Below are 72,089 nucleotides of genomic sequence, written 5' to 3'. Positions count from 1 at the left end.
CTCCTTCCCTCCTCCATCCCTCCCTTCCTCCTTTCTTCCCTTTTTCTTTCTATCGTTCCTTCCTTTCTTGTTTTCTTTCTTTCTTTCTTTCCTTCCTTCCCTTCCTCCCTTCATTCCTTCCTCCTTCCTTCTCTCTTTTTTCTATTCTTCCTGCCTTTCTTGTTTTCTTTCTTTCCTTCCTTCTTTCCTTCCCTTTTTCTTTCTTTCTTTCCTTCCTTCTTTCTTGTTTTTTTAATATTAAATTTTATTGAATTTAAAATTCAAAACATGTAACAAACAGTAAAAAAAGAAAATATGCTTGTTACATTCTATATAATTAACTGTTTTCCGAGTTCACACCAGCTTCCAGCATTTTTCACCAAAGTATAAAATAAAGCATTTCTTAATCATAATAAGTTGTCTTGTTCTTACAATACTTTCTTAATTTTGTTGTTTCATTCCTTAAATCTAAGTACTGTATGTGTTTCACAACAGAATGATTTATATTTATATTTGTAATCATACTCCTTTTATAAATATATCCTTTAAAAGATATATTATAGACAGGGCTGGGGGAAGAAGTTGCCAGTGTGGCTAGATTTAGAGACCCAAACCCCTTAACCAACCATCTTTTCTGTCACCTCTCTCTGGCCTTGCCCTCTCTTTTCTGCAGGGAAATAATGGATAGCTTACTTGCTAATTAGCTTACTTGCTGTTCACCGCTATGATCTTTGGAATAGCAGTATATAAATAAAACAAATTATTATTATTATTATTATTATCATCATCATCATCATCATCTTGGGAACAATGTTCCTGAGGCTGGACCAGGTATAGCAGATGAACGGCTCTGCCCAAGATGAGCGCCCTGCCGTCCATCACGGTGAGTTTGCGTTCCTTCTGAACTCTTTCACATGGGAGAATGTCCCTCAATTCCGAAGGAAGGAAAAAGTGAGGTCAGTTTGAAATTTGGCAAAAGAATGTGGTTGGTTATCACATACAAAGACACACAAAGACTTACACAGCGGCCAATTCGTAGTCAATCCAGCGCTAATTCTTTTTTCCCCCTTGTTTTTTATTATGTTTTCGCATATAAACAGCATGAATAACACAATTTCACAATACCAAATACGGATAAACAATACACACACCCCGACACACACATCTATAATTACAAGACCTCACATCCCCCTAGTCTACTTACATATCCTAAAATAACACATAACATACATTGTACTTCCTACTACTTGAGTTCCTTTAATTTTCCCATTATTTTTCCTTTTTGTTTTATCTTACATAGTTTTCTAGTTGCTTTCTTCATATAAATATTTTATATTAGACACAAATTTAAATCTCAGTATTTCTTTCCACTTAAACAACGTAATTAACATATTCTGAGTAAATCCTTAAACTTTTCCTTTTGCAACTCTTGTCTGTCTTAAGTCCGTACTAAATATAACTTTTCAAAGTTCTTATACATCTAACCTTATTTGCATCATTGTTGTTTATCTTTTGCTGTCTTGTATATATTATTTACAAGCAGCCAAAATCATATTTCAATTATGACATCTTTCTATCTGTTCTTTAAAAAATCATAGAATAATCCCCAATCTTGTCTAATGCGGTCTTCTGTTTTGTCCTTCATCCAACCCGTCAGTCTGTCCATTTCTGCCATCTCAAATACTTTAAGAAGCCATTGGTCCACAGATGGAATTTGATTTCCTTTCCAGAGCCTAGCGTATACAATTCTTACACATGTAAATAAATAAAATAATAATTTCCCATATTGTTTTTGTAGATTACTGTTAATAATTTCCAATAGGAAAGTTTCTGGAGCAAATTGTTATTATTCTATATATCTCCAACCAATATCTTTTCGCCTCTTTTCATGACCACCAAATATGGTAATATGAGCCCACAGCTTCTGAACATTTCCAACAAATTGGTATAGTTTTTTTATACATGTAGGAGATTTTCTGTGGCGATAGATGCCACCTATAAATCATTTTGTAGACCTTTTCTTTTAATTCTTGATTTACAATATAGCCCCTTATTCCAAATTTTCTCCCATTGTTCATATTCCAAGTTGTGACCTACATTTTGAGCCCATCTTATCATACTGTCTCTTATTGTTTATTCTTCTGTGTCCCATTCCAGCAACATTTTATTGTAGCTTGATATCATTTTCTTTTCCTCTTTTCCAGTTATTTCCTCCTGATCTGATTTTTTACTTTGAATTCCTATCAGTTTTTTTTATCTATTATCCATCTTTCTCTCAGTTGCCTGTATAGGTACCAATGGGAGGTTATTCCAGAGTGCTTCAATTCTTCTTGTGATTTCATCTCTATATCACCCTGTATATTTTTCAATAGATTTGAGTATCTCAACCATTTTACTCTGGGATATTTTCCCTTCCAAAAAAGGCCTCCTGGGGTGAGTACCCCCGAGGGATCTGCCTATACAGTCTTTGTTTAGGTTTTCCCCATACCCTTAACAGAGCTCTTCTAACAACATGATTTTACATTCTTTATGTATTTTATCTTTACCATAAAATACATAGCCATGCATCCGAATCTCAGATTTTCATCCTCTAAATTCAACAGCTTTTCATCATTCAACATGATCCAATCACTAATCCAAGTTAGTACAGAGTCAAAGTAGTAAATCTTTAAATTCGGGAGACCCATTCCACCCCTGCTCTTGTCATCACATAATATTTTCATTTTGATCCTGGCTTTTTTCTTATTCCAGACAAAATTTAGAATTTCTTTCTGCCAAACATACAGTGGTTTAAAGATATGTAAAATAGGTATGGTTTGGAATAAAAACAAGATATTTGGGAGAACAATCATTTGTATAACAGATATTTTACCCAATAATGAGAGTTGTATTTCCCCCCATTTATCTAAGTCCTTCCTTATCTCTTTCCAAACTTTCTCGTAATTATTGTGATATAAGTTAATATTTTTGTTTGTTAATGTTATTCCCAAATATTTAACCTTTTTTCTACCTTAAATCCACATATTTCTTCTAATTTTTGTTCTTCGTTTCTTGTCATATTTTGGTTAACATTGTCGCCTTATCTTTATTCATCTTTAATCCTGAGATATTTTCAAATTCTGATAAAATCTCTAATAATTCATTAATACTCTTTCTAGGGTTCTCCAGAATATAAACAATGTCATCTGCAAAACTTCTCATTTTATACTCAAACTTTTTAATTTTTAATCTTTTCCTTCAAAAGGGAAGATGCATGAATCAAAGGCATCTCTGCTTCTCCCTGCAGTATCAAAAGACTATCACTTCCAATTGTGCCATGGCGGTGCCCCAAAGGACTCCCATCTCATACTCCTGCCGTTTGAGAAGTCACCAGAAGACTCGCCTTAGGACTCTCTACTGCCTCTGGGCGAAGGGAAAGATGTCACCACACCTTTCCACGCTGCCACTCGGATGTTGGGGGCGGACATTTCCCAGTTTGGGTTTTATGAATAGTGACACAATAGAGCAGTTTAAATTGCATTGTTGAATAATAATATTTTTTCACTGTGACTGTATGGATCATGTGAAGACCATGCTTGGTGTTGTGCACAACTACATTCCACTGAGCCAGTCCCTCAAGTATTCTGTCTGCCTGTTCCACTCCATATGGCTTATTCTTTTCCTTGGCCCTCTTTTAAAATAGAGAGGAAAAATTGTATTTCTATACTCCTAGATTATTGTTGTTGTTGTTGTTAACTGCCTTTGAGTTGACCCCAACTCATGGCTACCCTGTGGTGTCTGCCTGTTCCATTCCATGTGACATTTCTTTCCACAGCCCTGCTTTAAAAGAGGAATAAAGGTGATATTTCTTTATTCCTTGAGTGTTAGAAACAAACAATACTTTGGATATGCAGGAACAATAAAGCTTTTCTTGATGTTTATGGTCCTAGGTTACAAAGTGTTCTCATTCCCATATGTATTCCTGCCTCCAGATGTTGAACTATCTGCAGCTCTGAGGAAGTAGACTGAAGTCTACGGAAAAGCATCTGAGGAAGTAGACTGAAGTCTATGAAAGCTCATGCTGCCAACTTCATCTTTCAGTAAGTCTTAAAGTTGCTACAAGATCTCTCTACATACTGTCTGCAGCTCTCATATTCTAGCCTAGCTGTATTCTGGTCTTTCTGTTCTACATAGCAATGGCTGACCAAGTTAGAGTCCAGCAATACCTGGAAGTAAACACATTGTCCTTTAAAATAGAGTTAGCTGGTTAGCTGTTTTTAATATATATTTTTGAGAGGCAGGGATGGGACACTCATTTCCCATTCATTCAAATTATTTGGATATAGAGGATCAAGCTCTTATAGTGAGCTCTTTATTTGGTTAACGGATTATCTTAAAATAAGATCTGTAATTATTTTTATGCATGTATGTATGTGCTTTCAAGTTGTCCGCTGACTTATGGCACCTCCATAATTTCACAGGGTTTTCTTAGGCAAGGGAGTCTTTAAACAGAGGCTGGATGGCCATCTGTCAGGAATGCTTTGATTGTGAGTTCCTGCATGGCAGGGAGTTGGACTGGATGGCCCTTGTGGTCTCTTCCAACTCTATGATTCTATGAATGGCCCCTGATATTCATTGGTGGTCTCCCATCCAAGCACTAATGAGAGCTGACTCTGCTTAGCTTCTAAGATCAGACAGCAGTAAATGTTCTTTCCCAAATTGGGTCCGTAAGGATTCTGGTGGGCTGATGCAGAGAGCATCACTCTCCTGGATAATTTAGGCTTTGTTGGTTTTAGAAATAAATAGGCAAACAATGCATTTGTTTCAGGAATATACTTGTTATACAGTTGTTGACAGCTGCATTGTCGTAGTTAGAGTCTTGGGTTGGGATTTGGGAACTCCAGGTGCAAATTCTCCCTCAGTCATGAAACTCACTGGATGACCAGTGCCTCACTCTCCCTCAGCATAATTAAACCCCCTGCATTATCATGAGGAGAAAAGGGCAGAGGCATGTTAGCTGAGCTCATTGGAATGATCTGCTGGAAGAGATTCGACAGCTAAATAGGCTGTCTGAATTTTAAATAGTATTAAAGACCTATCTTTTCTGGTGTGCCTATGCAGCTGATTTTATACAATGAATTTTAAATTGGTATATTTTAATTTTATGTCTGGATGGCTTTAATGTGTAATGGTCGTTTTAACCTACATGTATGTTTTTTAACCTATGTATTTAAATGGTTTCATCTATTTAGTTATATACTATTTTTTAATCAGTGTTGTACTTTGGCTCAGGCTTTGGGGAGAGGCAAATAAAAAAATTTAAAAATATATTATGATTATTATTTCTTTCCCCCTGACAAACTTCTCTGGGAACAGCCATAAGGGGTATATTTTCTGAAGCCAGACAAAACCATTCTGTGCCACTGGGGCCTCCAGTGAAGAAACTGGACAAAGGAGTAGTCCCAGGCAACTAGAGGAAATGAAGTACCATCCATAATATGCTATGGGTATGTCTGAAATAAAGTCCTGTTGATTTCATTGAGAGAGGACGTGCTGCTTAACTCTCCCAGTGAAATCAACTGGGCTCCAGTTTACATAATTTTAGTTGCATCATATCCCTTGTGTCTCTATTGCCACAGTGATACACTTCCTCAGTGCAATCCAAAATGAGTGGGTGAAGAGCAAACCTGCTAAAATATCTGAAAACATGAGTGGTAATGGAAGATAGTATTTACTTGGTTTTACAGTAAAGTGGCCCATATCCAAGGCAAATGATGGAGCAGATGCTACAAGGATTACTCAGACTATGCAAGAGAAAATATCCCCTTTTCACCAATATTATTTCTCTTGGCAAAATTAGACACTGTGGACCAGAGCAACTCCCATCAACATTTTCTGATGCTACTAAGAATTCTTTTGCCAAATAATTCCCAGACTAGTACTTCAGGATAAGAATGACTTTGCCAAAAAATTCCCAGACTGGTGCTTCAGAATAATGTCTGACTGAAGTAACCTTTATGGGAGCAGGCAAAAACGCATTGCTTGCAGCCCAGTCCTATGTATGTTTAGTTTGCTGGAGCACCAGATAGAGCTTCAGGAAACGTTTGAATCAGCACTTTCATCATGTAAAATAATCGTTTGGAAAGATCCAGGTATTCTGATTGGTTCATCAGGCATCTTATGATATGTTTGGTTACTTCATAAAATCCTTCCATGTTGGACTGTGTTGCTGAAGGACCATATGACATTTGAAATGTTAGGAATAAACTCTTATAGAACATGGCCACATAGCCTGAAAAATCCACAAAAAGCTACATATGACATTTGTTTGGAATTTGTTAATAAAACCCAACCCGCTTTGAAACCATCTGCAATCTCTTTCTCCTCTATTATATGTCATTTGGCAGGTTGTCTCTTCCTAGTAGACTTTCATCTGCACCCACTTTAGCCGTGCCTATAATGACAAGTTATATGACAATTTCTGCTGCTTGATCTGTACAATAATCCTTAAATTTCACTGAGGTCCATGTCAAGACGATTCTGTAAATTTCAGATGTGGTATAACGTAGGACTAGTGAAAGCATACTAGTATTTGTTTCTTTTACAATATAAATGAGTTTGAGCCAACATATTAAAAATGGACTTGATTATACAGTCTGGGATAGGCAGCTGCAGAAGGATAGAGGGCCACACTCCGTCATTAACCAGAAATGAAGTTCTGGTTACTCCCAGATGTAATTTTGGGCCTTAAGGAAGCAAGGAACACCAAAAATTGTGAATTAGTAACAAGGAAACATGTCTTCTGGGGGCCTCTAGAAGTGTGCGTCTCCATTTCCTTGATCATTGTCTTTTTATCTTGGAGGTGAAGAGAGGTCTGGAGGGCCACACAGAAGATCAGCATGGTTGCATGCAGCTTCTGGGCCACACAATTAGCACCCACTTAATTGGTTAATAGTGCAAACCCAGATGGGATCTGAGCATTAAAATGTACTGAGGTGAAGTGCAGTGCATCAAAATAAACCATCTAGTCAAAGTAGTTACATAGTGTGGCTTCTTGAACTGTCATTTTGACATCTAATCAAAGTTTCTGGGATTTAGAAATTCACCTATTTGCTATATGAAATAACCAGCCTTTATTCCACTTTGAAGCCTAAAAGAGGTTTTGACGAATAAAAAAATAAAGGCTGGATAAGTCTCAGAACACAATCATTTTTACAAGAATGCACTTTGAAGGAAGGTTAGGGGCATGCACTAGGCAAGGCACAGAGTGGAACACAATCTGAGGGTGAGCTGAAATTAAACTAGTCAGACAAATATTTGGGCTGCCTAACAGAAATGATTTTAAATGGCAGGAAAAGAAGGACCATGTTTAATCCACTTTTTTGCTGCTTTGTAGCTGCAAAGAAAAACACTTTAGTGCTGATTGGATAACATTTCCTTTGTACTTCAATCTTTGCTCCTGGAAAACTGTAGTCCTATTTAATAGCATGAAAAATTACATCACATGCTGTTTACAGTTCCATTTACTGTATAACATGACATGAAAAAAAATCCCTCTTGCTTAATGTTGCTGGGAAAATATTTCCTATCTTTGCCCTTTCTTCTGTTCTAAACTGAGATATTATCTCCTCTCAGATGAACTAATTGTGGTATGGAAGACAGGGGAGTCTGAATGCAGGGCAGAAGGACCTTTTAGCCACAAAGTATGTGGGTGCCTTTGTCCAAAGTATTTTTTATTAGTGTATTGCATTGTTAGGAAATCTCTTGGCACTGACCTCAATCCTTGCTTATTTTAAGACTCTCATATTTCCTTGATATAGCAGTTTCTGAGGAGGGCGCAGGCTTGTTCTTTGCTGCATCAGAAGATAGAACTAGGTCTAACAATTTTAAGTTACTAGAGGGCAAATTTCAGTTGAACATTGGAAGGAACTTATTGACAGTAAGAACAATTCAGCAATGGAATCAATTGTTTAGACAGGTTGTAGGGTCTCTTTTTCTAGATGTCTTCAAAAAGAGGCTGAGCAGATATCTGCTGGGGCTACTTTAGCTGGAGATCCTGCACTGAGCAGGGGTTTGAACTCAGTGGACTATGGGGCTTCTTCCATCTCTATGATCCGATTATTCTATTATTCTGGAGTGCATGCAGAGCATCTGTTTCAGTGGAGGCGATGGGTATTACACAAACTCTCTTTTAAAAAATTCTCCAAAGCTTCCCAGGCTCGTGGCTTATGTATACTCTCCTTGCTTCTAGTTGTGACTATTTACAAATCATATTTGGGTGAGTGAGGAGGTTCAGCCATCATTGTCCTTCATTCCCCATGGCTCCTGATGAATTGTTATGCACATCAAAACATCAACATGCAGTAATTCAATTGCATCCTGGCATGCATTGCAATAAGGATAAGGAAGATACTCAGTTGTGCCCATATCAGCAGTGTATTAAAAAGCCTATATGAAGATCTATCTGACTAGATGCGTATTCATTCAAAATTCAAATTGTTGTTTAACTTTGTTTTATTTTAATTTTATTTTATTTGGCTGACTCACTGTTCCGTAAGTATTTGGATTTTCTAGGCTTTTTATTGACTTTAAAGAGATGGCGTCACATCTCCCTCTGTCTCTGCTATAAAACAGGTTATCAGCCAACTCTTCTATATTACTGTCTCAGCTATACCTTATTGATTTTAAAGTAACCAAGCTAAGCATGATCAGCCCAGGTTAGCATGTGGATGGGAGACCACCAATGAATACCAGGTGCTGCAGGCTGTATTTCAGATGAAGGAGCTGGCAAAATCACATCAGAGCATTTGTTGCCTAAGAAAACATTAAGAAATGTATGGGTCACCATAAGTCACAGAGAAACTCGAGTAAGAAACATTTAATCTAGCTTGTTTGCTTCTGCCAAAAAGTACTTTCAGAGCATGCCAGTCACCAGAAGAACGTTGTTGGAACTGGGATGGCTAGCATTGTGGAAGTGTTAAATGGAAAGGCTGCAGTATTAAATGCAGTGTGGCTTTGTCTAAGGACTACATCAAACAGAATTCAGTAGCATTTACTTCAGAGCAAATATGGTCAGATTTTGTTAAGACTTGACAAAGAATTGCCCACAAAGTTATCCACAGGCCACTGAAGCGTCTTGTGCTGGCTACTGTCTGAGCAGTCTCTGTTCAAACAATTTCAACAGTTCTTTTCTCAAGAGCCTCACTTCCAGACTACATAGCAGCACTGTCACATTGCATCCAATCATAACATTAAGAAAACTTATGGATGGCTGCATTGGTAACACATATGTAACAAAGCACAACAGAAATTGAAGGATGATTGCCTGCATATTACATCTTACTGTAGTGAAATTTTTGTGTTATTTCTACCACTGTCAAGACACAGTAGATAGATAGCCTAATCCTATATAGAGGCCCACGATCCTACAACCTTAGTGCGTTGAGATTCACCTGAATGTCTAGCTATCTGGTAGCTAAGGCAGAAGTGCGGACACTTGCAAAAAGGTTAATGTTTCCTGCCTCTGCTTTCTGGGTGCACGCACACACAAACACACAGAGCTGTGGGCTAATATACCTGTGGGATAAGATGTTGGGAACTATAATCTAATAAAGCAAACTTTTCCAAGCACTGTTTTTCACATTAAAAGTGACCCTTTCTTAAACTTTACACACGCTTGCGCATACACGCACTACAAAGCTGTTAGTTTAGCCCATGGGATGGGAATTATAGTTTAGTATTGGTATGAGTGGCAGCAATACAAAGCTTGCACTGCTGTTGTGTCTTCTTGGCTACCACTGCAAACACATGCCCACAGGATGTGCATAAGCTCTGACCTCTTCTCTCGCCATGATGATTCTGGGTGGATTATTTCCCTGAATTTATGCCTGCTCACTCCCACAGAGTTCTGGCACCCACAATAAATGGCAAGACAGTTCAAGGGATTGTAAGAAGGGGAAGAAGTGGGAGATTCTGGGTGTCAGAATCCAAAAAAGCAACATTTCCAAGTTCAGGCACAGCACTCCCTTCGTTGCAGCACAGTGGTGCTCATACAGGCTTTCTACAAACACAGCATATTCCGGCAGTAAAAAAAAAATACAGCAAATACACGTCAGTGAAGGAAAAGTGAATTACAGGTCGAATGAATCAGAGTGAGAGTATTGCACGACTTTTGAAGCTTGATCCATCGTTTTGAGGTCGAAGCACAGACTATTTTTATTGTACCTTTAAAATGTTTTCTCTTCTTCTTTTAACAGACTCCTAGCTAAATGCAGTGTGACAGATTGGTTTTTTTAGTTGGTTAGCTAATAGAAATTAAAGCAGTGGGTGCCTAATTTTATGAGGTAAAGACAAGCTGGAAGATTTCTGCACTGTTGACAGGAGTTGTCCTTTTGACTAAGCATAATTGTTCACTTATGTTAAGTGGGCTGCTTATCAGCAAGCTTTAGCTATACATATAGTAGCTCTTGAGCATCTGACGACTCAGTCAGACCTCAGGATTTCATAGCTATTTGCCCAAGCACATGATATCATTCATTCCAAGTGCTACTTTTTTGTTGTTGTTAATGTTGCATAAATCACCCTGGAAACATGAATAAAGGAAGCAGTAAACACATTCTTTTAACAAAAAAAAAATCTTATTGGGCAATCATCTTAATGGTTAGCATCATGATGTGCTAAACTTTTACTCTCAGGTGCCATTTAAATGTCATGCTATCCCTATTTAAAGCACCAAAAATCCCTCTCCTCATGTTGGCACTCAATGTAGTGAATGAAACTTTCAATAATATCTTAATACACGTTACCACTGCTGTTTGAAGGATATGTGTGGTTACATGGCACTTTCTTGTAACACCTCCAGCAAGAGAAAAAAATGCATTTCTCTCTCTCTCTCTTCCTCCTAAGGAAACTCAGGACACTGCATCATGAAAATATCTGTCTGCACCTAGCAATTTAAAATATCAATTGAAAAAGTAAAAGAACAACAATAACATAACACCATATTGACAGACAAGTTCCAGGGCCTGATGAGAATCTGACTAAAGCTTAGGTATAGAAATTTCCTTTATAGTTGTTGTCTTCAACTAAATAGTAACTTGTAACTTTTAATTCTTGGATGCTCAGCCATGTTCCCCCCAAAAAACAAATACCATAGATGACAATGCAGCCACAGAGAAGGCCTTATTTTGAGTCAACAGGCTGTATCCGCACTGCAGAAATAATCCAGTTTGACAGTACTTTAACTGCCATGATGCAATGCCGTGAAATTCTGGAAATTGCAGTTTGTTGTGGCACCAGAGCTCTCAGATGGAGAAGGCTATAAGCTTCACAAAAATACAATTCCATAGCATTCAACCATGACAGTTAAAGTGGTGTCAAACTTGATTATTTCTGCAGTGTAGATGCAACCCAAGACAGGGGGGATTACAAGCAGGGTGTCCCCATACACAGCTCAGGTACATAATATTTTAAATTAGACAACTTGTGGTGCACCAGAAATCACTGCATTGTAATTGCCATGACCTCTGGCCAACAAGTGCAGTAAAGAGGGATCAGCGGAGTTGCATTTCCACAAAATCTCGGAGTGCCAACATTATCCAGTATGTTGCATTTGGGTTCTGTAATAATTCTGGCCTATAGCATTATGCCACATTACATCTTCAAAAATAGAATTTTCAAGATATGAAGCAGAAGAGCTGGACAAACATTGAATAATAAGGCAGTTGGGAGGACTAACAAGCAGCCGAGACACTGAGCTGAATCCATACTATGTCAAATTTCAGTCCTGCTGAAAAGAACTGTTCAAGAAATCTGAAGCAGAAATGAGGAACATGTAGTGCTCCAGCTGCTGCTGGACTCTATCTTTATCATTGATGATCGTTGGCCATGCTCAGTGAGGATAAGAAGAAATGGAGTATGTACATTAGCCAAGGAGGCTCAGTTCCTTGTTAAAGCACAACTAAGGTCCAAAACACACTGCCAAAATAATCCAGTCTGAGACCACTTTAACAACCCTGGCTCAGTGCTAGGAATCCTGGCAATTGTAGTTTAGTGTGACATCAGAGCTCTCTGAGAGAGAAGGCTAAATGTCTCACAAAACTACAATTCCCATAATTCCCTAGCATTGAGCCAGGGCACTTGAAGCAGTCTCAAACTGGATTATTTTTGCAGTATGTTTTGGACCTAACTTAATGATTTGGATCAGTCTGTTTAGCACAGGGGTGGGAATTATTGTCATAGCTCTTTCATTTATTTAAAACACCATATTGAAGTTTTCTAAAACAGATCTTAAAATATTTTAGAAGAAAGATATGCCCTTAATTACATTTTACCGTGTTTGCCTTAACTCACAAGTCTACATTTAAAAAATGCATTGGTACAGATCCAAGGACAATACCAGTTTCAGAAATGCATATACAGTAATGTTAAATTGGTAGCATCAGCAGCCAGACCCTCCCTCACAATTTTTGCAATAGCAACTAGATGTCTTTTTCCTGCTAGCTGCAAAATGGAGCATCCTGATTTATTAAAAGGGACATACTGCTTTGTTCCTTTTTTTAAAAAAATGTATTACATTTGCCAGTGCTTTGTTTTCTTTAGTAACTTCAAATTAAATCTGTTGTTCAAAGATGTGGGTAGATAGAACCCAAAGGCAAACCTATCACTGTGCTTTCTTGGTGATATTTGTTCAGAGTGGGTTTGCCTTTGCCTTCCTCTGAGATAGTGTGACTTGCCATGGTCACCCAGTGGGTTTCCATGGCTGAGTGGGGATTTGAACCCAGGTCTCCAGGGTCCTAGTCCAGTGCTCAAGCCAGTACCTCACATTGGCTCTTGTACATTACACTGAAGTTTTACATTTACAAAGTTTGTTTTGGACTGGGATAGACATAAATGTTTGGCAAATGGAAGGTGGTAGGAAAAGAGAAAGACTACCCCATAGTGCATTGATTCATTCAAGGATGCCATAGCCCTGGATTTATAAAAGTGGAGGGAAATCTTGGTGCAATGGAATCATAGTATGTCCCATGTTAAGCTTGGCATGGAACATGAGTTCCTAGCTTCCACATAGTTTCCCACCCCTTTCTTATATCAATGAATTCAGTAAAAATAACTCACTGTTTATTGTGTAATTAGTTACCAGATTATTTCAATAGTGTGAAACAGCTATCAGTGATTAATCTTCCCCATCCACCCGAAAATGGTCTGCTGCTTTGCTAGTACCTGATTTTCTTCTGCCAGAACCTCTAGTCTTCAAAGGAGATACTTTGCATACATTTTGGCTGTTGAGTCAATTAAGCTAATTGATCTGCCCTTTCTAGATGTTTAGTGATTGTTGTTGTTGTTGTTGCTGTGCACCTCCAAGTTGTTTCCGACTTATGGCAACCCTATCTTGGGGTCATGGCAAGATTTGTTCAGAGGAGGTTTACCATTGCCTTCCTCTGAGGCTGAGAGCATCTGACTTGCCCAAGGTCACCCAATGAGTTTCATGGCCAAGTTATGCAGCCTCATCTTTGTGCACAAAGTCTGAGGATTACTTTTTTTTTTTTTTAATAATACTGAGACTACAAATGCTAAGTTTCCAGATTCTTGGTATATAACTTGCATTATTTATATGAGTAAGCAAGCTGGCCAGTAGTGAGGCCCACCACTCATTGTTGTGTTCAAAGATGTCAGGAGGCAAGAAAACCTGTACTGGGGCCTTATTATCTTTCAGTCCTGTAAGAGCTTTAACCTGCTGAGAAAACAGATAGACCACAGAGGGAATGAATACTACCCTGCTTCAAGGCATTTCCCACAAGTAGTTCCTACTATGATTTCTTCGATAAACAAAATTAAATAAAACTGTTTCCAAAGTGAAGCAGCTCCTGGGTCATGAAGAGAGAATTTTCCTTATCCAAGTCTACTGGGAACTAAGGGGCAAAATAATTAGGTTTAATTAGTTCTAGTAACTGTCTTCAAATCAACCCAAAAGTTGATGTCAAAGTCTAAGTGCTTTACTGTGATTAATGTTCTTATGCTCAGTGCTTTAGCATACATAACTGTGTATACTGGGGCCTATTTACACTACACAGTTATTATCCCATGCAGAAACCAGATTTAAAGTGAAAGCAACTTGCTTAGGGGGTTGTTTTTCACATGATGTTCAAGGTTAACCCAAACAGAAAGTAGAAAAAATCAGCGAATGCGGGTTGTTTTTCAGACGACGTTTGTGTAAAAGAGAAATAACGTGAAAATAACCTGAACGGAAAGTCAACAAAACCCGCTCCTTTTTACTTTCAGGAAATTCCAAAAGTAGAAAGGAGTGGTTTTTGTTGCCTTTCCGTTTGGGTTATTTTTGCGTTATTTCCGCTAATGCATCTGAAGAAAACAACCTTCATTTGCGGGTGTTTAGCAGATTTTAAAATCTTGTTTCTGCATGGAATTTGCCTCCGTGTGATAAACTCCTAAGAATGAAAAGAGGAAGGAATCAAGTGCCTAAATAGAACTGATGAAGAAAAAACATGTGAACATTTAAATGGTACAATCAATGTGCACCTTAGATGGAAAAAGGAAATTGTAATGTAGTTTCAATTAGTGGAGTAAGGAGAAGAGACTAGGATCAGAACTGGAAAAATCAATAATAAATTATAAAAAGAAGCAATCCTGCATTCAACAACTTCTAAGGCAATGAATATTGAGGCACCCATGTAGATTGCTCTTTTCCATTTAGTTCCATTGCTGGCTGAGATCTGAGAAAATCTGAGGTACACAAAATGGAGGTGAGAATTTGGTCAAGCTGAACCTTTGGAGTCTACGGCAACTGTTCTTAAGATCTGAAGTAGCCCAAAACAGTAGGGGCCAACAGGAGACAGAAAACTATTTTCTTTTCAGGAGGTTCTTCTGTTAGTCTTCTGTTAGTCCCAGAGAATCAAGACCTGGGAATCCAGTCCTCTTCTTCCAATGAACTTAAAGGAGCATACATGGCTCTCTCGCTCTCCCCCACCCCCAACCCTTTATTTTCATAGCAATCCTGTGAAGTAGGCCAAGGTGGGAGATAGCGACTGAATTCAGTGGGGAATAGACCCTCTACCTCCCAAGTATCCAATATCTAGTGGGCCATCCATTTCATATTCCTGCTTTCCCATGTCCAAAAAAACCCCTGCCAAAATAGATGAGGAATATGCAGATTAGAGCATACAGTACTTGATTCTTAATAAATGGAGTCGTTAGTGGTATGAAGCTCTTGTTTACCGTTTGTCCTTTAACCACTTCACTGCCGTTCATTCCAGATGTAGGTCAGTGAGTCAAATGCTGTGCTTGGGGGCAAGGTGCTGTTGGAAGCCAAGCCTTTTCAGGATTTCAGTGTGGATTCCTTACTTTTAGTCTGGTGTTCAGAACTGTGGATCCAGGAGCAGCATCAAGCTGAGTACCTGTTCCTGCAGACAAAGTGCCACCCCATCCTAAACATGTATGGTCTTACTCCAGCTTCAGAAGGAGCTCTGGAGTTAGGTGAGAAAGACAATAATGTCCACGTTTCGTCTTCTGGCACCCATACACACATTAATGAAAGAAGCCTGGTTTAGGCTATTCTGATCTCTCTTCTGAATAAATTTGCATTTGAGGGTATGGAAACATTATTTACCTTCTTTATTAGGCCACAAAGACAGATAGGGCACCCATGACTAGTCCAAGATTTTTTGCTGCCTGAGACAAAGCAGCACATCCTCTGGCATTACCCAAGTAAAGGAGCATGCCCGAAGACAGCCAAGTTATTTTGTTACATGAGGCAGAAAATCCCACAAACACCTTGTCCAAAAGCTGGCAGCAACTATCGTAATAATAATAACAACAACAATTCTGTTCATCCATTAAACATCAACTCTGCTGTCTGAAGTTGGAGCCTCAACTCTATTTAATTGTAAGACAGGCCTTGAGGGCAAGTAAGCTCTTGTTCCATCCACAGCAACATCTCTGATAATGGATGGGAAATTGAGAAGTGATGTAAAGTTTAAGACTGGGGTACGTACCCCATCCACCAAACTTAACAGATCTTTTGATAGTGAAGTAACAAGGGCAAGTGCATAGGCAGGACGTGTTCTTGACTAACCAAAACCATCCATTTATCTGGGATTAATGGGTTACGGTATCCATGACAGCCATAGGCCTGGCACCTCTCATTTTAGAAATTAAGCACAGAAGAAGGGAGCAGGTGATTTGGAAGGTTCTGCTTAGAGTTAAAACAGACATCAATCTTGTCTTTCAGAAAGGCAATTCCACAATGGTTCTATAAATTAACAATGACTGTGCAATTGACCTTGAAAATGGCTGTTTCACCCATGGCACACAGCACAAGAATTTCTCCCTGTGTACTGCGTGTTTCTTTCTACATAAAACTACAGGCATTGCAATTATGGAAATAAGAACTGCTATAAATAGTGTAAAACTGAAAGCGATTTAGATTATACAGGACTTTTAAAAAATCACTAGTTATAATTTTATGCCCTTTCTGACCAAACCAGTAATTACCTCTACCACGTTTGTAATCAAAGAAAGGCAGATTGCAAAATGTAGCACACGCTGCCACGGGGACACTGGAGGCAAAGCCCCATCTCCACATGTTCCTCCACCTCCTGTAAAGTTTAGCCTTCACTTACTTTTGGGGCCATGTACTAACATGGCTCCAAAACATCACAATACTAACAGCACAATAAATAGGCATTAATATGCGGAGGGAGACTCTGTTGATTTCAATGGGATTTAGTCCCAGGCAAACATTAATAGTATCGTAGGTTTAACAGTCACTACAAAAGTGTATTTTCACTCCACGTTTCTTTCTGGAATCTACAAACAGCACTTCTCAGAATTTATCAACTTTGGCAGACAGAGGTATCACACCACACAGGGATGCTTCTGTGAGGTTCCTGAAGATGTAAAGGGAATGCAAAACTCTATACTTTTAAATAAGAGCCAGCATGGCATATGGTTTGGGTGTTGGACTATGACTCTGGAAACTAGGGTTCGATTCTCTACTCAGCTATGAAACCCACTGGATAACCTTGGTCAAGTCACATGCTCTCAGCCTCAGCAAAAGGCAATGACAAACTTCCTTTGACCAAATCTTACCAACAAAATCCCATGATAAGTTTGCCTTAAGGTTGCCATAAGTTGGAAACAAACTGAAGGCACACCCCTCACCACCAGCACCACCATATCATATTTTTAAACATGAGAAATATGTATTAACATCCCAGATCTAGCTTTTAAGATATAGAGGAAGATTGTGTAGGGAACACTTTGTCCCAAATCAATGAGCCAAAAAGTTTCAATATGTTGCAGAGTAAACTCTGCCCAGTGATTCTAGAAGTTTCCGAACAGCACTGCGCAGGCGCAGTGAAACCCATTTGTATGATTCGCAGAGACCACGAAGAAGAAATACAGATACATAAAGATCCACTCCCCTAATAATGAAAACACAGTGTCAGGGGGAATGATTTCTTTAACAGTCCCAAATGGTGAAAATTAATTTGCTTTGACCAAACCATTTGCAATTCTAGAAAGCACTCAGGATGAATAGGGTAGGCAGTGTGCATGTGTATTGAATTTTAAAACTTTCTTGAAAGAAGAAAGATATAAAGAAGTTAAAGTAATCAAAATTAGTAGGACTTGCAATGAAGTGCAAGACAGTGCGTATATAACTAGACTGAAGTGTGTATATAACTAGACTGAAATAACTAATTAACATCCTTTTCACTAACAATATAAACAAGCAACAGCTGAGTCTAGGGGAAAAACACATACATAAACCACAAATTTGCTCATGGCAGACATGATGAGTCAATTTGTGGTAGTCAAGAAAATTCTCAACAGATGATTTTATGGAAAATCTGCACATTACATGACTTTAAAATTAGCAAAAATAAAACCACAAAATCATTTAAACTACCTGCTTTATAAGCCACAAGCTGACCAATTTGTTATCAAAGCATTACCTGGTAATTCCTGTTGCAGCTAGAGGAGTTCTACCCTTCCTGCACTGGGTGAGACTGTAATGTTTCATCATCTATGGTGCAAATCATTTTGTGGTTGCATGCACTGAGTCAAGAAGAAGCTTGCGTGACATAAGCTATTTGGACTGGAAGTCCAGCAAGATTTGTAAGAGAAGAAAATGCCATCTGTTTTGTGACAGCACCACAGCAGGTGCTTAAAGATCTAAAGGAGGACATACAGGCATTGCCACTATCCTGGCACCAGCCTGTGTCTGTATTCTTCCATGGCAACTAATCAACACACTTTCTCATTTAGTTTACTATGGTTGTAACAACAGTCATAGCGAGATGAAGGAAATTATTTGGAATGTGGAACAAGACAAAAATTTGAAAGGCAATGTGTGTAGGCAAGAAATCCACCAGCAGATTTATAGTTGAACAGTTTTCGCATGAAACTGTGATCCTCAATGAAGGTTGAAATCCCAAGCATGCTTTTGTTGTGATTATGTGCTGTTACATTGGCTTCAACCTATGCTGATGCTATGAATGAGAGACCTACAAGACACTCTCAACATCCCTGCTCAGGTTTTGCAAACTCAGGCTTCATTTATTGAATTACTCCACTGGTAATGACACCTTTCTCCTTTCAAATTTACTAAACATTACTATATTTTTCCAATGGGTCAAAACATGCTTACTATTAAGCACAGAGATCTTGGGAATATCAGGAATATGAGCACTAATACCTGGAGACAAGTATTATACTATATATTTGAAAACATTAACAATTAATATTTTGGCTTTGCAAAAGGAAAGATTTGCTCGTAGCAGTTGGGAAACTTGTGAGGCTTGGGCACAGGGCATCGCTTCTGGGGCTCAGAGCTGCACCATTTTGGGACAGACTGGGGCAAAGAGTTAGAGCATGTGGTGGCGGGGAAAAGCGGTGGCAAAAAGCTTTCAAATTTGGGATCCTAATTAAGTTTTGTGAGCTTTGCTGGGACTTGACTGGCAGGCTGGAGTTGCACTGCTGCTCCTACTTTCTTTCATTAGACAGGCTGAGAGAAGAGGTAGCAGAAGAAACAATTTTTATTTTGTGGGAGAGGAGGCAGTTGAAGCTGTGTGGGGAAGACATGTCTTCCGTTCAGAGAACATTTCTAAAGAACAGGGTATAAATAAAATAGTAAGAGTCCTTTGTCTTGGAATGGCTCCTGTACTCTCTCCCTTTCCCAGCCCACACCAGTCTCCAGTCCAGACCATATGGCCACTGTAAACCCCCTATATATACACTGGCTGCGCCTTTCTCTGGCCTGATGAAGTATTGAGAGTCTTTCCTCTCTGGGGAGAAGCTTCTTCCTTGCATCTGATCATCGTGACAGCAGTAACTGAGCAGCTGCCTGAGCAGCAACCAAGAGACCTCTTTTCCACACTGGCCTTTGCTGCACGGCTGACACGGCTGAGAGGCTTCTTGGTCACTGCTTAGTCAGCTGCTCAGTTGCTACTTCCAGGATTATAGGGCACAAAGGGAGCAGCAACTGAGAAATCAGTCAAAAAGCAACCAAAAAAGACTCATCTGTGATGACCTTCGGTGCAAGACCGGCAAGAAGCTTCTCTGTCGCTGCTCAGTCAGCTGCTTGGTTGCTGCTCCCAAGGTGATTTGATGCAAAGGGAGCAGCAACTGTGATTGACTGTTTTGAATTTGCAGTAGAACAGTAGACCTAATGCTAAAAAAATATGTCCAGAGGGGTGCTAGGATTGTCATCCAAGAGGGAAGGGGATGGTGGACCAAAAAGGTTTCGGGACCACTGCTTTAGAGGAAGGCTAGGGAGCCACAGTGGAAACCTAAGAGGGCCTAAGAGACCTTGAAAGGGCTCACCCACTCCTGGAAACAAAAGCCCCCCAATCCCTCTGGGGGCATTTTTATCATGTTTTGGAAGTGTTTTTTTTAGGGCCTCTCTTGTTTGCAAATGTGATGGAAATTCATCTCAGTCCCCTGAGCATTTCAAGATAAAATGGACATCGGGAGGTGGCCTACAACTGTATTGGAAGTGTTAGCCATACCCCCTAGGATGCACACGGGAACATTATGGTGCAACACCCCTATTATTTATCTTTGGGCCCCACAAAAATGGCAACATGCAACTCCAAGGGCATTTTTGTGGCCCACACTTTGGCCAAACCTGCTTTAGAGAAAGCAACTCTGTGCATTCATGATTCTTTGGACTGAGGGGCTTTGGGAACAGGACAGTGCCAAATTTTTCAATTTCAATTTTTGGACTGAATGTAGTGCTTTCAGGGCAGAATATAGTGCTTTCAGGGCAGATTGGAATCTTTCCATTAAATGTTTTGTAGAAACAAAGCATTTAATGGAAATATTCCAATGTCCCATGGACATTCAGCCTTTTTCAAAGCTGTTTGCTGCCTTTGTTTCTCTTGTTTACTGCTTTAGCACTGTTTTCTTTTTGGATTATTTTTACAGGGAATCTGTGCCAAATGAAGGCCACTTAGTAAAGACTTTATTCTCATTTATCATGTATAAAGTACCTAACATTTACTAAGTGCTGTAGAAACATGAAAAACAAGACTGTCCATGCCTTCAAGCTTTACAATCTAAAAAGCATGGCAGAAAAAGTAAACTCAGATATCTTTTGTTAAAAGCTTGTGAAGCTTTTAAAAGCCTATTTAGGCGTTATAAGGCTTGAATAAAGTAATGGGGAGGCAGTAAGCTAGTCCTTGTCATTCCTATCACCATCTGCAACCTGCATGTGGAGTGAGACTCAAGAAGAAAGCTTCCTTTATTTGTAATGATCTCCATATATCTGGAAGTGTTCTTAATTGCTGGAAAATTAGAGGTTCTCTTCTTCACTGCTGTTTTCTATTTATACTGAGGTGACAGAAATGACAACTAGGTAGCAAGAATTAGTGTGCTCCACTCATGCTTTTGCCTTATCTGGGTTTCGAAATAGCTGTGCTCAGTTGTCCTTACAACAGCCAGTTTGAATCAAAGCAATACAAAGAAGGCAGGAGCCAAATAGCATTAGAGAGCTACCTCAGCCAATCAGATCTGGCTAGGTCATGAAGATTCAGAGGATACGTTCTGAATCAGCAAATACCTTAGAAAAAAGTAGTCTAGATGTGGATGAAAAATGCACAAGGTCCTTCCTTTATTTTGGAATAATCTAATTTTGTACTGCTAATGCTTTTGATAAGGCAGTTGTTTTTAGCTGCTCTTCAACCTCAACCCATCGTGACCCTGTAGATGAGACATCTCCAAGATCCCCGGTCTTCCAATGCTTTGCTTAGGTCTTGTAGGCCTGTGGCCTCCCTATTTGGGTCTAACTATCTGGCATGTGGTCTTCCTCTCTTTCTACTACCTTCTATTTTCCCTAGCATTATTGTCCTTTCTAATGGGTTTTGCCTTCTCATGCTGTGGCCTCAGTTTGATCATCTTGGCTTCCAGGGAGATTTCAGGCTTGATCTATTCAAGGATCCATTTGTTTGTCTTCTTTGCTGTCCATGGTATTTTCAGCACTCTTCCCCAGTACAATTCAAGAGTTTATTTTCTTTTTATTCATTTTCTTCACTGGATAGCTCTCACATCTGTACATATGTTAATGCCATAGGATATTTTATTCTTCTGCAGCCTTCCTAGAGTATGAACAGGTTGCTTACCTGTTAACAGTGGTCATCTGTACTCTCACACAAATGTGTTTACAACTTCAGAGAGCCTTCATTTAGAATGTTCTAGTGCAGTGGTTCCCAAACTTTCATCCTGCAGATGTTTTGAATTTGATCTCCCAGAATGCCTGATTGTTGGCCAAACTGGCTAGGATTCCTGGGAGTTGAAGTCCAAAACACATGGAGGCCCAAAGTTTGGGAAACACTGTTCAAGAGCTAAGTATCTTGGTAGGGACCACAAACAGCTGACATGGAGAGTGACAGGTATGAGCATACTCATAATGGTGGTATCAGTCCTGACATAATGGAGAGTTTGAATGGTAAGATCTTGGGGGTTGTCTTCATAAGCGCTCTCATTGTTCCTGTTCAATATAGTGAATCCTCTTGGTATCAATAGTCCCTGTACAATGGTCACAAGGATGCATGTGATTGCTTCTTGCAGAAAGAAGAGCTTTTACACCTGGTTAATAGAGGAATGGTCTATGCCTAGGTGAATCACAACCTGCAAGAGAAACTTTGTCATGGGATGCAGGCACATTCTGCTCCAGTAATGAATGTTTCAACCTCTTGTACCAAGGGAGACTCAGGAAGAGCAGTGCTTGGTCCTGTCAATATTGAAGGCACTTCAGGAGAAGCACAGCAATTGAACCAAAGGCATTGGAATTGATCACAGTGAAGTTATGAAAGTCAGTGCAATGCAGTCTTTTGAGCACTTATCTCCTTATCTTTCAATTTGGTATCTCCTGAAGTTGAGCGGCCTTCCAGGAAAGCATGTCTCTTACAGTTTGACTTGGAGTGGACAGAACTCAGACTTAATTCCCTGCACCAAGGCCAAATCCCCTGCTATGGAGACAAGGGGAGACGGGTGGCAGAAAATGGTGTTGTAGAAGTGAGAGAGGTAGGAAGCACCAGATACCAAAGGTGCTGTCGATAATGAGGTGGCAAGTGGAGGAACTGCAACTGTTGGCATCAAGGCTCATGTCAGCACTGATGCTGTCTTTGATTTGCAAGCCTTCAATTTCGTTGTAGATACCGAAAAAAGAGGTTGATGGAAGATGGCCTGGTCTACAACCTGTAGTGACTTCTCCCAGCAATGGATTTTCAGTTTGGATGCCCCGTTTTTCAGATGCTTGGCTAATGAAGCACTTCCAGGTGGAGCACTTCTCCACCATTCTCTCATCTTCAAGACAAGAGACACCCTTCAGTGTCCATCATAAAAGAAGACCTTCCAATCACAAGAGATGCAGGGTTTAAAGAGGGAGGCAGGGAACATAGAGTTGGGAAGAGAAGGGGGAAAGGAGCACCCTGAGGTAAAGAGACTTTTTTTCTTAGTAGTAGAAATACATAGAGATAGGACAAAAGACAACAGATTGGATATAAAGGAAGACAAAATGAAAAAAAGGAAGGAAACTAATCAGCCAAGAACACTCGAAAGGAAGTCTCTCTGTCAGCAGATGGAGAGAAACTGAGGGAACCGTATTTGGCAGGCTAGGAAATGCACAGTAGAGATGACAGGGTTCACATCAAGCTACTGAGCTCTAGAACATTATGAATGGGGCCTCTGTGCAGAAGAAAACTCATTTGTGTGAGGCAAAGCAATCACAGAGAAAAAGCAGTTGATTCATTCTTTACTACCTCCTGACATAGAAGGAAATTGATTTAATCTAAAGGTCTCCTTCTTCAAATAGAAGGGATGTCCTCTAGTACAGTGCTACTCAGTATTGGGCACTGGACCAGGGATGCTGTTCCCTGGTGTTTCCAGGAAAGAAACTATTTAGCCAATGGGCACAAATATCATGCTGGTCCCTGGCGCACTGGGGGAAAATAACTACTGATCCCTCACATTAGACAGCTTGAGAAGCCCTGCTCTAGTGGAAGAGCAAAAAAGGAAAGCCTTTGCATCCAACCCATGAGCAGTTTAGGCTTACGAAAAGGCCTTTCTTGCACATAATAACTGGGAAGAAAAACAAGTGTGAAACTCTCCTGGGATTAGAGAACTAGTTTCATTGTGCTTTCTCACCTAATTTTATAGAAATTATATTCTGCTTGCATTCAACCCAGACTAAACTAAGATTAATCTAGGATTAGTCCTATATAAAGATGACATAGGCCTTTTACAGACCGCCGGAAAAGGGTGGTCTGGTGGCATCTCAGCTTGCTCCGCGAGGGAGCTGCAGCTTACATACCACTTGGCTCCCTGGTGGAGTAAAAAGAAGCCCCAAAATGGCACGTCTTCTTGTGACGCGCTAATGATGCCACAAGGTGCCAATGGTGCACTCGCAATGTCATTAGTGCCACATGGCGTGCAGACACTAGGCGTCTGCAACGTCAAAATGACGGCGCCCGTGTAGAACGGGCACCGCCATTTTGTACGTCCCCAGGACTTACTAGGGCTAGGCCCTTTCCTAACCCTAGTACATCCTGGGGACATACTTTATGCCTGTCTGTAATGGACCATAGAATTACAGAGCTGGAGAAGGCAACAAGGACCATCCATCCAACCGCCTGCCGTGCAAGAAGGCAACGGTCCAAAACACACTGCAGAAATAATCCAGTTTGAGATTGCTTTAACTGCCATGTCTCAATGCTAGGGAATTGTGGGAACTGTCATTTTGTGAGACATTTAACCTTCTCTATCAGAGAGCTCTGGTGACACAATAAATTACAGTTCCCAGGATTCCCTAGCACTGAGCCAGGGCAGTTAAAGTGCTCTCAAAATGGAATATTTCTGCAGTGTGTTTTGGACCACAGACTGGATAGTTTAAGATCGAGAAAGGCCATTTCTACCTAGTGTTAACATTTCAGCCATTCCTTTGTAGGAGTAGCAAAAAAGGAGGGCAAGCACAACAAACTCAGTCAGATTAGACAGTTTAGAATTATGTTACTTTACCCCACACAAAACATTGCTAATCCCAGGTATTTTATATTGTAACTACTAGCCACAAGAAAGTTTCCCTAAATGGCCCATCAGTTCATCATAACAACATCAGTATTGGAGATGCCACAGTTTTTGTAAAGTACTCAGATACTAATACCTTTTGTACCTGCATTAGTATTTTGACACAGGTTCTTGGGGTAAATTGGTTGTTTTTTAAAAAAATATATCAAATTAATCTGCAGCACAAAGACAGAAGATCTAGTGATACATCCATCATTAGATCTATTACCAGAAGTATTTAGCAGTCCACAGAAGCTGCAATTATCGAAATCTTTGTTCAGTGAAAGAGAAATAAGTTATCTTCTCAGGTAAATGCACAAAGAAAAAAATATAGGCTGTAAAAGAGCTAACATACCAGATTAGTACCTGAGCATGATCTTTATAATATATTTATAAAAAGCTAAGCAGTTTTTTTTTAAAAAAAAAGGTACAGTAATTTCAATAGCTTAGTCATAATTATAAATACAAACGTTTTTCAGCAGTAGCAAACACATACTATTTAATACTCATGCCATCTTTATGGAATTCTTAACCCTTGAACTCATTTTTTAACAAAACACAATGTAAGTTCCTGGTGCTTTCTTTTTTTACAGTTATTTTAAAAAACCCTCATAAAATGAATGTCCAGCAATTTTTATAACAGTCATTTTTATTTTTTTTTTGCTTGTTCTGACTAGAGGGAAACTGATATTTTCGACCACTGAGCTATATATTTTAAAGCTCCAAATAAACATATAACTTTCATCAGCTGCCTGCCACAGTGTATTATTGGTGCACATTCACAACTGTTCCCAGGTGACAGCAAAGCTTTGCCCGTGAACAACATTACTAATGCTGCTTATGCAGTCTATGCTTATTTTTCCATTTGTTGATGAAATCTAAGTCTCACACCTGTTTTTTGAACTTTATCCTCCACCCAATGAAACTTGGACTTGGATACTATTGAGCCAACTTGTTTATGCCACAGACCACAGCAGGAGTAGTTTGATATTTTTGCCACTCACACAAATGAGGCATCCAGTCTTCAATGTTCAAGTGTAAGACACATGGGATCACTGTTTGCTCAATAGCAAGCAGTGGCAAATTTATGTTATTTAGACCAGCAGGGGTTTCTCCTTCACTGTATTTCAGCTGGATTTTGGCTTAGGAAAATGAGTACTGTATATACAGTGGGGTCTTGCATCCGTGGATCTGAGCATCCACAAATAGCTCAGATTTTCAATGGAAGTGTGTGCACGTGGCTGCAAGTCGCACCAGCAGTTGGGGACAACAGGACTTGAGGTCCCATGTTTTCTTATCTGCTGGGGGGGATCCCCCGCGGATAAGTGACAACCGTACTTGATCATGTCAACCTCATGTATAAGTCGAGGGCAGGGTTTTGGGGCCAAAATTAAGGATTTTGATATGACCTGTGGACAAGTTGAGGGTAAAACAATGTGGAAAACAATGCCAAAGAACTTACAAAATTCCAGCAGGCACAATTGTTTGTACTTGCCCTAAAGCCTGGATGGGTGAAAGAGTAGAGGGGGGCAAGTGCTTCCAGAACAGATTACTGTACTCTCTTGCCTTTCATCAGGGGATAGTTCCCTTTTTTTATACAGCCTGTCCTTTCTACATATCTGTGGAGCATCCATTCTGGATTCCCCCAGCTATAGATAAAGAAAAGCACACGAGCTTAAGTCCCATCGATTTTAATGGTGGGCACAACATGCATATACCCCATTGAAAGCAACAAGGTTTGCTGTCCACGGATGGTTTAATCCATAGATGGCAAGCCCCCAGATATCGAAGGCCCACTGTATGTATAATAGTTACAGTACTTACATTACTCATGGATAAGTCTACTCAGGTTTTTGTGTCAATTTTTTGACTAAAATTTCTAGACTTATACATGAGTATATGCAGTACACTCATCCCTCCACATTTGCAACTTTCACTTTTGTGGATTTGATTATTCACGGATTTTATTAATATGTGCTCTCTAGGTCCTCCTGTATGGTCAATTGCATTGAAGGACCTAGAGATTCCTAGAGAAAACACTCCACTAGGCATTTGTAACTCGTCCAGCGCAACTCTGTGGTCAACGTCTAGCAGATATTGAACACAGAGTTCCACTGGAGGACCTAGAGATTCCTAGAGAGGTTCTCTTAAGTAAAAAATAGTGTTTTTGTTATTTGCAGTTTTCACACATTCATGGGGTCCTGTGTCTCTACCCTCAGAAAATGTGGAGGGACGAGTGGATTTATAATATATAAATACCTGTAATATTTTCAATTGTATACCCTAGTTGGCAATTTTTTCATCAAAACCCTATTCTGTCACCACAGTATTAAAAAACAAGTGAACAGACCCCCCCCCCACACACACACACGCACAATTGCCATTGTGAATATCTTCAAAGTTTCTGCATATACAGAGAAGCTGTTATTACTGAAGTGGAACCTTTCAACATCTGTATTAAAATAGGATAAGTCATATGAACAAGGAAAACTAAGGCATGTCTATTTCTACAAGGTATAAATAAGTACTGTTTTTGAAACACTGCTGTTTCAATGAAAAAAAAATTTAACTGTTTTTTATTGACCAAAGAAACTGGATTTGATTTCCCCTGGATTCAAACACCACTAAACAGCAGCTTAGCAGAAAGCTTTCACCAATACAATGATCATACACAGATGGACTTCTGAATATATTAAAAAGGTTGAACAGTTTACAATGAATCTGTACAAAAGGTCCTTTTCAAAAATGTTTAGTATGTTGTAAAAATACAGTTCTCACCAAAAGGTAACATGCCAAAATCTCTGTATTAGAGTCATCTGCGCCTACGTGGGGAGTCCTCCCTTTGTTTTCTCCTGTTTTCTTCTCTCCTTGACTCTTTAAATTGGTCCTGGTATCGGCCACGTTCCTCCTCCTCCCTGGGGCTGGGATAGTTACGGTGTCTCTCTCGTGACTTGGATCTGTTCTTTCTCTGTCTGTGGAGCTCCCCCTCTTTAGAATAGTGCCTGTCCCTCCCTTCATCATCAGAAAAAGAATTTTTTCTTTCTGCTTGTTTCTTTTTAGAATGGCTAGCTTTGTTTTCAAAAGGCACATTTCTTTCCTGATCCCTGTCCTTTACACTCCAGTAGCTGTTCCTGTCACTGGAATATTCTCTGCCATAAGAGAATTTCTCTGATGCCTCTTCTCTCCTACTCGAGTCTCTTGGATTTCTGTCAGCATTTCTTCCTGGGTTTCTTTCAGTACCATTTTCCCTTTCTGATTGTCCCCTTTCTTTTTTCTTTGTAAGATGTTTCTTTCTACTTCCTTCTTTTCTCTTGGTATCTTTGTCTGATGTTTTCTTCTTTTGTGACTTCTTCCTTTTCATATCTGGAAAGATTAAAAAAAACATGCCATTTAGCTTTTAAGTTAAGATGTGCATTAATGACACTCCACCTCCACAATGTGAACTGCTTTCCACTCAGGTGGTTAAGATCTTTGCATCCAAGGAATACAGATACTTTAATATCTTATATTATTAAGAGGTTTTCTGGCCAGGAACGTTGAATAAATGATTATGGATGTGTTCATTACTTTCTCTTAACTAGAAACTTTCCAAAACATATGAAAAATATTTAGCTAGTTTTTCAATTTGGGCAATAATGTTAAGTAAAACAAACACCCACATAGTACCAACACTGTCCACACTTCCACTTCCTACAGACTAGGAACTCATAAAAAAGCTGAACTGGCAACTTTAAGCTCCCTTTAGGTTTAAGTAAGGCATCCTTTCTCTCTTCTTTCCACTAAAAGCAAGAGTAATAAGTAAAAGTAATAACAAATTTTCAGGCTTTCAAGAACATTGCTAAACAGATGAAATGTTTCACATATGGAACATGACAATTCCACCAAGGATAAGCAACTTGTTCAACTGAAAGCTGCCATGGAAAGTCAAAGCTAAATATAAAATGCCCACACCAGCTGCCAATAATGAACTGTCTGCATACCACTTCCAATGGACTTAAATATGCCAAAATATGCTTCACAAATTTGAAAATGAAACAACATACCATTTTAATAAAATAATAATTTATGGGCCTCAAAATCCATATATCCATTGATCCATTAATTTGGGCTATGTCACATTCTTATTTTCACTGCCTCAATTTTGGTTTTCTTTTTACATGTTACTACTCCCCAAATGCTAAACTTCAACGTGCCCTCATACTTTTTATTTAACATGAAACTGACATTTTCAAGACACTAATATGCAATTTGATGACGAGGTAATAAATACTGTGGGAAATGCATGTGGTCCATCTTTGGTCTAGAAAACTAACACGTAGATGCTTTTAGATGCTTTTTTATTGCACATAGTCTAACCTTGTTAAGAATTAAGAAAAATAAGCTCCCTAGATAAAACAAGTTAGTTCACCATCAGCAATAACAGATTTACTACTGGGACGAAAAGATGACTATACAGAGCACCTCTGAAAATGGGCCTTTTTTCTACCTAGTGTAGTTACTATGCAATATACTGACCAAATATGTCTTTTTCTCACAGGAAACAAGGACTCGGCTGATCAGATTACTTTACACTTTAAACATTTTGGCCATTTGGAGATATAATGTATTACATAACTATTAAGTAAAATATAGTTTGGAGGCACCGGGATTTCAATGAAGATCAATGCATCTTTCCTTAATGTAATTAGTTTGTATTTGATACATCTACGACTTTCATCATAACATATAACACAATTTGCAGAAGGATGTGCTGGATTACCATCAATATTGTTCTAAGAAGATCAGCAAATCTAAGACAGTAACTTTTAAAACTGTCCTGAACAATTCTGACGTCTGAATGTCACTTAACTTTATGATCACCAATACGCCTTTGCTAGACAAGCCAACCTGGTGAAATCACAATAACAAGAAAAACAGGAGCAGGGGAACAAGCACAGAAATCTCCTCTAAAATACTGCAACATCTTCATATTTGTGGAATTACATCAAAATAATAATAAAAAAGAGGAGTGCCTTAATGCTAAGCTTTCACCGAGCCCAAATGACTCTTCCCATAGTACTGCAGAGAGACAGAAGCTGACTCTCACACATCAAGTTGTACAAATGCTGCTTTGCATTTAATCATTCTGGCACTATTTCTGCTAGGGCTGTACAAAAATAGAGAAAGGGAGGGGGGAAAAGATCAGAACACTATTGAGACTATCAAAATTCTTCATTGTTGAATCTGTTTCCCCCAATGGGATAAGGGCAAAACATCAGAACAGAAAGTATTAAACGAAAAACAAAAACAAAACAAAAAAAAAAAAACAGAAACCATTAAAAAAAAATAGAAGAAGAAGCTATGCTCACCCTAGCAGACTCTGTTAATTTGTCACTAAGGACTTACCTCCCTGGTCCCTCTCTAACTGCAGCTGTCTGTGCATACACCATCTGGCTCTCTGCTGAAATGCCACTTTTCTGACCCTGCTCTATTATGCCTGCCTTTAGTGCTTTGGTGTTTCTGATGTATCTGATTTGCAATTATAGGCAACACAAAGTGAACTTAAAATATATTAAAATAGAGCTCTTTTCAGGCATACTGAAGTAGGTGCTATGTTTGTGAATTAGATGACTCTTCCTTTTAAAATTGTCAACAAAACCAATTTGTTTTCAATCAGCATGTTTCTTAAATGCAACTCACGCTGGGCTATCATCTGCTGTCACAAGTGAGCACACACACATTCAGAAGTATACTAGCAGGCACACTTTGGATTAACAATGCCCATGACACTTTACCTCAGCTAACTGAGAAAAATCAGAAAGATGACTTTTACTCAGCAATATTAATTATCATATGAAATTGACTATGTAGGGTGCGGTCAGAAATGTAATCTTGGAAACTCAACATACAAGCTTCATTACATTAAATTATATCAGCTGAACTGCCATAAGCTACTATCATTATTTTCCGCACTAGAAATCATATCATCGAAACACAAGATCAAGAGCTGCATTTTATCTTTAACTGACAAAAGAGGAAGAACAAATTGAGAACATATTTATACATCAGCTGTGTCCATGAGGACGGGTTCCCACCCCCAAAGGTACAGGGACATAATATGTTCTCCTGTCAAAGCCCTTGTAGATGTATCAGTTACAAATGCACTATCACCCACTATGGTAGGTCAGTACCTCATGAAGTAACAGCTGTAAATGAATTCTGAATTTCATGCCCTTTCTATGGTTTCTTTGCTTATTTATTGTGAAAGGAAGCAGAGCATTTTATGATTAATCCCTTGACTGCATGAACAAAGAAAAGGCATCAGATTAGGGTTCTCTGAAGCTAGCCACTCCAATAAAGTATTCTAAGGCAACAGCCAGACAGGGCATTAGCCCAACTGTACACAGCAAAAACATTTCTGTTCACAGGATTGTAGTACACAGAAAGATTATTAAATGCTCAAATTAGATGCTAGACACCCTTCATGGAGCAGTCCATGTACCAAATGACCTTTTCACACTGTATGGGGCACTGTGAAAACAACCCTGCTCCATATGCCTTAGTTTTTTCAAGAGCTTCAGAAAAGAGCTAGTCTTCAAACCTTCTTCCTGCCCTTTTTACTTTCAATTTAACTACCATTTTAAGAAATTGTTATCTTGTTTTTAGTTTCTAATATTTTAACTGATGATTCATTGTGCTGTTTCAATTTGTAACATGGATTTTATTTTTTATTGATTTTTCTGCATAGTTTTTCATTTATTAGGACAACTAACATGTTTTAAAATAAACTCTTACAATTATTATTTCATTTTTTTCCTAATTTATATCCCATTCTCCCCCTCCCCCCACCCTGGGGACTCAAATTAAAAGTGGTACAAATAAACTCTGTATGCAAAACTCATATTCTGGCATATGAATTAACTGAGCAAAGCATGATGAACCAGTCACCACCGATTTTGCACAGACTACAAAAGAGGGGTCCCTGTTGAGATGCAAATGGATTTTAAATTTCCTGGACTTTGAAAATCTCCCTGTTGCTGCACGGCCAGAAGGAGGAGGAGTCTGCTTGCACAAAATATATCCTTCTCAGCATACCATCTTTACTAAGGACTGAAACAACATGCAGGCATATGATTAATATCTCCAATTCTTTTTTTTTTTTTCCTCCTGTTTGGTTTGTAACATCTTGCCTGTGAAGAAGCCAGTGGAGCTTCAAAAGACTGCAATAAGTATATTGTGCATTTCGGTTGGCCAATAAAGGTATCACTGATGGGTTTTTGTTCAGTCTTCACAGAGGTGATCTGACTTATTCAAATCACACAGGTCTAAAGAAAAATTGTGAAAAGTTTTATTTACCTATACTATTAAGCCATTTTATACAATCAAGTCTCCTAGTAGAAACTGCCCAAATACTTTAAAAATGATATATACAGTTGGCCCACCGCTTATGCAAGCTTGCCTTCCACGGACTTGAGCTCACACAGAAGACAAGTATCAAAAAATGATCTTCAAGCACAAAGGAAGCAATACATGAATATATACCATATATATTTAATTATAAGTCAACCTCATGTATAAGTCGTGGGTAGGCTTGGGGGCTAAAATTATGGATTTTTATATGATCCATGTAGGATAAGATGAAGGAGACAACCGGGCTAGGGAGGAGGCTTCAGGGGTCAAGCCTATGACCATATTGACCATGTATAAGTCGACCCAGGTTTTTTTGGGTCAATTTTTCGACTTATATGGTAGTCATCACCATTCTTCTTCAGTCCAAGTGAATCAAGGCAAGCAACTACCTTTAAAAAAATATGATTGACAGATAGAATACCAGAGTCACTGCTGTGATCACTGTCAGAAGAAGATTCATCCCCACTGGAGGACCCTGAGGTACCGCTGCTGCTGCTACTGCTAGCATCATCGTCTGAACCAGAGGAATCAGATTCTGAGGATGAAGATGAATCAGATGACTCTACATCTTGCTTCTGGGTCATGATGATCTTTGGTGCATTTTTCAGATGTTCACGTAGCTCATCCCTATTCAAATAAATTGAACAAGGTAAGATAATATCTGCACAGGTTGAGTCTTCCTTATCCAAAATGCTCAGGAACAGAAATGTTGAGGCCCCTCCCCCCCGATTGTCTAATATTTGCATATACTTAATGAGATATCTTGGAGATGGGAGTATCAAAGTCTAAACATGTTTCATATATGCCTTACACAAATAACATGAAGGTACAGTGGTGCCTCGGGTTACGAAAGTAATTCGTTCCGCGGCCGCTTTTGTAACCCGAAAAGCCTTCGTAAGCCGAATTGCCATAGGCGCTAATGGGGAAAAGCCGCGTTTCGTGCGAAAAAGCGCCGAAAAGCACCAAAAATTTTCTTCGTAACCCGAAAATACATTCGTAACCCGGAACAATGATTTCTAATGGGATTTTTTCGTATCCCGAAAATTTCGTAACCTGGGTATTTCGTATCCCGAGGTACCACTGTAATTATCTACATAATATTTTAAATAATTTTGTGCATACTGCACAATCAGAAAGCAAAGGTATCAACATCTCAGACACTCATGTGGACAATTTTAGATTTTGGGATATTTTTTACTTTGGAATTCTGAAGAAGGGATAGTCAAACTGTATTTGTAATAAATGTTTTATTTCATATAAAGTTCTATGCTCATTTTATCTATGTCTCTTTTTTTGGGGGGGAGGAAGACTTATTTATATGTGGCTGTCTAGAGACAGAGGAGGCAGGGCAAGCCTGGAGGAGAGGGAAATACTTGTTCTCTACCATGTAAATTATGGAGTCAGTTATTATCTGATTTCACCCTGTCCCAGAATTCCAAGAATTATTTTTATAGGTCTCTTTCTCTGTATGTATGTAAGTACATATACAACAAGCTAATTTCTCTTACGTCAGTCCACCAAGACCAATTGAAGTGAAGAAATTGATGGCAAATCTAGTATTTCTTGGATTATCCCGAGGAAGCAATCCTTCAAAGAATGGCTGCAGAGTTCTGTTACAAAACAAATATAGGAATCATACTTCAATGTATGTACATCAAAACAGCATTCTGATCCAAAGACAATGCAGAAATAACAAATGCCACATTAAATAACATTCTCTAGGAAACAAAAACAAAGTCATTCCACTGCACAATATTGACAAGTGTGGAAATCTATAATTAAACTATTGCAAATCTTACTCTTTACTGTAGTCAATAATCTCAAGTTATTCAATACATTTACACTGCTGACAGCCAACAGATATTTTGTGAATAGGCCATTACCTAGCACATCTGCCTGTGAAATCAATATTGAGAATAGCAGTAGATGTTTTACCCAAAGAATCTTAAGATCACTGACAATTGCTCATCTAAGTCTTAAAGCTAGACTGAAACATGTCTAATCATTCAGATCTTAAGATCTGGGATTTGTACTTATGTGAAATATTTAGCTACAACAAATTAGAAATTCCAGGATCCCATAGGATGGAGCCATGACAGTTAAAGCAGTATCGAACTGCATCAATTCTGTAATGTGACAGCATACAGGTTACTGGTCAAAAATACCGTTTCATTCCAGTCTGCATAATCAAATCATAATTCACTCAAATCAAAGTATTTCACAAGTGTCCAAATTTCTATACCAGTAAGTGATGGGTCCTTTTATACACTTGGCCCTCTGCATCGGTGAGGGTTCTATTCCAGATGCTGCCATGGTTAGTAAAAAGTATGGGACCTAAAGTTCCATTATTGTCAATAGATGTGTTATGTGTGCATGACCATGTTGGCATGACCATGGGCGCATGCCACCATTGACAATTATAGAACAGGGCCATCTGCAGATGCGCCAATTCTCAGATGGCTAATATGGAGGGCCAACTGTATTTGTGTCTCATATGCTGAAGCCAACAAAAGAACAATTAAGTACAAGATTATTAGATTCATCATGATTTATTGCACTAACCAAAAAAACAAGAGAGAGAGAGAGAGAGAAGAAAAGAAAAGAAAAGCTTGCATAAAGAGTTTCCACAGGATTTTTGGGAGACTTTTGAAACAAGTTTCACTATAAGAATCCAGAAGAAAGATGCAGACAGGGAACAAAGAACATAAAGTCAACAGGCATTATGGTGGGCAAAGAATGATATGGTAGTGAGAAGGGGGGGGGATGAGGTAGTCAGAGCAGCCAGCATGGTGTAGTGGTTTGAGTGTTGGATTACAACTGGAGACTATTATTATTATTATTATTATTATTATTATTATTAAACTTTATTTCTATAGCGCTGTAATTATACACAGCGCTGTACAAAGTTGGTAAAATTAGGAGTAGATAAAAGCCTGCCCAAGGCGTACATTCTAAGATAATAACAATTAAAAGAGGAATAGATAAAATTACCATCTAGAAAGGAAAAAACAGATTAAAAACATCAAATATCAAACAAATCACATCACATCAACTATTGTCAGACAGCCAGATAACAATCACAAATTCCCTGAGAACGCTAGGATTTGATTACCTGCTTGGCCATGGAAACACACTGGGAGACTCTTTCAGACCCAGAAAACCCGGTTTGTCTTAAGGCACCATAAGTCTGAAATGACCTGAAGTCACAGAACAACAATGGGCATAGAGATACCTTGATGTGCTTTCCATGACGCTGATGGGCTCAGCTCTTTCACTGCTCTTTACTTAACACAAGATCAGTAAATGTCAGCTGTTCACTGCTTAATTAAAGATGGAACTAGTATGAAATCCTCCTGTGTTACTGCTTATTCACTGTCTAGTTATAGATATGGGCAAGCCAGAAATCTAAACAACTGTGAGATAATGATAGTTGACAAGGCTTAAGGTTCTCTCCTGGGCTGGTGTTTAGAGTCTGGGATAAACCTGTTTTGGGGGGGTGAGAGGCTAAAGTTTTAGCCTGGGTTAGGTTTTCATCTGTGTTACCTTTCTTTAAGGAGACATTTCTTGTATTTTACCCTTTACCTTACTTCAGGATCCTGCAGGACAGGAACAAGGAAAATAATTTTGTCCTGTGTGTTTAATGATGAACATTATGAGATTCAAACATAAACAATGATAAAAAAAATCAGGAACCCCACATATCGGTTCTTCCCCTTTGCCATTCTACATTTAAAAGACAGAAAATCCAAAACCAGCCTATTACCTCTGAGAAATGCCAGCTAAATGAACCAAACCAAACCAAAACCAGCTGTTCTAAAATCAACAGAAAACATTAATAGGGGCAAGTCAGAGGTGATTACATCTTCCTTCCTTTCTGCACTGTTAATACTTGCGTTATGGACATGAAGTACCAGTACTAGGTTAACCATGAATTCAGTCAATTAATTAATTGGTTTTATTAACTGATTAGATCAGTCTATTAAAATTCATTCACTTAAACTAAAATGGTGTCTAAGGAAGCATGTTTAAATAAACACTATTATTGCCAACTACTTAAGTGAACTGGAGATGATAAGTGCTGTTTTAGAAGAGGCATCTTTATGCCTCCCTCACAGAACAAGGAATAATATGGGTAGGTTACTTTAAGAAACACATGTTGGCTCCTTCCTTTCATGGAAAGAATTGTAATTCAGAGAATATTTTTCATGGGAAGAATCTGGGAGATAATTTTCACCTATTCTACTTGCCATGCCATGCTACTTCCTCCACTATTCCATGCTCTGGAAGAGATTTTTATGTTCCAGACTATGGAACGATCTGCCGGATGAGATTCATCAGATTACCACCTTGGACACTTTCAAGAAGGCTATTAAGACGGATCTCTTCCAGCAGGCCTTTCCAGAATAGAACACCCTTGTTGACTTGCATCCCCCACTCTTTCCCCTTTCAACTTCCATCTCTTATCTTTATGAACCCAACCCGGACTCCACTTGAAATTTTTATCTCATTTTAGTGTATTGTATATTAGTGTGTTAACTTTTTTAAAATCTCTTTTTAGGAGTTGATTATGTTTTTATGTGAAGGGAGCGGGTGGGGAATTTTGGAATTTTTAATCTATCTCTTTTAATTGTACCAGATTTTACTGCTGTAATCCGCTTGGATTCCCTGAGATTAAGAGGAATGTAAATAAATATTATTGTTGTTGTTGTTGCTGTTGTGCCTTCAAAGTTGTTTTTGACTTATGGCAACCCTAAGGCAAACCTACCATGGGTTTTTCTTAGCAAGATATAGTCAGTGTGGTTTGCCTTTTTCTCCACCTGAGGCTGAGAATGTGTGATTTAACCAAGGTCACCCAGTGGGTTTCCAAGACAAATCCTGGTCTCCAGAGTTATAGTCCAACACTTAAATGTCTAAGGCGGGTTACACACCGCCATTTAGTACGTAATGAATACGTACTAGGGTTAGGAAGGGGCGGTGCTTCCGCACCCCCCTAACCCTAGTACATATTCTGTACGTACAATATGGCGGCGGCCGTTCCACACGGCCGCCACCATATTTACGTGTATTGGACGCTGTGCGTCTGCACGTGTTGCGGCGTCTATGACGTCGCGAGTCCGCCCCTGGCGCCTCGCAACGTCATAGAGGCGCCGCTTAAAGAAGCTCCATTTTGGAGCTTCTTTTTCGGTCCATGCGGGAGCTGCACGGTGTGGCTGCTGCGGCTCCCGCACGGAGCAGGCGGCGGCGGCGGTCTGTAACCCGCCTATATAATGCTGTCATTCTAGGTTTTCATGGCACATGGAGAAAAAAGAAATCAACACAAGTTGATCCCTCCAGTTTCCAACAGTAAGAGCATCACATTAGCAGAATTCCACTTGCAGGAACATTAGATTCAAGCCAGGGATGATGTGCTTTTCGTGTCAGAACTACTGTTCTTACTCAAATGAAAACATAACTCCAAAAAAGCAAAAACCTTCTTTTAAAATGTAAAAAATTAGTTCCAGTGACAGTTTATATTCTTATATGGGACCGCAATAATAATGTTAAGAATATGTGCAAAAACACACTCTTTATGGAAACCTAATAACATTAAGGAATCTCACAGAGGAGGCCTTGCAAAATGAATTTACATTCTGAAATTTCCACTTACTCATCCTTCAACCTTGCATTAAGATTGGGAAGGCCCATGTATTCACTAAGCTCCTGGAAAAATATTTTAACAAAAATCCTACTGGATGATGTTGTTGTTTCTTCACTCAGTGTTATGCATTCGAGGACCTATCAAAGGAAGAAATTGTAGGTCAATGCCACAAACCCCTAATTCATTACAACAATCTCTTTCCCCCCTCCTTCAATGCGTATATTTCTTTTGAACTGCGGCAAAATCATGAAAGCAAGCATTAGGGGGCTTAGAAATACTCTCACACAACAGTGAAACGTTCGGTCCTGTCTCCAAACAATTTAGCCAAATTTCTTCTATTCTAAGGTGAATCTACTTCAAAGCTCTCATGGCCTTTGTCAGTGCCAACACCAAGGCAGCACTCAGCTCTTGACCTGAATTTTAACTGAGAGCACCTCTGTCTGAAGTATTTCAAAAGAGAAAACGAGATCTTGTTTTTGTAAAACCCACATAGAGTATATACTGCAAGTCTAGAAGCATTTTCTACTTACACTCCATGGAAGAGAATCTGTGTACAAAAGATGTGCAAACATTTTGGCAACATTCCTCAACTTGTTTGTTTCCAGCCGATGTATAGTATCATACTGTTCTTTGAAAATGGCTTCGAATGATTCCATGTATTCTTTTTTCAACATACAGAAACGCTGAAAATATAGGAAAGGTGAGAGAAAAGCACATTTTAAAAAAATCCTTGAATACAGAAATGCACTGGAACTAGAGGTACAATTGATGAAAAATACTGTAGAGACTTTGCTTTGCAAAATATTTACTTGAATCCAAAGATCCTAAGACCAAAAGGAACGTATTTTTGCCTGTGTATGGGATGGAGCTTTTTTGGGAGAGAGGAACCAGGAAAATGCAACTGAGTGGGGAAAATGGTGCTGACCATTACAAAAGTGCAGAAATATTTTCATTTGCAATGTTTTTGGGAACTAAGGATCTAACTCAGCCTTCTGTGGGGGGGAAAAAAGGGGGGGGCTTTTTGTCTCCAGAAGGCTTTTGATCCAACTTTTGCTTAATTTCTTCCTCCCACAGAGATTTTTGGGCTGCATCTGCACTGCAAAAATAATTCAATTTGACATTGCTTTAACTGCCATGGTTCAATGCTATGGAATTCTGGGAAATGTAGTTTGTTGCAGCACAGAGCTCTCTGAAAGGAAGGCTAATTGACTCACAAAACTACAATTCCCAGAATTCCACAGCATTTGAGCCGTGGCAGCTAAATCTGTGTCAAACTGGATTATTTCTGCAGTGCAGATGCAGACTTGGATGGGGATGTGAAGATATGAGAGTTAGTGGAAATCAGCTCCTCCTCGCATGTGAGCAGAAGAAGCTTGCATTTGTTCCATAACATTCTTTTTAAACATAGGATATGCCCTAACAGCATTTTCAAATAAGAACTTGTTTCTATAACACTTGATAGCATGTGGAAAACTTTCAAATTTCCCATCAGTGCCTGTTACTGAAAATATGTTGAATGATCAAATATGTTATACATGATTAATACATGCATTTCTGAAAAGGAAAAAAGCCTTGATAGTCATAACTTCAATAATATGCATTTTTCCAGTTTTTTATTTGATTTTTATAATAGCCAAGATTCAAGGACTTTCACACAAGTGAACAAAATTTATCTCTTCAGGTGGTAGGCAGTGGCTCAGGATCTCCTGGTAAACTCTTCCAGAGGGTTTTACAATCCACTGAATGAATCTTTAAAACAGTGCAATCAATGTCAAATGTTTGGGTTTTTTTCTTCTAGAGACAAAAATAAGCCTGCTTACAGCTCTGTCGACTTTTCTGAATGAGCTTAAGTTAGTAATCAACATGCCATAGCTTTCAAAAATTGATGGCAAGGTGTCTTTCTCAGAAACAAAACAAAAGAAGTGGAACACATTGTTGCTAGCTTTTAAATCCTCTGACTTCCCAGCCAAAGCCTGACAGGAAGCACATCTGTTGATTATCTGGGATAACAAATGCTTCTGCTCATCCTTCCTAGTGCTCTTATATGACCCAGTTTTAACACACACAAATGATTCGTGCCAAACTACCTGCTTTGTCCTTCCTGTTACTAAAAGCTGATCCATACACTTTTGACACCTCAGAGCTGATGGACTGGAAAGCTTTGTTTGAGGCAAGAAGTGACATGAACATTGGATACCTGATGACTGATCTAATATGGCTGAGCCAGGGACGTAGCCAGGATCTGAAGAAGGGGGAGGGTCCAGACTAAGTGTCACCATTATAATGGGGCTTGGGCATGGCGGCACAGCAGCATATGCCATTCATTTTTCTAATGGAAGGGGGGTCCGGACCCCACAGACACCCCACCCCCCCGTTGGCTACATCCCTGGCTGAGCTACACATGCAAAGGTATCAGCTGGTGATGATAGTACTTTTGTACTGGCTCCTGAAAGAGATGCCTATGCATGTACCATTGATGAAGGAAGTTAACTCACCCCAGCTAGTAAACCAAAGAATTTTTCATATGTTCTCTGTTGAGCACAACAGTCAAGTATCATGTTGCACAGCTCTTTCTGTCAGGGAGAGAAAGAAGATTCTAAGAGATTGCTGTGGTTATGAACAAAACTAAAACATTATTTGATGCACCAACATACTTTGTAAAGCACTGATCTGTTGGGTTTTTTTAAAGCTCTAAATTAAAACATGCAGAGAGAAAATGCAATACATTCCAAAGGTAAAAACAGATTTAACATACTCCTTTCCACCACAAACCAAGGAAGCTGTTTCATTCTAAATTGTAATCAGTAATGGACTGGATGAGGACAAACAAATTGAAACTTAATCCAAACAAGAGGGTTCCTGGTGAACTCAAAAACAGGTCAGGGAATAGGGATTCAGCATCTGCTAGACGGTGTTACACTCCCTTTGAAGACATAGGTTCACAGCTTGGGTGTACTTCTGGTTTCAGCCCGGAACATGGATGCTCAAGTGTGAATTTTTAACCATGTTGTGAAGGGAGAAACTGGTCAAGTCTGACTGGTGCCAGCCAATCAAAACACTGGGCTTTGTTAAGTCCAGGGATAAGACTTCAGATAGGGAAAGGATGGCTTGAAGACAGGGGAAAATCTGTAATAGAGATAGGATATTTCTGGAGTGTGTAGGATGGGGATGAAATGAAAAGGATTTTAGGGACATGCAAATTATTAAATAGTTGAGGGGTTAATGAGTGATCTATATGTGCAATAAACTTATACCAGTTAATTCTTTTATACAACTGTGTCTGGCTATTCCTATTACATTTGATAGAAAGTTTGATCATGCTTACTACAGTAAACCCTCAAAACAACCCATCCAATGGTCCACATAGGGACCACCTTGAGACCCAAGTACTCCATTCAGGGATTAAGAGAGGGCAAGGGACAAGGATAAGTGACAGGAGTCCAAGAGACAGCCTGGAGAGGATACTGCTCACATATGTGTTTTTATAATTTGTTGTAAGCTGCTTTGAATCCCAAACTGGAGAAAAGGCAGGATAGATATAATAATGATAATAATAATAGGCATAAACCCATTCCAAATGCACCAAGTCACTCTGCACTACTTTCAAAATAGAAAATTATTCTAGCAGGGATTTTCAAATGTTGTACTTCCTGGCCAGAAAAGTATGGGATCAAGTTTTTTTTTTACAATTTTTCCTGCTTCTATATACGCCACATCAAAACAACTCCATTCACCACAATGTATGATTGGGCACAAGTGACCATAATCATGATTCTATATTTAACAAGACAAAAGCATTCCAGCAGAAAAAAAAAGAGGAGTGGTTTCTTCTGCAGGTGAGATAGGTTAACTGTCAATTTCTTAACAATATTTTACACCTAATGCATGGTTTAATATGTGAGAACATATATTAACTCTTTATATTGTTCTGTTACTGTAATGTTGCAGATGATCAATTTTCATATAATAAAAAGGGCAAAGTGCTGATGCTGTTGTAAATGAAGTCAGCAGAATCTGAACAACAAATTACTTTTTGAACTCTTAATTGCAGTTGCAACATTATAATAACCCCTATAGGTTAAAGTAATTAAATATTTTAACATTTCAATTAAATATGCACAAGAAAACAGATTTGCCTATACAGACAGCCTTCATAGCTTCATGAAACAAGAGCAGCTTAAATGTTTCTGTTTCCTCAAGTAAGCAATAAAATGCTTTCAATTATTTTGCATGACAATGTGATAGAACTCACACAGTCATTCTAGTAGCAAACTACAGGTTTAAATGGTAGAGAGCAGAGGTATAGCTGTGTTTATTTGGAATGTCTGTATGCAAAGGGATCTTGCAGCATCTTTAAAACTAAATGTGTGAAAGAAGTTGTAGCATGAGCTTTCATAGACACCTCAAATGTGCTGCAAGATACCTTTGCATGCAAAGGTGGATCTCCTATTACTTTTGCGATTTTTTCCCCTCCTAATTCTACAGAGATATTATAAAGTTACTGGTAGGTTCTGTTTGCAGTCTTCCATAGAAAGAAAAAAGGTTATGTTGTAACAAGCGCTTAATCAAGCTTAGAGGTTATACATTTAAGCATGTTTATTTATGTTTCTTCAATGCTTCCTTTGCTGTTGTTGTTAACTGATCTTGAGTCAACCATGAGTAAAGGCAAATCTGTGGATGAGACATCTTCAAAACCACCCATTTCAAAACCTCCACAGCTCTGCTTAGGTCCTATAGATTCAGGGCCATGATCTCTCTGACTGAGTCTATCCATCTACTGTGCAATGTGCCTCTGTTTTTACTACCTACCTTTCCTAGCATTATTGTTTTTTTCCACTGAGTCATGCCTTCTCATGATGTGACTAAAGTACAATAGCCCTCAGTTTTGTCATCTTGGCTTCGAGAGAGCTTTCAGGCTTGATCTGCTCAAGGACCCATTTGCTTGTCTTTTGGGCTGTCTTTTGTTTGTCTTTTTGCTTTGCAAATTGGTTTGAAGCAGTTTAAATGACCCTGGTTTGCTCTTGAATCGAATCACTGAAGCGATTCAGAAAGAGGCCATACACTAGACCCATTTAACTTCTTTTTGATGCTGATTCCCCCCCCCCCTGCATCTTTTTAAATAAATCGATTCTTCACAAGTGTGAACCAGATGTGGATTGGAATCGATTTCAAGAATCGAATTCATGAATCGATTCAGTGTCACTGTGAATGCGATGTGGATCAGAATCGATTTACTATGATGTGATAAGAGGTTGCCGGGTGGGGAAGCGGAAATTAACAATCTGTGTCCACCCACCATTCGACCCTTGAATGGATGTACATAAATGCGATTACACTGATGGACAGAGGGGGAAAATCCCACTGAAAATGCTTCAAATTGAACCGATTAATTTGCCAATATGAACTACAAGTAGGTTATTTTGAGAGACTCCCGCAGGAAATGGTTTAAACTGAATTGATTCATTTGTCAATGTGAACCACAAATGGTTTACTTTATTTTTCAACAAGAAAAGGTGATCGGGGCAAATGTAGTGTGAACCACGCTCTGCTGCTGAATCAATCCATCAATTCATATCGCAGAGTTATTTGTAAGTGGGAATGAGGTCCACAGTATCCTCAGCACTCTTCTCCTGTACCACATCTCAAACGAATTAATTTTCTTCTTATCTGCTCTTGCATCTGTATATAGTGACAGAGAATACGATGCCTTGTCACAATTCTGACTTCAGTGCTCAGTTGTATATTTTTATTCTTTAGGATCGTTTCTAGTTCTTTCATAGCTGCCCATCCCATTCCTTGTCTTTGTCCGATTTTCTAACTACGGTCTCCTTCCTGATCAATGCTTGATGTAAGGTACAGGAACTCTTTTACTATTTCTATTTCCTCACTGTCTAGGCTAAATTTATGTAGATCCTCAGTGGTGATTATTTTTGTTTTCTTTATGTTCAGCATTAAGTCTGCCTTTGCACTTTCTTCTTTAATTTTTTTTAGTAATTGTTCCAAGTCTCTGATATTTTTCGCTAGTTGTATGGTGTCATCCACAGAGGACTTAGACTGTTGATATGCCTTCCTCCTACCTTTCCCCCTTCTGATCCTAAACCTGCTCTTCATATGATATTTTCTGCATATAAGTTGAACAAATATGGTGATACAACACAGCCTTGCCTGATTCCTTTGCCAAGTAGGAACCATTCTGTGTCTCCATAGTCTGTTCTAACAGTAACTTATTAGGACTATCAGATGTGGTGGCACTCCCATGTCTTTAAGGGCATTCTATAGCCTTACATGATCTATGCAATCAAAGGCTGATTTTCTTTTGTAGTTCCTTCGTGCACTCCATTAGCCATCATATGTTTGTAATGTGGTCCCTAGTACCTCTTCCCTTCTTGAACCCTGCTTGCACCTCTTGGATTTCTCTCTTCATATATGATTTGAGTCTATGCTGAAGAATTTTGAACATAATTTTTCTTGAGTCCGAAATTAATGCTATGGTCCTATAGTTGCTGCAGTCTTTTGTGTCTCCTTTTTTGTGGTTGGGGATCTACATTGATCATTCCCAGTCTGTTGGAATCTTCCAGATACAACATCTCTAAAGAAGCAAAGTTCCTGACCTTCCTGCCATGGCTGATAGAAAGGGAACCAACCATAGGAGCTTAGGCTTCATCTTTCTAGACTCTACCCTTTTGTGAAGATACCTTCTCACTTCTCAGCTTTAACCATCATTAATGCTAACCAGGATTATTCTTAAACCAGATTCTGTAAACCAGATTTTAGGGTTATAGCAAAAACTCTAGTTCATGTTAACAATGGTTAACCCTGGTATGGAGATTACTCTGGCAAACAGGTATTGGTCTTGAAGGAAGTGCAGTCAAGGAGGGATCATGTACTGCTGTCAATTGCTTTTTAATGTCTCAGAGAGCACACCATATACTTCAGCCAAACAATTAAAACCCCTTTTCAATAAAACAAATGTTTCATCATCTTAATTCAACAGCTAATGAAGAAACATTATCAGAAACAAGCAATGAAGTTGCAAGAGCTGTAGACTAAAAGCTGAAAGTGCAGAATATTTTACAAATGCAGATACTTTTGTCATTTCTACTTTTTCCCCATTCAAGTTTTATTCTAGAGCCACCACCATCTGGTTCTGTTTAACCCACAGCAGTTTACTACCAGATCACTACTTTCTCTTAGTCAGTATCAGGGATGCTTCCCAGATTAAAAGCAAACAGCAGTGTCAACATCTGGTTTCTGGGTAATGCATGCTAGCCTGCTGCCTCTGGGACTCTCATGTGATTATTTCTGCTGATCATTATTTTCCAATATTTTGTTCATTTAAATACATTTTTCTTCTTCTACAGTCTGATTTTATGTTCTAGACAAACTGGTAGAAAATGGAACTGAGGTGTCACTCATTTCCTCACAACTTTAAGGGTTGTATTCACCTTTTGCCTTCCACCAACAAAAGGTTCCTTCTGTCCAGGGAAGGCTTTTGATCCAGTGAAAGAGTTGCAATAGAGGGAAGAGAAGGAGAAAGAGACTCATCTTATGGTGCCACCACCTACACTGTTCTGAAGACCCCAAACTTTCTAGAATAGTCTACCCAAAGCTAGAATGGGTTGCTAAGCTGCCTGTCCTGCTTATGTCTGTGGGATACAACCCTTTAAGTATAAAAGGCTTGGGGTACATGTGGACATTGTTATACCTTGCCACATCTCTGCCAAAAAAGGCTTTGAATTATTTAAGCAGCAACAACAAAATAGACTAAGTGTAAGCTATATCAACTTAGGGCTGCCTACAAGATTCAGACATATACATATCAGATACTTACTTGTTTTTTTTCTTCACTATATTCAACTAATGCTAGGATCACAATACAATACACTATACAAACACGAAATCATGCCAGCTCTCTTGCTACAGAACAGAATTGAATACCAACAAAACAAAAATGAAATACAAACACAAACAGTAGGTCTTCTGTATCCACTCTCTCCTTCAGACTACACAAATGAATGAAGTATTCAAACCTTAGAGGGCCTACATAACTGAGAGGCATTTGATCCCATTTGAACTTGGAAGGTAAGCAGGGTTACCAAATACTGGTTAGTATTTGAATTGGGAGACTGCCAACAAATACCATGTACTGTAGGCTATATTTGAGAGGAAGCAACTGGTAAACCACCTCTTGAGTAGTCTTGGTCTAATAAAACCTTATGAAATTCATGGGGCCACCATAAGTTGACAGGTGATTTGAAGGTGCGCACGCGCACACACACACACAGAGAGAGAGAGAGAGAAATCTTAAACCTACAAATTCTACGAATTCAAGTAGACAACTGAAAAAACTTCCATGAGGAAATAAGTGAAAACATTTTTATTTTACTAGGTAACCATTATGCTTGAAACCAAAGAAACTACATCTGCAACAAAATTTAAAAATAACAAAACCATGTGATATAAGTGGAACTGGAAGACATGAAAGAAGAACTGTCACAACAGAGGTGTCACATAAATGTGCAATACTGCAGAGTGGCCAATTTTTGCACAGCTTAGAAAATGAAGGTTATGGGAATCAGAAGCACAAGATTCACACTCATGTGTGCTCTACCCTCACAGCCTGTTTCATTGTATGAACAATAGATTAAATCAGAATTGTAAATCATGTTGTTATGGGTTGTGTTTCTGATGTTCTCAGGTGTCTCCAGACCCCCCTCCCTCCAAACAATAAATGAACTTATGTTTTTGGGGGCTTGGTGTCACCTGCTGGTGGGTTCTATGAGCAGAAAATTAGCCTCCAGACCTTGCCAACCCAAGTTTAAATCAACCAGCTTTTCCTGTTTGGGGAAAAAATAGCCCCTTTATTAGTAGAAAAAGTGGGAGTGTCATTCATCTTCTCCTCACAGGCAGGTGCAGGAACAGAGGAATGGAAGAGTACAGTAATCGGTATGGAATGGCAAAGCAGTAATTGGTATGCCTCCAATTCATAAAAGATACAAAATCAGCTTCTCCTTCCACACAATGCACATGGAAACCATCCCACAACAAATTTTCCTTCAGTCCCAAAACTGATGTGCAAACGATTTCCCATGACACACTCTCTGCAATGCTAGAAATTTGGGGACTGATGGAAATTTTCTTTCAAGGGACAGAGTGATTGTGTGTGTGTGGTTGTTTTTTTTTTTGGGGGGGGGGGGAGATGCCTTCATCACAGCACCACAAGGCATTCCCCGCTGACATGGTTGTCAAGTTGTGTTGCACCATAGGGGGCGGTGCTAATCTCCATTACTAAGCCAAAGAGCCAGCGTTGTCAGAGACTACTCTGTGATCATGTGGCCAGCATGATTGCACAAAATGCTGTTTACCTTCCCACCGGAGTGGTATCCATTTATCTGCTTGCATTTGCATGCTTTCGAACTGCTAGGATGGCAGAAGCTAGGACTAGTGATGCGAGCTCACTCCATCATGCTGCACCTGGGGCTCGAACTGCCAACCTGCCGATCTTGCAATCAACAGAGTCAGTGCCTTAACCACTTGAGCCACCACATCCCATAGTTATACCCCCTTTCTTATCCTAGCAGGAGGATAGCAAAAATATGCATATGCATCCAAAGAGAGAGTTTAAAAGACCTCTGTCTTTCATTATTTTTGCTTTTGCCAGACTGTTTAATAATAGTGTCAGAAAAAAAAACACAATACAGCTTTCAGGAAGTATTTTCTTTTGGTCTCAAAATAGAATTGCCTGGCCTCAATGTTTTTCATCTGTTACACAACCACCATCTCAGCAGAGCAAACATTTTTACACACAACAACAACATGGCATTATTTTTCATCATTCTATTTTGAGGGCTCATTACTGGTATGAAGGAAATTCAACAACATTAACTTCTACTTGTTTTTTTTAAAAAAATAAAGATGAAGCTCTAATGATAGTTTAACTGATTTACTATATATTAGCCAATAGGATATGCCATATGACACTGTCAATATCTGATTGGAAAAAAGTGATGTTTCTAGAAATAGAAGGAAGAGAGAGGAATTAGAGAGAATTACCGTTTGGCTTTCAGGAAAATCCATCTTCAGCAATTTGTGAGCACATTCTTCAAAGTCTAAACTGCAAAAGGCAAAAAAAGATATCCAGAATTGACTTGTGACCATAATAGCTTAAAACACTTCTGTGCTGACAATGCTAATACTGTATCTGCATTAAAAAAATGAAAACTTGTGGGCCTGAAATAGACTTTGCTTATAAAAACCCAGCAACTTCAAACAATGCTGATTTAAGCTACTCTTCCAGACAAAGAGGAATTAAGTCAACTACTCATCCATATTTTCAATGTGAGAATTTATTCAAGGAGTATCCTAAATCCTCCACAGCACTCCACTTAGATTTCCACCTATGCCCTGCTCACTTATCTGACGTAAGACAAGCAGATCCTTGCTGCTCTGTGAACTTTAGATCCAGTGGAGTAAGCAAGCTAACACAGGCCCATTTGAAAGAAGTTAATGAAAAAGAAAAAGTGGATAAATCAATACTGTCTCTGCAGTGAATTGAAAATCTACCACTGCTGTTTTTGACTTTTTTGACATTTCATTAAAGAGTATAAAGAATTAAACAGACTTTTTACAAAATTCTAGTTAAAAACAATTCAAGTTAAAAACAAGTTTTAGCCATTTCACATTATTATATGAGCTATGGCCAAAACTAATAGATTTTCAGACAGACTAAAAACAAGATGACTCCCATGCATGAGTCATCACTACAACACCATGTTAAACAGAAATGTACTGAGCGTAGTAACTAAACAAATGAGAACATTATATGATCATCTGAAAAGTTGCTTCAAAAGGTCCTCCCATAGAAAGTACTGACGTATGTTATAAAGAGGACAATTTAAAACATGCCGTTAATTATCAGTTTCTTTTACCCAAGCAAGCCTCTTTCCTCATTCTGTGTCATGTCTTTCCTATGCTCTTACAGTCAGACAAGAACTGCATGCATCCTGTTTTATTTTCTTCACATAAAGCAATTGTATGAACTTTGGCCATCTTAAACTCCCAGAAGACCCACTGGACACAAGCAATGGCAAAGGATAATGGGATTATTGCAGTCTGAGACTTCTGAAAAGTGTTTACCCCAGCCTAGAGATTCTTTTAAAACAAACAAGCAAACAAATAGCATTCTCAAGAATGAATAGAGAGCAATGCTGCACCCAAAGATTCAGATCCAAGAATTCTGGAACCAAATCTCTCAAAATAAATGTCCTAGTCTGCCAAAGTATTTACAGCCCTAGGTCAAGGACATTGTACTTTAACACAGAATAATATTTATTTATTATTGAATTTATAGCCCATCCTTCTCCCAAGATTTCATTTTACCTCGATTGAATTGCAAGGTAAATTGTTCGCCGAAAGGAGACCAAGTTAACTTCTGTTTTATCATGGATGGTCACTTTTTGTCCTTTAAGAGTGAGAAGGAACAAGGCATGGAATTAGCATTCAGAATCAATACATTATTTCAAAGCATCACTAACATATCATTTAAACTGCAATACCCTGTAAATAAATTATTCCATAAGCAATAAGTGCAATGGGTTGTTTCCAGTGGAGGTTTTACTTGCACAAGTGGATAACCAAGTTCTGCTAATCTTTCTTAACCCACCTCAGTCCACTATGACTGCATCTGCACTGCAGAAATAATCCAGTTTGAAACCACTTTAAGTGCAATGGCTCAGTATTATGGAATTCTAAGAACTGTAGTTTGATGTGGCACCAGAGCTCTCTGGTGAAGAAGGCTATATGCCTCACAAAAATACAATTCCATAGCATTCAGCCATGACAGCTAAAGTGGTGTCAAACTGCATTTAATCTACAGTGCGGATGCAGTCTATGTCTCCTAAAATCTTGCTCCTGAAGTCTGGGAAGAGTATAGAATATAGTATGCAGGATGGATGCTTTGAGATTTATCAGCATAAGCACTTTTCCTAGAGCAAAGCCACCAATTGATACAGCCCAGTATTTAGATAACTTCAAGTTACAAAAAAAAGTACTAAAGGACTGTAGCACAACAAAGAAGCTGGTTCTGTGTTAACAAGTCACAAGAGCATTTCTGTTTGTGTGCGTGCACACTTGTGCTTGTTTTTGCTTCTACCTATAAGGATGCCAGGGATCTATAAGCAGAACACTATGTCTTACTGACCAATCATGGAATTAAGACCTAAACCAGCTGCTTTAAAATGAATTCATGTCCCGTTTCTTGTGGGAATGGCTGCCAGAATTTTTGTATGAATAATGCAAGTGATGACAGATTCTGTAACTCCCATTTTTAATTGCTATCTGCTTAGAAACAGAAATTTATTTTCCTCTCCCAAGAGCACTGCTAAAAGAACAGTGTCACTTGAAAGGTTTTGCAAATGCTGAGAACCAATGTTAAAGCCTTGCACTCCTGTCCAGCTACTAACCCACTAAGTTTAACATTTTAGATTTCACTATTAAGGGGAATAATCTAAGAGAAATCATAATTCTACTCATCTCAATAGATCTCAAAACCTGCTTCTGCTTATCTTTGGGTAGATTATGCTCAAAGATATATTCATGGAGGCTAGAAAGAGAAAGGGAGCACGATACAGCACAGCACTTTATTGTAAAATGCCTGCTGAGATTATACTGAGAAAATTAATCCTCAAATGGAAAGGAAACTGAACAAGCCTGATATGATTCTGAGCAAAAACCTCAGTGTGCATATTTCTGTATGAAGACACAAGCAGATGGTAGAGAGGAGAATTACTTCTGAAATTCTGAAGTCTAGCATTAAAAAAAGTTAAGAGAGTCTGAATGTGTAGGAAGCAATGGATCTTTCTTTCTCTAGCATCAGCCTCCACATCAAAGGGCAAACAACGTTTGAAGTGAAAATTGTAACACAACACCAAATCCTTCTGACTTTTTAAAAAAAAAATCTGTCTGGGCATCTCTAATGTAGTTTTTTGGACCCAGATTTAAGCAAATGTATTGATGTATTTTATTCAGACACTATTAGAAATTCCTTGACTTCAAATAGCAAGGGCAACCAAGTGTCATATTAATATACTACATTCAGCTTTGCGGTTGCTAATGAATCAACACATAAATAATGTCTTTTTGAGACCAATACAAAAAGCACCCACTAATTTACATAATGACTTAATCTAACAGCACAATCAATGTGAGGGCCATTTTTAATATAAACAAATGTTTAATATAAACATCTGTCATTGCCCATCAACATGGAACTTCCACAGCTTGCAAAAGACCATAAAACCATTTCCTACATTGCATCCTTACCATCTTCGTCTTCTTCCTTATCCTCCTCTTCCTCCTCATCTTCCTCTTCTTCACTGCTTCCAGCATCTTCAGCAGATTCTGAGTTGCTGTCACCTTCATCAAGAATTTCTACAGCAGAACAAAATTTAAGGAAACAATGAGATTAGGTTTCATTTGGCCTGTGTAGAAGACTTTCAGAAGCAGAAGCCCACATACTGGGAAGGCTTCAGAACTAAAACTAGAAATATTGTAGTCTTCAGGTGGAATCCTCTGTTTCTTCACTTGAAACAACACCCAGTGAACTCAGTAAGACTTCCTTCTGAGAATACACACAAAGGACTGTACTATTCCCCATAAAAACAACTGGATGTGGGACTCTAATGTGTAAGTAGTATTTTCAATTTTGTAACTGGATTATTTTAAAAGGAAAAAATGCAAACTAGTGAAGTATGTTCTCACTTTTGACAAAGGGGTCATGTAGACGGGCCCAAAGGAGTGGCATGAGGCTGCTCTGGTGTCGATCATGCCAGGACCATGGTGATCATATGGGCCCACTTCTGATGCAGGCCACCGCCATGGTGCCAAACTGGGCTACTGGCAGGAACAGATTACATCTGCTTCTTTTTGGCGCAGTTCTTTTCGTTGGCGCAGCCTCGATGCAGCTTCAGGCTGTATTCAGGTTGTGCATTGTGTAAATGACATGCCCCCAAAGCAGCCTGAAGCTGCATCATTTTGCCAGTCTGTTTCATGTCTAAAAGAAAAACCAGGCTGCTTTCTGAAGTACTTGTGTAAGATGAATGAACGATGAAGTTGCCTGCTTTTGCCTTCCACATAAAGGGGTTCTGATATACCCAAAAGGTTAGCTTACACAGTACTTATGGGTTTCATTAGGAGGCCATCTGTCCAAAACCAGTAAAATTTGACCTACACACCTTTTTTAAGAGCTTTGTACTTCTCTTCATTCTCCATAAAATCAGGATCCATCTTGAACACATCTTCAGGAAAAAGATATAAAAAAATTACCAACAGTATAGCAGAGTCTTTAACCAAAAAAATCAGTACTACAGACTGACAAGTTCTGTTCAGTGTTATACTTACTGAGAACATCATCTGGATTGTAGTCATCTTCCAAAGGCAGCATATGGGTGAACTGATCCTCCTCCTCAACAAGATCTAGTCCATCTGGAATTATTGGATGATCTTTGAACCCATCTTTACGAACAGCAAACATGACTTCTATCATGTACTGAACTCGCTTGTCAGTTTCTGATTCATGCAGAACATGACGGAGGCGGTCAAAAATGGCTGCGATTAAAAAACAGAAGCAAGGGGAAGGTCAGGTGAGCTTTTGACAGGCTGGGAGGAAAGGGGCTTTTAAACAGACTGGTGATGAAATTTTAATTCAATGGTGCTTTAATATCACAATTATGCTTAACTTGGCCTATTCTTATCTTTAACTCTTTTTAACCTAGTTGGGAGCTTCCTTGAACTCATTTTGGTAAGAAAGACAGCACATAAATCAAATAAATGAATAAATAAATAAGTACATTTGGTATACCCATAGGAAGCAAGAAAGAAATGTTTCTGCAAAATATACATACCATTAACACCTCTAGGAGACACTTCAGTCAACTTGAGGCCACATTCTTTTAGAAACCCAATAGCCACTTCAATACTGTCATCTGTAGGTCTTTCCAGAAGCAATGTCAACATTTCCAAACATAAAACTTCATGAGCCTTACAGGAAGAATAAAACAAAGATTCTTGTTAAACAAAACAACACAAAATTTCCCTGATTATGTATATTTCACATATATCTTTAAGGTAAATGACAAAAACAAAACCCGGTACTATTTCAAAACTAGAAACAAGCAGTGTTTGGGACACATTGTTCTCAAAAAGCAGTCCCACCTCCACCATCTGTAGCTCAGGGAAGTTTGAAGAGCAGTTTAGGTTAAGCAATTTATGGTTCCAAGTGGGGCCCAGAGGACATATCTGAAGTACCTCTCTTGACATTTCAACTGCTGGCAATATAACCAGACCAAAGGTTTGAAGTGAAGCTCAAAAGTCATTAGCAATGGCTCTGTCCATAGAGATATTTTAATATGAACCGCTTTAAGGGAAAAAGGCTCCTTCTGAGTCAACTTCTGAGGAAAGAACTTTGGCACAACGCTTCACTATTCACATGAAGCTCAACAGCAGGTCTAGCCCTCTGGGTGGTTTGGGCCTCCGACTCTTGGAAACCTCAGCCAGCACAACCAATGAACCGTGGAGACTGTAGTTCAAAACATCTGAACAGCCAAGATCCCCCATCCCTGGTTAAGAGGCCCCATGTTTTAATTGAAGAGAAGTGAGAGATTGGGGGGGGGGGGGGTTGCACACAGCAATAGGGGAATTGCCTTAAGAATCCAAGGCCAGATGACAGTCCCAATGGGGATATTAAAAACCCTGTCTCCAGCTAGCTGCCTATTTTCTTCTAAAGTGTGACTATTTGCTGGTGTAAAAGAGTAGGTTGATCGCTGCCTACATTGTGTAAGCCAAAAATAGCTTTAGTGAATTGGGCTTATTATAAACCAAGAATGGATGATATTAACACCTCCTGCCTACAAATATTAGCTCAGAAGCCTAGACAAGTAAATAGACATAAATTACAGCTCATTTTTGAGAAGCACATTTCAATTCTGTGGCACTAGGAGATAAAGTTAATGAAATTCACTCCTTTGAAAAATGAGGTTTGCAATTCAAATAAGCAAAAAAATATAAGGTATTAGACATCTTCATTAGGAAACAAATCACTAACAGATGCACTTTCTACTATACAACTTGAATGTATTTGGCAAATTATTTTAAAGCATAAGGCTTAAGCCTCATATGTTCCCATTCCGATTCTACAAGGTCCAACTCTTATTCAAACTAATAAGCAGGTAAATTTATGTCATGTATGTATGTATTTTTATGTAAGTATGTATGCCATCTAGGTGGAGAAATAGTAACAGAACTGCATTCTTTAAATGACACCCACAAAACCTTATTGCTTGAGCATATGAAGGCAAATTTCCATTAGACATCCTTTAATATCAAAAGCTACATTGACTACAGATACACTATTTATAATTCAGAATATCTTACCACATTTTGATTCATGAGATGTGCAACAAACTTCGAAGCTGTCAGGCAAAGTTGCTGAAAATAGATAGGTAGACAAATAAATAAATAAACAAACTACCTCAATGTGTATATTCCTTTCAATTTGCTTGTTTGTATACCCTTACACTATTCCAAGGGCTCTAAGTGACTTGAATAAACCATTTATCATTTTTGGTTAAACTTTTGTGCGGGATGACATCTTTCAGTATTCCTTCTTCCCTAGGCCAGTCGGTTCGATCGAGACTTGGTCACATTTCAAGTAAACTCACTGGAATCAATGGGGCTTCAGTTAGTTATGACTTATACGTGTCTTAATGGGTATAACTCTAATTATGAGGAAGTTTGAGTATGATATAGCGATGTTATTGGGCCATGCATTTAAATAGGATACAATGTGCATTATACATTGGATCAAGAGAATTCATTTCTCTCTTGCAAGCAAATGATTACTTTTGTAATGAAAAAATTATGAAGATTTGGCAGAAGCAGACTGCCTCAGGGAATTCACTATGCAATATGTTCATGAGGCACAAAGTGCTAGGCAAACACCTGTTGCAATGGAGTTAAGCACAGAATTCGCTGAACTTTTAAGTGATGCAGTGTTGCTGACTTTTTCATCACCCACAATTCATTCACAAACCATTTTAAAGAAGAAAAAAAAACTTATCTACACAAGTGTTGTGATGAAAGCATAAGTTGGAATGTTCTGAAGAACACTTTAATTTTTCGTGGTTATCAGAATGAAGTCAGTTGCAATCTTTTCACAGAGGGATGCTTCCACAACATTTTACCAGGCAGTTATTTAAAAGAAAGTCAAATTTAATGCATGATTTTAGAATATTGTTTTAAATTGCACTTTTTCCAAATGATTCCAAATAACTATGTAAGACAAAATGGGGGAACCCTATTTGTACCAAGGGCAATTGATCCACAGGAAAAACCGATACGGGAGCAAAGCCAATGGTGTGTGGACCCAAACGCAGAATGTTTGCTTGTTTGTTTGTTTCATTTATATCCTGCTTTTCTCCCCAGAGAGACCCAAGGCGGCTCACAGATAAAACCTTTAAAATTATTATAAAATTCAAACAGTTAAAATGTCTATATATAAAATCACATTATATATACACACACACACACACAATAAAATATAATATAAAATCACATAAAATATACTCAAGTATATATAAGAACATGAGAAGATGTATTTTCTAACAATGATGTACCTCAAACAACTGTTATGAAGACAATAAGAGCTGTAAAAACAATATAAGTTGTTAGCCTGATTTACCTGTTTACTCAAAGAAGCTTATTTACAATGATCTCCCTCACTATATTCCACTGTGCTCTGTTCCTAGCCTTTGCAGTGCCTCTTGTGTCATCATCACCACTGGAATATGACCTCTGTATCTCCACAGTCATTAGATGCATGATAGTCCTCATGCCAAAGCTATCCCCCACTAGGGGCAACCATCAAGCTTGCACTCTGAATATTACCCACAAGCCAAGGGGTCTTCCATCCCTCCAGGGCTGGGCCCTCAACACCAGCCCCCTCCCTGCTCCAGACTGCCTCCACTCCTCTCGCTCACTGTACAAGATACACAACTGAAGAAATCTGGTATAGTGTATTCCAGACCTTGCCTGCACTAGTGAATCCAGAGTAGAGCTGCAGAAAGCAGACTTAAGTATACAGAATATATCGTATATACTTGACAAAAAGGTGAAAAAGTATTTGCCCCTGAAATCCTGGGTCGACTTACATACAGGTCAATATGGTAATACTGCTTAGAAAGGTCCTGAAAGAATGATTGCCCTGATGCCCCACTCTTCCTGCCTTGGCAGTGATCTCTGAAAGACCTGCGGAGGCAGGGTGTGTGTGTGTGTGTGTGTGTGTGTGAGAGAGAGAGAGAGAGAGAGAGAGAGAGAGGTGGATTCTCTTCTCAATCAGATGTTAAAACCTTCTCCTCCAGTACCAGGAAAGTGGTGTTTTCCTTTTGTCTATTACATCCCTTGTTACATGCCCCTAAGTTTTACCCTTGAAGAGTCATATCAAAATTCATGATTTCAGCCCTAAAACCTTCCCTCAACACAAGGTTGACTTGTATACAAGTATATATGGTATGTAAACTTAACTCCAGTTCTGTTAGGCTGTTCTCTTCAAGTGTGATGAAACAGTTTCAAAAAACGCTCTTTGTGGAGCGAACAGTTAACTTATTGCCTTTTTACCGAATTAGATTTTTTTTACAATTTGAAAAACTGAACAATGAAAACTTTTCTTTGTCTGTTTCCTACAACGTTGATAACTTCTGTTTTACACTCTTTCTACCTAGCTTCCAAACTGATAAAAAAAAGTTTTTAAAAAGTTGGTATGTTAAAAGTTCAGTAGCTTGTTGCGCCTTCTGTAACCTAAAGGTCAGTTTGTAATTACTTTGAATAAAATTAAGGTGTTTTAACTTTTAAATTTAATAAATACAGCAACAGTGTAGCTTTATAAGTTAAGTCAGCATAATGCACTGTATGTTGTTGTATGTAATGGAAACAATTCAGTTTTTCATATAACCGGGGGGGGGGGGGGGATTTCCTACCTCTGGCTTCAAAATTGCCAGAAATTGTGGTGATAACTTAAGGTGCATCCAGCTCCTAAACATATTAATGTGGAAATAAATCTCACTGAATACAATGGCATTTCCTCATAGCAGTATTTGAGATATGAGCTAGAGATATAAGCACAATAAATCTTACCCTATCACTTTGCACAGTATCTTTTCTCACATACCTTATCATTCCTTCTGTACCCTTTGCGAAAATTCAAAATGAGCCTCTTGAGAATCAGTTCTCCAATATTTGGAAACTTTGAATTGATGATTGCTACAACTGCTGCATAAACATGAGTGAAGATTGGTGAGGCACTCTGGGCTTGCAGAATTGATCTCGACAGTAATCCCCTGTAAATGAGAATACAGACATGAAGTACTTTTTCAGGAAAATAAAAGAAGCATACTGGTCAAATCCACTTAAAAGCATCTATAAGAAGGTTGATAGACACAATTCTTCTCCCCTTCCTTCCCTCCTAGCAGCCAGTCAGTCACATGAAAATCCTACTCTGAGATAGGAACAACTGTGGTTTGAGTGACTGACAAATAGAGGAGCCCTGGATTCTTCTCACCAGAGGTGCTTCCATCTGATATTTGGGAATGTTCCCTATCTACTGTACCATAACCTACCTTACTTAACTGCGCCCCTTGAACCTCTGTGTCTCATTTTGGAGAGACTGGCATAGCTAGTGTGGGGAGGGGTGGGTGGGGCTTCTGCCAGCCCCACAGTGTGCACCTGGATCTAGATCTAGCCCATTTTTTCTAGTTTACATTAACTTGGATTTCTATTCCATCAACAGTGAACTACCAAAAATAGATAATATATATTTATTAAGAACATCCTTAGCTTTTTCATCTTCTTCACTATTCCACTATCACCCTTGATAGAGGCTTAAATTGCAGTCAACTAGTCTTTCAAGAGCCTGGACGTTGTACTTCTAGCAGAACGGATTAATGTACCAGATTGTTGGAGAAAGCAATCATCAACACATCTTTGCTCTTGCTGTAAACCCTTGTACACTAATCTGAACTAGTAAACGCTATTGCAAAATATCCACAAATCATTACCAAAAAGCTATAGTATTTTCCAAAAATACCATTGGAAAGACCAACTGGGGCAATGTCACTGTAAAAGTGGGGCAGGGGAGATAAAGCATAAGGGTATACTTGTTTCACTACCTTATTTCAGATCCACAGAACCCTGATCAAACCATTCTAATGTAAACTAAAAATCCTAATATTATTCAAACACCAAGTGACCAACAAGAACATCATGGACTACTTAAGATTTACTGCATAAATATAAAATAAGCAGATGGTTGTTTTAAGAACTATACACTCACCTTCCTCTCACAATATTTTCTTGAAGGAGTTCATGGATAATATTCTCAATATTTGAAACATTCACTTTATTGATGAGACCATTGATGGATTTCTTCAGTGCTTCCCAACTCATCCTTTGATATGCCAAACTGCATGCCAAATATTACAGATTAATTTATGGACTAAAATAGCCAAACAGTTAAAAATGTATTTCTTAGTCAGCTTGAGCACTTAAAATATTCTAGAACTTCTTTTGTTAGTTTCCTGTACATACTGCATAAAAGTACATGTACCTGCCTCTTCGAACATTTTATAAGAACAATTTACCTGCAGAAGAGTTAGCACACTGAACAAGTACAATGTCAATAAATGTCACTGATAACATTGATTTGTGACTTGCCTTTTGCCAACCCCAACCCGTAAAAGAAACCCATTACCATGAGAGAACCAAGAGAGACCATTTTGATCTCCAGCTGCCTGTTATCCAAGATGCTTTATATATGGTTGGCAATGCCTTTGGACAAATCTGGGCCTTCCCAATCTAAGTTAAGCAAATGGCTCTATTCATGTGTGGGAATGTCCTGAAAACCATTGAGCAACTCAAGGACAACAAATCTGAGCATCATAAATTTGCCTTTGGATGATCCCACAACTTCAGAATGAAACCCTACTGCAGAAATCTTCTAAAGGCTTTGGACTTTAGGGGCCACATCACCACAGTTTCAAGGCAATGGTTCCCAATCTCAAGTCCTCAGATCTTAAAGGATTTCAACAACCAAAGGTCCCAGCCACCACTGGTCAGGGGCTCTTGAATGTGCTGTCCAACATATGGAGTCCAAAGGCTGAGAAATACTTAGGCAAGATTTCTCTCTAGCAGTCCTGCCAACCTGTAGCAGTATTCCCATGCCATGCCATATCACACCACACCAAACCCATTCTCCTGTAATAACAGTTCAAAACTCTTTCCTCTAAGGTGAGGGCTTTTGGAATGGCAATTTTCACTAAGTATTTGTGCTTAGTAGTTTAAAAAAAAATTTTTTTTATTACAGTTGTTTAATAGTCTGTTTATCTTGGATATGAAAGATATTTACAGCTGCCACACCTATTTTTATCAGTGATTTGTGCCTGCATCATCCGAAGCTTTGCTGGAGGGATGTATGCACCCCCGGTACGGGTGAGAATTGGATCCACTTCTTCTTTCTTCTTCTTTGGAGCGGGTTCATCATGGGAAAGAGAGCTCTGCAGTGCTGATCTTTCTGCTGCATTTTTTCTGTCAGGTGAAGGAGACTTCCGGTGTTTTCTCCTATCAGATTCCCTCTCCCTTTCCTGTCTTTCTCTCCCCCTAAAGGCATAAAAACAATTACAATTATTACAATATTTGCAATATTACTTCAAAAGCAAAGTAATCAAATTGAAAATAGTCCAAAATAAAACAGGAACAAAGTATAACCCCCCCCCAAAAAAAAAATTAATGGGAAAATATACCCTAAGGATTATGAGGTGAATCATTCAGTTACACACAGAATGTTCCAAGCTGCTAACATGGCGGATGAAAAGCAACTGAAGAAATCTATCTGAAGAGTGCTTGGACTTGTGTGCTGAGGCAGGAGAGGCATGATTCTCACCAAAAACAGCCCAGCTCTAGAATGATCCAAATAGGGGTTCTGTGCAAATACCAAACCCCATTTGTATGACTTCACAGTGATCAAGAAGAAAAATAATACAAATACATTCTATTTGCATCCTCCTTTTTCCAAGAGCTGGGATGCAAGGTAGCACCAATGTAGTTTAAAACAGTTCCAATGAAAACACAATAAATTATACATATAAAATACAAATTTATATTATTAAAGCACAAAATTCATTTGAAATCTTTTACAACTATCCATGAATAATAAATAAAATAAATATTTAGAAGTCCCGAAGATTCATTTTAAAACCACTGACTTCATCAGGCAGTCATTAAGGGTGGCGTGCTTAAGAGAAAGGTCTTTGTCTAGCAATGGAAGGATAACAAGGAGGGGTACAGCCTAACATCTCTTGGAAGGAGGCTCCATAAGAGGTTCTTCTTGCATGTCCTCAGATAAACACACTGCCAACAGATGACATCAGATTGAACCCAACCAAACAGAATATAAACTAAACAAAGGAACTTGCTAAAAGCAAGGCACCACAATCATTAACTAGTTCACCAGTTCTTGTCACTCACCTGGATTCCATATATTTGTCACCGTAACGCCCCTTTGCTGAATGCTCTCGGTCAGATCTGCTGTGCTCTGAATGACCTCTGCCTTGAGGTGATCGGGATCTCCCATGTTCTGCATACCTAAATGGAGAGCCATGCTTTATAATATTTAGTTCAAAAAAAGAACTTTCACATACCTTAGAAACGGCAAATGTTGGAAATTATGTTATGGTGCTAAATCACCAGTATTTCCATCACATTTGTTGTTGTTGTTTCTGACTTATGGCGACACTAACATGAATCTATTGCAGGATTTGGTAAGAGGGGGCTTGCCATTGCCATCCATTGAGGCAGAGAGAGTATGACATCCAGTGGTTTTCCATGGCCAAGCCTGGATTCGAACCCTGGTTTCCAGTCATAATCCAATGCTCAAACTACTACACCACACTGGCTCTATTCTGCCACACACCTATCATTTCTATGCTTCTTTTTTTGTCCATAGTATCTGAAACTGAGGGCAGTGTCTTATGGTGCAAAAACCAGGAAAAGAGGGAAGAAAGGTTAAGCCATTTAGAAGTCAAGCACTGGAACTTTTGTGTTCCATGTATCAACTTGAGCCACTACCTGGCTCTTCTGTGCCACCACCCAGTCCACTCCTCCTTACTCTCTGTAGTGCTACCTAAGTCTAGCATCAGACACAGGCATAGTCAGCAAGTCTGTTAGTGAGAACATTTTGAAAGAATGACATCCACAAACTGGTACAAATCTCTAACACACTTCAAAATTTATTATCCATGTTTTCTCTTATGGATTAAACAAAACATGTTAACTTTTCCATGATAAGTATTGGACAACCTGGTATCCATATATTCAGCATACAAACACATACATAGAAACAATAGGACCGTTGAGTCAAGTCACTCTCCTTTGGCAAGGTATTTTTTGAAATAGATAGAAATAATTGTAATAAAAGAGATCTAGAGAAAAAATAAGATTGGGAAAAGTAGAGAGGTAATGCCACAATGTATTCATTTATTGTGCTTTTTTGGTTTCTGCCTTTTTAAATTTTAATTTGAAATTTAATGTCATTGTTTATTATTTGTAAAATTAATGTAAAATGAAATTTTAGAATCATAAAATCATAGAACTGTAGAGTAGGAAGAGACCAAAAGGGCCATCCAGTCCAACCCCCTGCCATGCAGGAAATCTCAATCAAAGCATCCTCGACAGCTGGCCATCCAGCCTCTGTTTAAAGACTTACAATGAAGAAGACTTCACTACACTCTGAGGAAGGAGTGTGTTCCACTGTCGAACAGCCCTTACTGTCAGGAAGTTCCTCCTAATGTAGAGGTGGAATTAATATTAATTTTAAAAATTAATATTAAAAAATCTAGCATATTTTACTGCACACCTGAATGTTGCACACTTAATATGATGTGCTGAAGAGAGGCTCTAGGCATGACCAGCTAGATACTTAGAATCCCTTCTCAGGCCTTCCCACTCAACCTAATGAGTTTGAATACAGGAGCACTGTGCATGGCCCTCCTCACTCCTCACAGGTAGAAATCTGAAACACTTGATAGGACTTCAGCTCAGTGTCTGAGCAGACATCTCAATGCAGGCTGTGGTTCAATGAGTGACAGCCTTAAATGAAAACAGCTTTCTACCACAGCACATATAAAGTTCACGTATATCTTTATGTGCATCTGTCGGATACCTGAGGTTGCAAAGTCAGTGTTCTTGTCACCTCCAGGAAGTGAAGTGACTGATGAATCTGGATCTCCCTCTGTTCATCTCGTCAATATGGAGAACAAATATGGATATATGCAGCAGTAGTAGTCATTTTCAACTTATGACAAACCTAACAGGCAAGTGTGGTGTAGTGGCCTGAGCATTGGACTCTGACTGACTATATGACTATGATTTTGGAGAGCATGCTTTGAATCCCCAACAGGCCATGGAAACCTACTGGGCGACTCTGGGCAAGTCACACTCTGTCTCAGAGGATGGCAATGGCAAATCCATTCTGAAGAAACTTGACAATAAAACCGTGTGATGGGTCCATTTTAAGGTTGCTGTAAATCTAAAATGACTTGAAGGCAAAATAACACACACAGAGAGCAGCAAACAAACATCTTGCTACTGCTTTAATTGGTTCTTTAGATCAGAGCGACAGAAGTGTGGTTTCTACAGACACACCATGCCATTTACCTTCTCTCCACAACTGATCTGCCTCTTGGGAGAACACTTAAGTTTTCACTTTTGCACACAAAACAAATATGATATCCATTCCCAAAAAAGTGTACTACCCTCAAACCAGCATTGTTTTATTTATGTACAGCGCTGTGTAAACTTACAGCGCTTTATAAATAAAGGTTAATAATAATAATAATTGTTCCATGAAATACACCCAACAGAGTACTGTTATTATTAAAATTTAATTAGATGGGGTAACATGTAAAAAGAAAAAGAAAAACCTTTACCTGTCTTCTGGAGATGAACTTCTCTGTCGAAGATTGTTAGCTTCTCTCCTTTCATAACTTGAACTAGACTTTAAATACAATAGTATTAAAATGTCAGAAAATCAATTTAAAGTTAAAGCACAAAACACCAGCCAGAATTCAATAGTACATGACTTCTGTGTATCCTGAAACTTCTTCACTTCATGCCTTTGCACACCCAAGAAAGCTGCTCATCAGGTGTGCAGAGTGAAATGGAGCTGGACCTGATGTTCGATAAAAATAGTGCAATCAGGAATGAAAAATGCCAGTCCCTCTTACCATTCACTGAGTCACTTTCCACTCATACAGAGGCCTCTGGATTCTACACCATGGATGGGGAACATACAGCCCTTTAGATTTTGCTGGATTCCACTTCCCATCATCCCATACCACTAGTTATACTGACTAGGACTCATGGGAGCAGCTGTCCAACAACTGGAGGGCCACTTATTCCCTAGCCTTCTACCACATGTGCTTAAAGAAAGTCATGTACATAAGACACAACATTACCAACCCCTACAGTTAATACTTTCTACATGATGACTATGCATCACTATGATTTCAAACATATAAATGTTATATGAACATAACTGCATCATGAACAGGCTGGTTATACATCTCCAACAGACACCCTTTTCTCAATTGCACACACAAGAAACGACCAACATCTTAGTTCTGCTTTATATCACATTTAAAATACCCATTGCATTAAGCAAAGACCCTTGTGGTCTCTTCCAACTCTATGATTCTATGACCCTGCTTTGCTCCAAGTCATATGGGATCTGTGCTTTTAGGGCATTTAGGCTATGCTACCAGTACATAATGACAATTATTCTAATTTGGTGTGAGCCTCTGTGTACTCTATGCCAGGGTGGAAAACAGCAACCCTTGGGTCACATGCAGCCCCTCAAGATGGGTTTGAGACTCCCAACCCCAATATCTCTCCTTTTTGCAAAAAGTAAGAGCAGGAAGAGTTGTCTTCTGGTTTACTTCCTGATGATGAAGAAAGGTTTCCCAAGGGGCCTAAAGCAGCCTAGGGAAGCCCCAAAACATGGCCAAATTGTTCCCACAATCCTCTAGGTTTGTTTCTTTTTTAATGGGGGTGGGAGTGGGAAAACGTTGCAACCAAGGTTCAAATGAGCCGTGCCAAACTCCAGAAGTGTCCCACAGAAACCAAAAAAAAAAAAAATAATACTTTCCTTACCAGTGGGCAGCATTGGCTGCACTGCAGCCAAACAAAAGTCCAAACTTTGTACAGTGCTTCAAAAAAAAGTATAGCACCTGCCTATCTGGTTGCTCTTCGTATTCTGATCTCAAACTGTTTATGGCTCCCAGGATAATGTGAATAAGTAAGTAAACGGCAGCATTTAATACTTCTCCTTCACCATCACTCCACATTCTCTCCATGGCAATACAGAGAAGCACGTAGGACCCACTCACTCCTTTGCCCTATCCCCCTGCATTTTGTTTTCAAAAGGGCTCATAAACATTCTATCAAACTAAGACAGCCTGACAACCCTCAACATCCCTGAGCCAGCACAGACTGTGTCTTTTCTAAATATCTGAAATACTATGTTTTTTTTAAAAAACTTACATCATCTGTGTCACTCCACTCTCATTTTCTTCCTCTTAATCCACTTCAAGATCTGAATTAATAATGCACAGTGTGCCAGAAATCAATCTGAAGTATTTGTTTTCTTCCAGCCAAAAGAGTTCATCGTAAATCATACATAAAAAATTATCTAAATTTTCTTTTTAAAAAATATTGGGAGAGAAAACCATACAAACTGATGCAACACACGTCTCCTATTAATCAGCACCAGCACCTGACAAGAGTTTTCTCAGTCAAAAATCAAAATTATTTTCTTGGCAATCAATTATTCAGTCTGCCTAAACATAAGCATTTAGAAACTCAAAAAGTTACATCACCAAAATTTGCAATGCTGTTTGCAAAGAGCATATAAAAATGTGTACACTTGAAAAAGCAAACAAAATTGCACACATCACACACACAAAAATACATGTATTTTTTAAAGTCCACAAGAAATTTTTTAAAAAAAATTTGTTTGGAAAAGGGAAAACATTTTAAAATACTAGAAAAATGCATGCATTTTGAGAAATTTTTACCTAAGAACTATAAACTGCAGTCAGCCTTTCGTATCCATGATTCAGCCACCCACAGCTTGAAAATACTTTTTAAAATCCTGAAAGCATACCTTGATTTGCCATTTTATATATGGGACAACATTTTACTATACCATTTATATATAGTGGCAATTGACCATCCACGATTTGGTATCCACTGGGGTAGTGGTTCTGGAACCAACCCTCAGCCGATATGAAGGGCCCACAGTACAAATGGGGGAAGAAATCGCACTCTGATGTGCAAAGGAGACAAGGATGAACTAACACTGGGAAATGAGTACCAAAACAAAACTGAGACTAACAGATTTTCTAATTCCTAGTTCTTATCAGTGTTAAGAACTGCCACCAGATGAGACACAGATCATTCCCAAGCATGCCCATACCTTTTAAACTAAAAGTGTCTTTTTAAAAAGAGATTGCTAAACATCACTTGTGAACCATATGCAATCAGGAAAACATTCAAAGGCCCGGCACATTACGGGCCCTTTGTGACATGCTCATCACGTGCTAGGTTGCCTGGGGGCGGAGCGTCCACACTCCCCGCACCCTAGCATTTGATGAGGGAGTAACAATGGCGGTGCCCTGTATTACATTGGGCCTCCGTTATTAACTTAGCGCCACACGGCACCGCATGGCGCTTACGTACCAGTGCGCCAGTGGCACACTTGTTACGCCACCGCCGCAGCTTTAAAGAACCCGCTTTTTGTGGGTTCTTTTTTCGCTGGCGGGAAGCTGTCGGTTGGTGGTTGCGGCTTCCCTCCGGAGAAAAAACAGGTGCCAGGAGGCTGCCCTTTTGGGTGGTCTGTACTGCGCCAAACTTACACTCGGCCTCCAGAGTTCTCCAAGACAAACAATTCCTTCTCCCCACTGGTCTCACACACTCCAACTTCACCTTGCAAAGCCTACCTTTGCAGCAAGCACCCTAGCTTTTTTAGTGGATTTTTTTTAGCTGAACACACCAATAGTAACCATGACACACAATTATTACTATGGACAAAAACCTAGAGGCAATCAATTTTGGTACAGTGAAGAGAACAGTTTCACCTAAACAGTTCTACTAAATGTTAAGTGAGCCTTGGTAACCACTGGGGTTTGGTTCCAGGACCCCCCCATGTATACCAAAATCCGTACGATGCTCAAGTCAATTAATATGGTGTGCATCGTAAAATGGTGTTCCTTAAATAAAATGGCAAAAATCAAGTTTGCCTTTTGGAATTGATTTTTTTAAAAAAAAATCAAGCCATGGTGGTTGAATGTGTGGATACAGAAAGCTGAGTATTATAATATTTCTATAACAAAAAAGCAAACAACTTAATAGGTCTAGGTCTCTGACTAACCCAGGCACTTTTCAGAAACTTAAAGGCACTGCCTGTTTCCAGCGTAAACAGGAATGGATAGGATGCAGCAAAAAACTCACAAAACCAAAAGGCTCCTCTACCTGGAAGAGGCTTTGAACTAGTTGAGCTTTTCTGCTGTCTGAACCAGGAAAGAAGCAATCTTTGCAGATTCCTACATCTTCGCCGTCTCTATATTTCCTTGGAAGGGATCGGAATTCTCCAAAAACAGTGGAGAACATAATGCTGGGGACTGTAGGACCGAACTGGAAACACTACACCATTTTTCTGGAAGAGGAAGTGTTCTCAGTGATTCTACTTGATGATGCCCCTACTATCTGAACCCCCATCCAACCTTCTCTAAAACCAGATGCTGTTGCCTTAAGTCCTGGATCTGGTAAAGGTGAGATCTTAATATAGTTAATATGATACTGCTCATATAACAATCTCTGTCATGGCCAAGATGTGTGGTGTGGAGTCAGTGCCTCCGTGCATGTCTGCCAATGATATCATGGTTAATTTGGCTTCTTAGAAGAGGACTGGGAAAAAGAAGCAGCAGAAAAGAAGAAACCAGAATAGGTAATGGGAAAACAAGCTTGTTGAATTGCGCAGCACATTTTTGTGGTATATGGTAAAATCAGAAGAAAACCAAAGTACACCATTTCATGGCAGGCAAGTTGGTTTGTGTGCACTTAATATCCCAAACATTCTATGGCCTGTTGAAACTTTTATTCTTTCTTTTTCTCTTTGGACTGGCAACCATTATGACTGAGCCGACATTTATTAGTTTATTTATGAGTTACACTTCAGCACAGGGTACAGCAGCTCTCCAGATGTTGGAATGCAAAAACCACCCTCAGTCCCAGCACTTGCAGTCCTGCACCTGGAGGACCAGAATTTGGTCATCTCTGCAGACTAACATCGGAGGGCCACCTCTGCATTAGTTTCAGACATCTAGCTGAGGACATGCAGTTGAAAACAAAACAATATAATATGTGATCATATATACTAAGCACAAAAGAATATTCAAAGATGGGGGAGGGGGAATAAAGGGCATTCTTGAGGTCCACTAACCCCAATGAGATCCTCCTTACATTCCCTCCTGTCCCAAAGTATTCAAACAGAGTCAGGACTGACTCCCCGTCACAGCTGAGAGTCCCTTTTCCTGCTTGCCCCCCTCAACATGCCATGTAGTGGCCAGGGACAGCCAACAAGGGAATCAATGCTGGCTGTTCCAACAGCTGGTACACAACAATGGGCCCAAACAGACAGGCCAAATAAGCTGCTTTGGGTCACTTTGGAGGTATGCTGTTTAAATGCTGCATGGTCTAAGAGGCCGGAAGCCGCGCTAAAGCACGCTCCAGTGCTAAGGACTGGAGTGAAGCTTTGGCGCAGCTTCTGGCCTCTCGATGCTGTGTCATTTAAACAGCAACCTCCAAAATGACCCAAAGCAGCTTTTTTTTGCTCCGTCTGTTTGGGCCCAATGATTCCATCTTCCATGATTTAAGAAGTTCTCCCCATCAGTTCCTTGAAAGAATGCCCGCACTGTGCACCTGCTTTCAGAAGTACAGCTAGCCATGATCCTCCTCACTTGAGACAACCCCCTTCCTCCCCGGTACTTCATGGTTGTTTGTGGGGCGGGGGCAACACTGTGTTCCTTGCTGAAACTGTAGTGATTCATTATTTGTGATATCCACCCAACCTGCCTGCAACACACAACCAACAGAGCATGGGAGGAAGTGGGACAGAGCCAAATGAGGCTCACCCATCTCCCTGTTCTTCTACCTGATAGTGGTGATCTTCCCTGCTCCAGCTGACCCTCTCCCTTGTCACTAATGGGACCAATCCACCCCCCTTCCACCAGTCACTCAGAGCTGTATTTGAGGAGGATGAACACTGCTGCTGTCCGGGTGGACCATTTTCTTCCCCTGTAGTAATGTGTTTAACGAACACCACCACTGAAACACGCAATATAGAGGACCACTGATTAAATAGTCAGTCTCTCCTGAAGGACCAAATAATTTAAAACTGCAGAGATTCTCTATAAAACCAGTTGAATTTTAGCGGCAACTCTCAGCCACTGCCATATCCATTAAACTGTTTATAGCTGTTAAAAAGGGGGATATTAACCTGGTAATACAGATCTGTGTCTGCCCATTTCCAGCCTTGTAATAAACAGAGGGAAATGTTTATTTCATCTCAAGTCTGGACGTTCCCAGCGCATGTCCAAAGGAGGGCAGCCAAAAATGGTGAAGGGTCTGGAAACCATGCCTTTGAGAGACTTAGGGACCTGGTAGGTTTAGCCTGCGAGAAGAGATGGCTAAAAGACAATGATAAGATAATAATAATTTTATATATGATTATGTGTCAGCTGTTTCTATGTGCTGTATTTTACTTGCTAATTTCATAATTATTCTATCGTTTTTACGCCTTGGCCAGGATTTAATGTTTTGAACTTATTGTTTCTGTAAAGGGCCATGCACGTTTATGGACCTATACAAATAGATGATGCATGATGATGATGATGATGTGATGATGATGATAGCAGCCCTGCTTTAAGTATTTGCAGGGGTGTCTACTGAGGATGGAGTAAGCTGTTTTCTGCTGCTCCAAAGAACAAGACACAGCGCAATGGATTCAAATTCCACGAAAAGAGATTCCACCTCCTCTTTTGGAGTCCTTGAATAGAGGCTGATGGCCATCTGTCAGGGGTGCTTTGACTGTATTCTCTCGCCATGGCAGAAGGGGGTTGGAATGGATGCCCTTGAGGGTGTCTTCCAATTTTTGGTTCTAAATTGTGGGCCTCAACTGGTGCCCTTTAGGGCTTTGGACTCCAGCCCCAGAATCCAGCTATTGGCCAGCATGGCTGAGGCTTCTGGGAGCTGACGTCCAAAAATCCCTTAACGGGCACCTTTTGGTACCCCCTCCCTCTCTGCTGGAGTGGCCGTTCACTCAACTGGACCGTTAATAAGAGGGCGGGGCCTCTGGGACGGGGGCAGCTGTTAGGGCCACGGACACTCGAACAAAACCTCTCCTCTTCTCTTCAGCTGATTGGTCGAAAGCAGAATCCTCCTCCCCCCTCCCGTCCTTTCGAAGGAGAGCCCCCGAGATTCTAAGGGAGGGCCGCGAAGCGATAGTTTCAGCTTCCCTTTCCCCGCAACTTACCTCTAGCTCCGCCGTGTCCCCACTTATCTCTCTCTCTCTTGCGCGCGCCTGGACGCTACTTCCGCCTCCTCGCTCTCCCAATCGGTGGCGGCGTAGAGGCGGGACTTCCGCCAGGATACTTTTATGTATTTACTTCCTTCTTTCTCTCTCTCTGCCTTGTTTTCCATTAGACCAGAGCGACAATTGAGGAAGAGAGGGGAGGCGCCAGAGGCTATGACGTCACCAGGACAGCCGACGTTAGGGCTCCGTCCCAATACAACCCGGCGTTCTCCGCGCGTTGCTGTTGTCACGTGACCAAGCATATTTTATTCACACTGGGCTGCCTACAACTCCCAAGATGCCTCCAGCCGGGAGCCATTTTAGGGGTAGTCTCTGGTGTGGTGGTGGTTGGGGGGAAGGAAGTGCTGCAGTCTAAGTTCGTGCTTCCTTAGCCGTCGCGCGACGTTGGGCCTTTTTAAAACAGAAATGAATTTCGTCGTTTTTGTTTGGCGTCCTTTCCCTTCGCTCTCAGGTGGCAGAGGAGGACGAGGCGCCTCAAAATAGAGACACCTTCAAGGGAAACGGGGGACACCGACCAGTGTAACAGCTCAAAAACACTGAACACATGTTCAATTCCTGCTCCTCAGCCATGGCTCACAGTGGAGGGCTTGTGGAATCCCTCCTGGGCGGAGGAAGACAGGAACGTTAGGAGAGAGGCCCTCCTTCGTGCGCCAGGTCCCAACCTGACTAGGGCTTTGATGTAATTGACCAGTGCGTCACCCAAAAGAGAGTCCCCACCCAGTATGCGGCCTTAGGCTGCGCCCACACTGCAGAAATAATCCAGTTTCAATCACTTTCAGTGCCGTGGCTCCATCCTATGGGTTCCTGGATTTGAGTTTGTTGTGGCACCAGAGCTTGTTGACAGGGAAGACTAAATGTCTCACAAAACTACAGTTTTCAGAATTCCATAGCACTGAGCCATGGCATTTAAAGTGGTGCCAAACCGGATTATTTCTGCAGTGGGGATGCGCCTTACTTTAAATGTTGGGAGAATTAGAGGTTTGCAAGAGCCTAGGTCTCCCTTTAGGACCATTTGCCACCTCCATGTACCAGAAAAACCTGAGGAGGGTTCAGATTACTTTCCCCTAGAGACCAAGGAGTGATTGAAAAGGAAACAGTTTATTCAGCTGCAGAGGCCCCAGGAGGAAATACACTCATCCCTCCATATTTGCTGCTTTGATCATTCACTGAATTGATTAATATGTTATCTCTAGGAAAATCTAGGTCCTCCTCCAGTTCAACTCTGTGGGCAACTTTAACTAAAAGTCGCACTGAAGACCTAGAGATTCCTAGAGAGGATACTCTACTAGCATTATAGCTCCTTTAGTGCACTTCTATGGTCAGTGCTGTCGGACATGCCACAGAGTTGCATTGGAGGAGCTAGAGATTCCTAGAGAGGTGTCCTCTCAGGTAAAAACATGGTGTTTTGTTATTTGTGTTTTCCATATTCACAGGGTCTTGTGCCCCTAACCCCAGCGAATATGGAGGGAAAGTATACATCCAAATTTCTGGGAGCACTGATTTCAAAATGAACCAAACTTCTATCAGTACTTTGAACAAAGAAAACTACAAATTAACATTCCATTGTTACCTATGAATTTAAACACACACACCCCTTCACCCTTATTTGATGGTCATTCATACATCTGTCCTGCATTTCACTACCCCTCATGATACCCATCATCAAACTATTGTCTATATGTTTTTTCTTTTACTCTCTCCAACCGTCCTGTATTATTACATTCTTTTGTTTTGGATAATAGCTTAAAGCAGGGACCAGTTCAGGGCCTTGCATTCCAGAGCCAAGGATCTGACATGACCTGTGTCCATCATCCGCGGCAACCCTTGCTCTCCCTACATTTCAGTTACTATTTGAGCATAGTAAAATTCCTACTTAAATCTACCCTCTACAAGAACTCCAGGCTTGGGTTAACGAAGAGGGTTTTGTTTAGAAAGACGCAGGATGCAGTCACACACAACATTCACAGAGACACCGCATTTGGGCTAACTGAAAGGACTATGAAACCGGGATAGCAGATTTTGAGGTGTTTCAAACAAGGCTGCATTACAAAAAATCTCTTCGCGATCCAATCAATGTATCAGTTCAGCTGCGGAGCGTGGTTCACACGACATTTGCCCCGATCACATTTTCTTGCTGCAAAATAAAATAAAATAAACCTACTTATAGTTCACACTGACGATGAATCAATTCAAATAAATCCACTGCAGCTGGCCAACCAAAGGGCAAATTTAAATCAGTTCCGATCCACATCTGGTTCACATTGCGTGGAATTGGTTTGCATCCAAAAAGACGCGGGGAAAAAATCTGTCAAACAATACGCAGGTTAAATGGGTCTAGCGCATGCCCCTCCCTCTCCGAATCACTTCAGTGATTCAGTTCAAATGCGAAACCATGCTCATTTAAACCAGTTCAACCCAATTTGCAATCCGGTTTAAATGATGTGTGGGAATGTGACCTTAATCAATTGTTCACAGATTAGACCAGTCACAGTACGCATAAAGTTGTCTGAAGTGGAGTGGAGTGGAGTGGAGTGTGGTACAGTTTTACATGGAGCAGAGCCTGAGACACAACTGTATGCCTTATGTGACTAGGTCTTTGAGATATATTTCTAACAAGCCTCTGGGAATGTGCCATCCTGAAAGGTAACAAAGACTTGAGTCTTTCCCAAGAATTGGCAATGGGATTCTGGACCGGCTGGTGGCTTTAATTTCATGGTCAAAAACATGATTGGATCAGGACAACCCTGGTGTGACTGGACAGGATCAGGTGCTGGG

At 39.5% G+C, this 72,089-nt stretch overlaps 1 protein-coding gene across 1 annotated transcript; it reads right to left on the bottom strand.

Moving 5' to 3' along the window:
- Nucleotides 1-27,084: 27,084 nt before the first annotated feature.
- CWC22 (CWC22 spliceosome associated protein homolog) lies at nucleotides 27,085-64,017 on the bottom strand. Its single transcript, XM_042458348.1, has 19 exons — nucleotides 63,892-64,017; nucleotides 62,593-62,660; nucleotides 60,134-60,250; nucleotides 59,027-59,266; nucleotides 57,945-58,073; nucleotides 56,784-56,952; nucleotides 53,993-54,046; nucleotides 52,465-52,600; nucleotides 51,962-52,168; nucleotides 51,796-51,858; nucleotides 50,885-50,992; nucleotides 48,944-49,025; nucleotides 47,618-47,678; nucleotides 40,060-40,137; nucleotides 38,095-38,247; nucleotides 37,574-37,701; nucleotides 33,435-33,536; nucleotides 32,348-32,553; nucleotides 27,085-27,900 (listed from the first exon to the last, which is right to left on the bottom strand). The coding sequence occupies exons 1-19, from the start codon at nucleotides 64,015-64,017 to the stop codon at nucleotides 27,350-27,352; spliced, it is 2,778 nt and encodes a 925-aa protein (XP_042314282.1). The 3' UTR covers nucleotides 27,085-27,349.
- Nucleotides 64,018-72,089: the final 8,072 nt, after the last annotated feature.

The sequence above is a fragment of the Sceloporus undulatus genome, chromosome 1, assembly GCF_019175285.1.
Source record: "Sceloporus undulatus isolate JIND9_A2432 ecotype Alabama chromosome 1, SceUnd_v1.1, whole genome shotgun sequence".
Classification (NCBI taxonomy): domain Eukaryota; kingdom Metazoa; phylum Chordata; class Lepidosauria; order Squamata; family Phrynosomatidae; genus Sceloporus; species Sceloporus undulatus.
The sequence above is the reverse complement of the archived record's forward strand: the minus strand, read 5'-3'. Positions and strand labels throughout refer to the sequence as shown.

What these genes read in the sequence shown, in the direction of transcription:
- CWC22 (XM_042458348.1), bottom strand. Translation starts at nt 64,017, where the DNA reads ATGGAGAGAATGTGGAGTGATGGTGAAGGAGAAGTATTAAATGCTGCC. An exon ending in ATTTTCCTGAAAGCCAAACG is followed by an intron (nt 40,138 to 47,617) that starts GTAATTCTCTCT and finishes TCTCCCTGACAG; the next exon opens with AAAGAGCTGTGCAACATGAT. An exon ending in TCTTTGGTTTACTAGCTGGG is followed by an intron (nt 38,248 to 40,059) that starts GTGAGTTAACTT and finishes CTATATTTTCAG; the next exon opens with CGTTTCTGTATGTTGAAAAA.